The 72,089-nt window shown below is 38.3% G+C and overlaps 2 protein-coding genes and 1 long non-coding RNA gene across 6 annotated transcripts in view; 2 read left to right on the forward strand and 1 right to left on the reverse strand.

The window, feature by feature from the left end:
* Nucleotides 1–6,117, forward strand: part of MRPL30 (mitochondrial ribosomal protein L30) — a 9,290-nt gene extending 3,173 nt beyond the window's left edge. For 2 of the 3 annotated variants that reach the window (XM_008699772.2, XM_008699773.2), the window contains 5 exons: nt 1,378–1,455; nt 3,132–3,212; nt 5,368–5,514; nt 5,743–5,816; nt 5,895–6,117. In XM_008699772.2, the coding sequence (XP_008697994.1) occupies nt 1,405–1,455; nt 3,132–3,212; nt 5,368–5,514; nt 5,743–5,816; nt 5,895–6,027 (486 nt within the window). In that variant the 5' untranslated portion in view covers nt 1,378–1,404 and the 3' untranslated portion in view covers nt 6,028–6,117. The remainder of the gene's footprint in view (nt 1–1,377; nt 1,456–3,131; nt 3,213–5,367; nt 5,515–5,742; nt 5,817–5,894) is intronic. The other variant, XM_008699774.2, reaches the window with a different exon arrangement.
* A 30,397-nt stretch (nt 6,118–36,514) lies between these two features.
* Nucleotides 36,515–59,759, forward strand: LOC103671172. The gene is made up of 3 exons (XR_570754.2): nt 36,515–36,602; nt 46,524–46,671; nt 59,611–59,759. It is a non-coding gene; the product is annotated as an uncharacterized LOC103671172 (long non-coding RNA).
* LYG2 (lysozyme g2) lies at nt 36,591–47,151 on the reverse strand. 2 transcript variants are annotated; one of them, XM_008699770.1, is made up of 7 exons: nt 46,923–47,151; nt 46,696–46,790; nt 46,133–46,200; nt 40,514–40,654; nt 39,527–39,723; nt 38,600–38,738; nt 36,591–37,264 (listed from the first exon to the last, which is right to left on the reverse strand). In XM_008699770.1, the coding sequence occupies exons 3-7, from the start codon at nt 46,173–46,175 to the stop codon at nt 37,146–37,148; spliced, it is 639 nt and encodes a 212-aa protein (XP_008697992.1). In that variant the 5' UTR covers nt 46,176–46,200; nt 46,696–46,790; nt 46,923–47,151; the 3' UTR covers nt 36,591–37,145. The 2 variants fall into 2 exon arrangements, with proteins under 2 accessions (XP_008697992.1, XP_008697993.1); XM_008699771.1 differs by lacking the exons at nt 46,696–46,790; nt 46,923–47,151 and adding an exon at nt 46,846–46,862.
* Nucleotides 59,760–72,089: the final 12,330 nt, after the last annotated feature.

The following is a 72,089-nucleotide window of genomic DNA, read 5'->3' on the forward strand; positions in this document are numbered from 1 at the left end:
AATAAACATCTCTTCTAAGGAAATTAGGTGTTTCTTCTAAGGAAACCTTGATACAAAATATGTATCAAGCAGTGGTGGATGATTTGAACTAGACATTGTTATGCTGTGTGGTAATGTTTGAAGTGTGAAGTCTGAATGGGAGTTACGGTATTTTGATGTACTTCTGAATTCTGAGCTGAGCGGACCATAGATCTAACCCATTAATTGATTCAGACATTCAGAAATAAACACTGGGTGCCTACTGTTCATCAGATACTGTACTAGATGCTGAGAGTAGAAAATTAACAAGACAAAATTCTGGATTTCATGACACTAAGGATTTAGTAGTTAACTTTTCTAAAACTGATATATAATTAATTTTGAGAGACTGGTTCAGTTGCTGAAAATTTTTCTGCAGTCTGGCTCTTTTAATGGGACATCTTGCATTGATTCCCACAATTTCACATCATGGAAAAGACTTGCAGAACTTGAGTGAGCCAGAATCTGGTGATTCACTGAAATACACCATTGTATCTTGTTTTGGTGTGTTAGAGTGTTCTTATTACAGCTTTGTAATAATTTAATAATTTTATCAGTAAAAGCTACCATTTATTGAGGGCTTCCTATGTGCTAAATACTGTTTTAGGTGTTTTTAGAATAACTCATTTGCAAGATAGGTATTATATTCTTTCTTTTGGGAAAAATTGAAGCACACAAATTAAGTAACCGATCCAAAATATACATATATAATCTTTCTGTTTCCAGTATACATCAGTATAGTAGGTTGTAATAATTTGTGTCTAAATAAACATGACTTTTTTTACATCATAGAAGCAATGTATATTCGTTACTAGTTTAAAAATACAAATATGCAGAAAATAAAGTTATTATGGTGTTATGATTTAGTGAACATGCGCTGGACTAGGAACTAGAATTGGACTGGAACTAGTATACTCCTTGGATAGCTGGATGCCCTGGGGTAAATGATTGATTTTTCATTTTCCACATATATAAGATAAGGTTGTTAATTCTAGTTCTGCTAGTCAGGATTTCCTCAGTCCCTTCTAGTCCTTCCATTTGCTGTGATTCTATAACAAAACATTCTTAATAATAACCTCCTTTGCCCATCCTTGTTGAGTCAACCTAGGTTCTAACTCATTTGGCAAAAATGAGATGTGGTTAATGTATAAATACTACCTACGGTTTTGCTGAACTCCAAATAACACATTTATTATAACTTAATTCTTACCTTTATTGTATTAAAATAATAAGATTTCACTGTTAAACTTTAGTAGTTTATAATTAACTTGTTGTTTAGTTTTTTAATGTTACAAAAGTGGGCACCTATGCATTTCCGAGACACATTTGACCCATGGATGTATTTTCTGCTTGTCATAGCCTCGGAAGAGAACAGTCACCACAGTCATGGCAGGGATTTTGTGCTCAATAGTTCAGAGGCCCCCAGGAAGACTCCGTGTAAGTGTTTCTTTTCAAGCATTCTCTCTCTCTCTCTCTTTTTTATTCCTTAAGAACTGTTTCTTTCTCTTTTGTAAATAACAAAACAAACAGGCAGGTTAAACTGCACAAGTTCCTTTTCTTACATATTAAGTTCTTTTTAATGTTGAGGGTCAATTTTATTTATGATTTATCTGCTGTTTTATCACTAAAGATTTGAAATCACAAAAGATCTTTTCCTGGAGAACATGCTGGTAAATAATGGCCAGTGTTGATTTCCCCTTAATCTTTAAAGTTTAAGCCTTTATTCTCTTCAGTTATGAAGAGTATATTTTCAATCATAGAAAAATAGAAAACTATGGAAGAGCAGAAAGAAGAAAAGCACTCTCCCAGGAACATTCATGCTTGTATTTTCATGTATTTCCTCTCTAGTCTTTCTTATAAAAATTGCAGCAGTGCAGCCCAATCTATTCCTGAGGGCCAGAGTCTAGATACAGATGTGCTGCCGGCTATAGATAATGATGTTAGGTGCTTTACATACATCACCTTAACCTTAGATTAATCCTATGTGGTCAGTATTATTTCCTTTTAAAGTAGCTGAGGAAATGGACTCTCTGAGAGGACAAATGTCTCATTTCTCGCAGATGATAAGCACAGAACCAGGATTAGAAGTCCATATTTTCCCTTTCCCTCCCTCATTCGCTCCTGCTTACTCTCTAATTATGTGTGGATCTTTGCAGGACAGAGAGGGCATGAAGGGAATGAGTATTGCCCATTCAGAGAGGAGTTTCCAGATAGGAAGGATTGGCAGCGAATCCTTTCTCTTTAGCAGACTGAGAGCAACAGGACTGGAAGATTGCCAAAGGGGAACAAGAGATAGAAACTAGGAGTGATGGCGTTGTACGGACTAGAAAGAAAATCATAAACTCATTTATTTTTACAGTTTATTGTTGAAGGTTATTATTGCACATTGTGTAGAGCAGGGGTTGGGAAACTAGTCTGCAGGTCAGTTCATCCCCTACCTTAATCTTTTTCCGTAAACCAGGCTTTATTGGAATGTAGCCACGCCCACTTGTTTACATATTGTTCAGGGCTGCTTTTGCCCTAAGGTGGCATAGTTGAGACTTGGCAATGGAAACCATACAGCCCCAAAGCTGGAAATAACTTCCTGTTTGGTCCTTTACAGAAAAATATTGGCAACCCCTGGCCAAAAAGTCTCTATTCCACTCATATGTGGAATTTAAGAAACAAAACAGATGAACATAGTGGAAAAAAGAAAAAAGAGGGGCAAACCAGAAAACAGACTCTTAACCCTAGAGAACAAACTGAGGGTTGTCAGAAGGGAGGTGGGTGGGGGATGGGCTGAATGGGTGATGGGAATAAGGAGGCACTTGTAATGGGCACCAGCTATGTAAGTGAGGAATCACTAAATTTTACACCTGAAACTAATATTATACCATATGTTAACAAACTGGAATTTAAATAAAAATTTGGAAAAAACAAAAGTCTATATTTATGTGCTTTTTGCTTTCTAATGTTAGTGGTAAGATGAGATATATTCATTCAGCTAAGAGGCTGAAATAAATGTTTGGTAAGTATAGATTAGATATAAACAGACTTTTGTCACCTAAAAATTGGTGGTTATGGATTTCTGCACTAGACAGAGTTCTTAAAAAATGTTTTATATCATGTTTTAGACTGTGACAAAAGGTATGGAGTCTCTTATTTGCACGGATTGGATTCGTCACAAATTTACCAAGTCAAGAATTCCAGATAAAGTAAGAACAAGGATTTGGGTTTTTGGGGGTTTTTTTAGAGTTGTTATTTTCTTTAAGCATGTGATGTTTTAAAAGCTACCTACTTTTGTAATATTGAAAACTTTTATGTTAAATTATTTGTGGATGTTGGTGATAGGGCGAAGTTTAAATAAAGCATAGTAGAGTTTATCTAAATAATGATTCTTTTTAAAAAAAAAAAAAAAGTACCACTGGCCTTTGTAGTAGTAGGTTTTTATCATCTTAGAATCTTTTTATTCCTGCTTATGGTTTTTTGCCTTAGTATTTTGTGTTTTCATCTCACCATTGTCCTCAGAAAACAATGAGTCCTCTTCCTGCTCAGACACTGTCTACCTGGCTCTGTGTTCACTTTCTATATTGACTATTGCAACTTGGGATCTTTGAGTTTTCTCTGCTAAATTTATGTGTACATATCATTCTTTCGGAAAACAGTAGCTACAGTGCTTTTTGTGGTTTTTCCTATGTTAGTCACATATAACTAGTTGGTTTTCCCCAAATATTTCATGCTCTTTACACTGTTTCTTTATATCTTCTTTCCTTTTCTTTGGTGTGCCTGCCCCATCCTCTGCCTTCCACCATTCTTCTCACCTTACATCTCTTCAAAACCCCTAGAAAATACAAACAAGCAAAAACAACTGAAAAACACCCTTTATCCCACCTGCCTGGAGACAGCTGTCAACACCTTCCACATCCTTTTCTGTTGTATATTTTTAAAGATGTGAATCATCTCATGTATGAAGCTTCTCTAGTTGCCTTCTTCATTTAGCAGTATAATGGGAGCCTCTCAGTGGATAAGTTTCTGCAATATTATTTTCATGATTGAATGATACGCTTTTTGATTAAAGTGTCGTCTTTTGTGTGTGTGATTCCCCAGAGGTATGACTCTTGATCCAATGTTTTTGAAACCTTTATACATACATAAGTGTCTGTGTGTGTGTGTGTGTGTGTATAACATGATTTCTTAGAATCAATATTTATGTAAGGTATCCTATATACAAACCTGTGTATATTGGTACAGATGAAACAAGTACAAGATCTTACTACAGGGGCACCTGGGGGACTCAGTCAGTTAAGCATCTGCCTTCAGCTCAGGTCATGATCCCAGGGTCCTGAGATTGAGCCCTGGTCAGATAGAGAGTTTGCATCTCCCTCTCCCTCTGCCCCTTCCTCCTGCTCATGCTTTCTGTCTATTTCTCCTTTCTCTCTCAAATAAATAAATAAAATCTTGAAGAAAAAAAAAAGATCTTATTACACATGGTTGTGTGGTTTTGGGGATTTTTTTGTTTGTTTTTTTGTTTTTTTGCTCAAGAATGTATTGTGGCCATTCTTCAATGTTAGTAGCTGCAAAGGCAGTAAACTGTATTCGTTTTAATGGCAGCATTGTATCCCATGGGATACATAATTTATTTAGTTATATCATATTTTGTTTGATTTTGTTATTGTTAGTTTTATTTAGAACGTATGCGTTGTAATTCATTTAGTTATTCTATGAGGAGCATGGATGTGGCCTTTAAAATTTTCGGTATTACAAATAGTATTACCATGTACATCCTTATTCAGTACATTTTATGTACTTAGGGAAGTTTTTCGTGGGATAGCTTATTGGAACTTTTTGATTCATAGAGAATCAGTTCACACGGCAGCTCTCTGGAGCTGTTTCTAATCCTTCATAGGCAGTCATTTGTCTGTAGTCCTCTAGTACTTTGTTCATACTTTTTTATGATTCTCATGTGTTATTGTCCTTGGAAGCTTATCTTTGTTCCCCTGCCTGAATGGGGTGGAGGGATGCAGCTGTGCCCAGCTTCTATAGGGCAATACCGTCTCCTGACATTTGAATTCTTTAGTGTCCTCTGGTTGCTCCCGCTTCACCCTTAAAACAATCTTTGCCTGTGGGATACTTCTTTCAGAGTATGAAATTATTAGACTTTGTCTATCTAAGTAATCAGACGGGTATAAATGTTCAATTTGAGGATAGGATTACAGAAAGATTTGGGATGAGATCGTTACGTAGTCATTTGGTTTTTGTTTTTTTTTTTTAAGGAAAAAAGAAGATACATAGAAGCATAAATACATAGAAGTTGAAATACATACATACATAGAAGTTGAAAATTTACCATTTATAATTCTTCTTTCTTAGGTATTTCAGCCTTCACCTGCAGATCATGAAAAATATGGTGGGGATCCACAGCACCCTCATAAACTGCATATTGTTACCAGAATAAAAAGTATAAAAAGACGTCCATATTGGGAAAAAGATACAATAAAGATGCTTGGATTAGAAAAAGTACGCAATGATTTAAGTCATCTTATGTGATGTTTAAATTTGCTTTAAATTTTATAGTTTCTAAATTTGAGGTGTATTTTTACTATTTCTTTTGTTTAAATGTATTATTTAGTGTAATTTATTTGAAACTTTGGTTTAGACAGAATAAGCCTTCATTTTCACATTTTGCTGAAATATGGGACCATCTGCTCTGAAACTGATCCATTACATGGTTTCCTTTCTTTATAGGCACATACTCCTCAAGTTCACAAGAATATCCCTTCAGTGAATGCAAAACTGAAAGTGGTTAAACATTTGATAAGGTTTGTTGTTTGTTACTTCAGCGATTTTTAAAAATGTGTTACCTAATATAATTCTAAAAGCATTTTCTTATGTCACAGGATCAAGCCCCTGAAGTTGCCCCAAGGACTTCCATCAGAGGAGGACATGTCTAACACGTGTCTCAAGAGCACTGGGGAATTAGTGGTGCGGTGGCGTCTAAACCCCATAGATCAGGAAGCAGTTAAGTCCTAAGGCCAGAGCAGTTTCATATTAAAAAATGTAAATCGTTTTTATTTAAAGGTAGTGAGAAAGTATTCCCATTAAAATATATTTTAAATGCTAGTCCTTTTCACTGGCTGAACGTGGTGTGATTCTCCCTTATATAGGCATGGAGATTTCAGTGCTGTTATTTGGTTTAACTCTCTCTCTTTTCCTTCTGATAGTTTCATTTCAGAATGGGCAAGAATGGTGTTATTTGAACGTCTGAGTTCAGATGTCACCTTAGCAATCACCATTGACTTTTTAAAAATACTGTTTTCTCTTTTAATAGAATTCAACAAATTCTGTGAGTGTCCCTTTGAGTGAGCAGTGTGTTGTTATATGTGGAGAAAGGTACAGCTGACCAGAACATGGTCCCTGCCCATCAGGAGCTTAGTCTGTTTTGCTAGAGAACAGAGACTCAGCCACAGTCATTAAACATTAGGTGTAGCTCGATTGGCTGCTTTGTGCTTTAGTGTCTATAAATATTTTTGTAGACACGGCTGCATTTTATTCTTAAGCTTAATAACAAAAATAATATCTGTTTTCTAATTATAAATCTAATTTGGCCTAAATTTTATTGATGTTCTTTAAATTCCTCAGAAACTGCCAACAGTTGAGATTGCTATTTAAAAGACGAGAAAGAAGGGAGAAATCTTTTAGGGAAAAATTTTTTTTTCCTTTTTTTCTGTTTCAGATACCTGAAGGGATTGGGAGAAGTAAGAATTTTAGGAGAGATTCAGTACTGGGAAATTCTGTGGCAGCTAATTGAAGATGATGGTAAAGAATCTCTGGATTCTAATTACCTGTTATTTCCTTTGTCTCTTGTGAGATTTAGTTTGGGCGACAGTAACATTGGCATACTAATAATTTGTGGTCCCAGTATCCATCCTGTCGTAGGTCTTGATGTTTTGGGGCATCAAGCAGAAGTGCTACCTGATATGAAGCCAGATATCATTAATTATTTTTTTAAGATTTATTTATTTTAACCACGATGAGATACCACCTCACACCAGTCAGAATGGATAAAATTAACACAGGAAACAACAAATGTTAGTGAGGATGTGGAGAAAGGGGAACCCTCTTACACTGTTGGTGGGAATGCAAGCTGGTACAACCATTGTAGAAAACAGTATGGAGGTTCCTCAAGAAGTTAAAAATAGAGCTACCCTATGACCCAGCAATTGCACTACTAGGTATTTACCCCAAAGATAAAATGTAGTGATGTGAAGGGGCACTTGCACCCCAGTGTTTATAGCAGCAATGTCCATAATAGCCAAACTATGGAAAGAGCCCGGATGTCCATCAACAGATGAATGGATAAAGAACAAATGGTATATATGCACAATGGAATATTACTTCACCATCAAAAAGGATGAAATCTTAACATTTACATCAGTGTGGATGGAACTGAAGGGTATTATGCTGAGTGAAATAACTCAATCAGAGAAAGACAATTATCATATGATTTCACTCGTGGAATATGAGAATCAGTGTGGAGGATCTTAGAGGAAGCAAGGGAAAACTAAATGGGAAGAAATCGGGGGGGGGGGCCAAACCATGAGAGACTCTTAACTCTAGGAAACAAACAGGGTTGCTGGAGGGGAGGTGGGTGGGGGATGGGGTAACTAGGTGATGGGCATTAAGGAGGGCATGTGATGTGATGAGCACTGGGTGTTATATACAGCTGATGAATAACAACTCTACATCTGAAAGTAATGATGTACTATATGTTGGCTAATTGAATTTAAATTAAAAAAAAAAAAGATTTATTTATTAGAACAGGGAGGAAGGTCAGAAGGAGAAAGAGAATCTTAAGCAGATTCCCCACTAAGCGTGGAGCCCAACATGGGACTCAGTCCTATGACCCTGAGATCACAGCCTGAGCCAAAACCAAGAATCAGATGCTCAACCAACTGCACCACCCAGGTACCCCAGATGTTATTAATTATTAAGCTTAAACAGTTTTAATTCAACAATTACTGAATATCCAATATGTGTAAGTCCTGGAGGGTATGTTAAAGCCAAAGGACACTAACTTCAGAGAGCTCATTCTAATTGAAGAGACCTCTGTGCTACAACAAAATGTGTCCTTGCTGCAGGCAGGTTGAGGATAGCTGTGTAAATAAAAGCTGGTCACTGCTAATTTATTACCATCTCTTTCACTGTACTAATATTAATGATGTTTAAAATGGGGAAAAGGATATTAGTTAATTTTTACTCAAAGAATCTAATAAACTTTGGGTAAGTAATTTTAACCTTAACAGCCCATGACTAGAAAAAAGGACCTAAATGTTAAGTTGAATTTTTAGAAGTCAAATTATCTAGAAAAAGAAGTCTATAGGGAGAACGTGGGCGTAGGCTAATGCGTTAGGTTTTTTTTTTTTGCTGTGTAACAGATTACAACAAACTCAGTTGCTTAAAGTAACACACACTTATCTCACTGTTTCTGTGGCTCAGAAGTTTGGGCTTATATTTGCAGTGACATGGACAGAGCTAAAGTGTATTATGGTAAGTGAAAAAAGAAAGACAAATATTATATTTCATTCATATGTGGAATTTAAGAAAGAAAACAGGTGAACATATGGGAAGGAAGAAAAGGGAAAAAGGATAGAGGGAAATAAACCATAAGAGACTCTTAACGACAAAGAACAAAGGGTTGATGGAGGGAGGGAGGCAGGGGATGGGCTAGATGGGTGATGGTTATTAAAGAGGGCACGTGCGATGAGCACTGGGTGTGCTGTGTAAGGGATGAATCACTGAATTCTACTCCAGAAACTAATATTGCACTGTATGTTAACTAAAAACTAAATAAAATAAAATAAATTACAAAAAGAAGAAGAAGAAGGAGAAAAAGGAGAAAGAATAAGAAGGAGAAGAAGAAGTCGAAGTCATTTGGGCTTAGCAGGGCTTAGTCTGCCTAGGGTCTCACAAGGCTGACTTCTTGTCAGAGCATTGACTGGGAAAGGATCTGCTTCCAAGCTCTCAGATTGTTGGCAGAGTTCATTTCCTTGTAGTTGTAGGTTTCATGGCAAGTTGCTTCTTCAAACCCAGTATTGAAAGAAACTCGAGCAAGATGAGTGCTACACTCTTGGGTAATCATGCAAATGCAGTCATGTACATTCCATCACTTTTTTGCATTCCATTGGTTAGAAGCAAGTCATAAGTCTGGCCAGACTCAAGAAAGAGTGAGAGTTTTGCAAATGTATCTTGGGGCAGGAGGCAAGGATCTGGGGGCCTCCTTAAAGTTCACCTGCCAAGCATGATAATTCCATCCCCAAGCTGGACCCAGGTAATTCCCCATTTGGCCTTCCTTTGCCTCGTATCATTTCAAAACCTTTTAAGGACTTCTTGCTTACTCTTGTCTTTGGGTCTCTGGGAATTGCTCTTTAATTTCATCTGCTTTGTTTCAGATTTTGTCTGACCTCTCATTGGTGACCATTGGCATTTGGTCAAGCTCAGGAAGATGAAGTTACCCAAGCATTAGCACTACCTTCTTTTTTTTTAAGGTTTATTTTTATTTTTTTTTTGAGAGAACATGAGCCAGGAGAGAGCCAGAGGGGGAGAGAATATTTAAGCTAACTTCTTACTGAGCGCAGAACCCAATGTGGGGCTTGATCCCAAGACCCTGAGATCATGACCTAAGCTGAAACCAAGAGCCAGATGCTCAACCGACTGAGTCACCCAGGCACCCTTTGCAGTACCTTTAGGACCATACCAGTTCTCTCAAGGTCTTCTCAGTCTAAAATTGTGCCTCCTCCAGGTACGTCTTTTCTCCTTACAATACTAATACCATTCTAACTGGCACAGTTTCACCAGGAACAATTTGGAATTGCACTGCCCTTTGGGGAGCAGGGGGCTTTTGACATGAACAAGATTGTGTATTTGGGAGGTAACTTACAACAAGGAATGAAGAAATCCCATGAGGAGATTCTTTGTCTTGTTTTTCTAAAAAAGGGATATCTTGCTTAATATAGGTGGTATCCTGTCCTTCTTTCCCATACTAAATACTTCAACGAGTAACAAGTACTGGCTTTTTGATTACCCAGTTTGTTAAAATTTTTAAGGGTCCAAGTTATTGTCTAAACCATTTGTCCCTCTCTTTATATGTGGAGACATGTCAAAATTTGTTTCCTGTATCTAAACTTTTCTCTCTTAATTAACTTGAAGACCTTAAGTAAATTAAGTTAGTAAAGAATCTTTGGAAGTCTGGACAGTTTCTAAATAAGAAACAGATACAAAACGTTAGTCACTAAACAAAAATTTTACCTTTATTTCTTGGAATGTCAATCAAACAATGAACATACCTTTGGATAATATCTTTGTCTATTTTTGCCTCAAAATTACTGAAATGATATGAAGTAAGTGCTCATGGAGAAAAAAAATAGCTAAACAGTTCTTCATTTTCTGTTCTCTAAATTTTCTTTGTTGCATGGAGAAAAGATTTGTTGATCACTTAAGTTAAAGATAATAGAAACAGTGTTAACAACATTATATAATGAAGGAGCTAAGATGGCAGAGTAGTAGGAGGACCTTAGGCTTGCCTCATCCCTTGAACAAAGCTAGATAAATACCAAATCATTTTGAATACCCAAGAAATCAACCTGAGGACTGACAGAACAAACTGCACAACTAGAGGATGAGAGGAGGCCACATCATGGAAGGTAGGAGGTGCAGAGACATAGTTTGGGGGAGAAAAGGATTGCAAGGGCTGCAGAGGGATGGGAGCCCTGATCATGGAGAAAGGTGAGAGAGAGAGAGAACTTGTACAGGGGATCACATAAGGAAAACACTTCTCCAAAACCACTGACTGAGAAAACAAGACAGACAAGCAGCAGGACTCAAAAACTGGAATTTTAGAGGTCTGCAGCTTGGCAGCTGTGGAGATGGAGGGTGCTGCAGTGTTCCTGTGGTGGAAGGCAGAGGACTAGGGGCAGATGGCACAATCTGAGGATCCCCTGGGACACACTGGGAGAGATGGTTCTAAGACCAGTGGCATTGCCTCTCTGGGGACAAAGGAGCTGGTGGGTGTCATTATCCTCCCCCACCCCTCAGTATAGGCACAGAAACACCTGGTGAGGGCGGCTAACCTGGCCACTGGCTCTTTAGTGCATTTTGCTCCAATCCCATGCTTCTGTACTCTGGTGCAACTGCCCTTCAGGGTCAAACCTGCATCCGTCCCTAGTGCAGCAAGACCCTTCCCCAGAGGATCAGCGTAGGTCCCCACCATGCCAGGTCCCTGAAGTTCGGAATTTTAAAACTTAGCCTGGCTGGGAGAGAGCCCAAAGTGCACTATGCTGCTCTAGGCTGGCAAGCAGTGCTGACACAGCATGAAAACAGTGATCTGAAAAACACCTACAACACACTAGGATAAGTTATTTGCTTGGGGAGGGCTTCCTTGACAGCAGTGAGCACGAACTCCCCTCTCCAGGAACAAAGATTCTGGCTGGTGCCGTTTCCCTCTCCCACCCCAATCATAAACCATCTTCAGTAAACAGCACAACACCAGCACTGGCTGCTTAAATTGCTTACGCCAAAACCAGCTGCTCTGCACTTTGCTGATACTGCTTTTCTCAGGCAAGGGTGTCTGAGAACCAGCACATTGGTCCCTCCCCCTGAAGACCAGCACAAACCCCCACATACACCAAGTCTACTGACCATAGAGTGTTGCGAAGCTTCAGCTCTAGTGGAAATAGCTTCAGGTCTCATAACAAGCAGACCAGAGCACACCTAGTTAAAATTTGCCACACTCTGGCCAAAGTCCAAACACTCCCCACTGCAGACAAGGAGAAATCCTGCAGAGGACTGACCTGAGGGATAGAGGAGCCATAACATAGCAGCAGAGTGTACACAGCATACACCAGAGACATTTCCTGGAGCACCAGGTCCTGGGCATTATATAACCTCTTTGTAAAGCCATTACTCTCAGTAGCAGGAAACATAACAGGCTTCCTAACACACAGAAGAAGACAGAGACCTAGACAAAATGCCAAGATGGAGGAATTTATCCCAAAAGAAAGAACAAGAAAGGGTCACAGCCAGGGATCTAATGGGAAAAGATATAAATAATACACCTGATCTGGAATTTAAAAGAACAATCATATGGATACTAGTCGGACTTGAGAAAAGCATAGAAGACATGAGGGAGTCCCTTACCTCAGAGATAAAAGAGCTTAAAACCAATCGGGCCAAAATGAAAAATGCAGTAACTGAGATTCAAAACCGACTGGATGCAATGACCACAAGGATGGAAGAAGCAGAGGAACTAATAAGTGATACAGAAGATAGAATTATGGAAAATAATGAAGCTGATCAAAAGAGAAAAATCTTGGATCAGAAAGTAGAATTAGGGAACTCAGTGATTCCATGAAACAATAACATTCCTATTATAGGAGTCCCAGAAGAAGAAAATAGAGAAAAGGGGACAGAATGTTTATTGAGGAAATTATACCTGAAAACCTCCCCAATCTGGGGGAGAAAACAGACTTCCAAATCCAGGGAGCACAGAGAACTCCCATCAAAATCAACAAAAGTAGGCCAATGCCAAGACATATTAGAGTTAAATTTGCAAAATATAGAGATAAAAATTCTAAAAGCTGAAAGGCAAAAGAAGTCCCTAACTTACAAGGGAAGACAAATGAGGGTACAGCAGGTCTCTGCACCAGAAACTTGGCAGGGCAGAGAGTGGCATGATTTATTCAATGTGCTGAATGGGAAAAATCTACAGCCAAGAATACTGTATCCAGCAGAGCTATCATTCAGAACTGAGGGAGAGATCAAGAGTTTCCCAAGCTAGGGGTCCCTGGGTGGCTTAGTCAGTTAAGCATCTGCCTTCGGCTCAGGTCATGATCCCAGAGTCCTGGGATGGAGCCCCATGTCAGGCTCACTGCTCAGTAGGGAGTCTGCTTGTCCTTCTCCCTCTGCCCCTCCCCCCTGCTTCTCCTCTCTCTCTCTCTCTCTCTCAAATAAATAAAAATTTTTTTAAAAAATTTCCCAAACTAAAACTAAAGGAGTTTATGTCCACTAAACCAGCCCTGCAGGAAATATTAAAGGGGACTCTTTGAGTGGGAAAAACACTAGAAAGAAAAGAGAAAATCCACAGAAAAAAATGACAAAACAAGCAATAAAATGGCACTAAGTTCTATCTATCAATAATTACCCTGAATGTAAATGGACTAAATGCTCCAATCAAAAATCGAAGTGTCAGAATGGATTAAAAAACAAGAGCCATCTACACGCTGCCTATAAGAGACTCATTTTAGATCTAAAGGCACCTGCAGATTGAAAGTGGGGGGAGGGAAAAATATTTTTCACGGCAATAGATGTCAAAAGAAAGCCAGAGTAGCAATACTTATATCAGACAAACTAGATTCTAAACCAAAGACTAACAGGAGATGAAGAAGGACGCTATATCATAATAAAGGGGTCATGCCAACAAGATCTAAAAATTGTGAATATTTATGCCCCGAACTTGGGAGCACCCAAGTATATAAAATAATAATAAACATAAAGGAATTCATTGATAATAATACAATAATAGTAGGGGACTTTAACATCCCACTTACATCAACAAGGAAACAGTGGTTTTGAATGATACACAGGACCAGATGGACTTAACAGATTTATTCAGAACATTTCATCCTAAAGCAGCAGGATGCACATTCTTTTCTGCACATGTAGGATCTTCTCCAGAATAGATCACATATTAGGTCACAGATCAGGCCTCAACAAGTACAGAAGGATTAAGATCACACCACGCATATTTTCCAACCACAATGCTATGAAACTTGAAGTCAACCACAAGAAAAAATTTGGAAGACCACAAATATATGGAGGCTAAAGAACATCCTGCTAAAGAATGAATGATTCAACCAGGAAATTAAGAAATTTAAAAAAATACATGGAAACAAATGAAAACACAATAGTCCAAAACCTTTGGGATTCAGCAGAAGTGGTCATAAGAGAGAAGTGTATAGCAATACAGGCCTACCTCAAAAAGCAAGAAAAATCTCAAATACATAATCTAACCTTACACCTGGAAGAGCTGGAAAAAGAACAACAAATGAAACCTAAAGCCAGCAGAAGGGAAAAGCAGAGCTTTAGGCATCACAATTCCGGACTTCAAGTTATATTACAAAGCTATAGTTATAAAGACAGTATGATATTGGCGCAAAAACAGATACATAGGTCAATGGAACAGAATGGAAAACCCAGAAATGAACACAACTATATGGTCAACTACTCTTTGACAAACCAGGAAGGAATATCCAATGGCAAAAAGACTGTTTCTTCAACAAATGGTGTTGGGAAAACTGGGCAACAACATGCTGAAGAATGAAAGTGGACCATTTTTTTTACACCATCTACAAAAATAAATTCAAAATGGATGAAAGACCTCAATGTGAGATAGGAAACCATCAAAATCCTAGAGGAGAACACAGGCAGTAACCTCTTTGACATCAGCCATAGCAACTTCTTATTAGATAGATCACCAGAGGCAAGGGAAACAAAAGCAAAAATGAAGAGATTTTATCAAGATAAAAACTTCTGCACAGTGAAGGAAACAATCAACAAAACTAAAAGGTAACTCAGAATGTGAGAAGATATTTGCAAATGACATATCTGATAAAGGGTTAGTATCCAAAACATATAAAGAACTTCTAAACTCAACACCTGAAAAACAAATAATCCAGTTTAAAAATGAGCAGATGACATGAATAGACACTTTTGCAAAGAAAATATCCAGATGGCTAATAGACACATAAAGAGATGCTCAACATCACTCATCATCAGGGAAATACAAATCAAAACTACGATGAGATATCACCTCACACCGGTCAGAATGGGATAAAATTACCAACACAGGAGACAACAGATATTGGCAAAGATGCAGAGAAAGGGGAAACCTTGTGCACTGTTGGTGGGAATGCAAACTGGCGCAGCCACTCTGGAAAACAGTGTTAAGTTTCCTCAAAAAGTTAAAAATAGAACTACCCTACAACCCAGCAATTGCACTACTAGATATTTACCCAGAGGATACAAAAATACTGATTCAAAGAGGTACATGCACCCCAATGTTTATAGCAGCATTATCAACAAATAGCCAAAGTATGGGAAGAGCCCAAATGCCCATCCACTGATAAATGGAAAAGAAGAGGGGAGATATATATATAAAATGGAATATTACTCAGCCATAAAAAAATAATGAAATCGTCCCATTGATGTAATGATGTGGATGGAGCTAGAGAGTATTATCTAAGCAAAATAAGTCAATCAAGGAAAGACAAATACCACATATGATTTCACTCATATTTGGAATTTAAGAAACAAAACAGATGAACATAGGAGGGGGAAAAAGAGAGAGGCAAACCAGAAAACATTCTTAACTACAGAGAACTGTGGGTTGCCGGAGGAGAGGTGAGCAGGGGAACGTGTTAAATGGGTGATGGGTATTAAGGAGGGCACTTGTGATGAGCACTGGGTGTGGTGTGTAAGTGTAAATCACTAAATTCTACACCTGTAACTAATATTACACTGTATGTTAACTAGAATTAAATAAAAACTTGAAACTAAAACAAAAACCAAAAACCCCACAATGTTATGTAATGTTAATAGTAACTGTTAACACTGTTTTTATATTATAAACAATTTCAATCAGATATAATAATTACAGAGAAACACAAATATGTGTACAGCATAATGGATATGATTTTCTGCTTATTAAGATGGTAAATTTAGTACAATGTATACATTTTCTATTTAATATATGATAAATTCTATTTTAACTCTATAAATATAAGCTTTAAGCTTATTAAATATAGATGCCATGCCTAAATACATATAAAGGTATATTAATAAATTACTGCAATCTGTGCATGAATAATGTAAAATAAAGGTAAAAATAGAATTTGACTAGAATAACGTATTTTTGCCTAGACTCATTATTTCCTATTTTAGATACTTATCACATATCTTGTCCTCTCTAAAAGCTATTCTTGATTTTGCCTTTCTCAAAATCATACCCAAATTTGAAAGAGTAAAGTTATTAAGATGTATTTTATTCTTAAACTATCTATGGGTTTTCTAAAGTGACCATCAGATAACAAAGATTTGCTGTTCACCACATAAAAATAAAAGCAATAGGAATGATTGTCTAAAACTTCTCCAAACGTTAATTCAAAATAATTATGAGCATTTTTGTCTACCAAACTTACTTTTTTTTTTAAGTAGGAACCACACCCAGCGTGGAGCCCAATGCAGGATTTGAACTCATGACCCTGAGATCAAGACCTGAGCTGAGATCAAAAGTCAGATGCTTAACCGACTGAGCCACCCAGATGCCACCAAACTTAATATTAATAGAAACCTGACAAATTAAAAAGAGAGTTGATCTGCCTAGGTTAATTATATGTAAGTAAAGTCTATTAAATATCTTTTAATGAATGTACATTTTAAGTTAAAAGAAATATAGCTATGATTAGACAGAAAGACTATAGTTCATTTTAATTTATTTATAGAAATTCATATATATATCAATTATATATATATAAGATATTTATATATCTTCCAGAAGATTGTTTCCATTTATCTAGATTCACAAATCCTCCCCTCACTCCACCCCCTTTCTTTTTATTATAAATCTGAAAAGGCACTAGGGAACTGATTCAATTAAATGGAAACTATCAGAGGCCCATTGCTATATTTAATCTTAATTAGAGTCAGTAGCCAAAACATATATATCCACCTTGTTAAGAACTATAGCAGTAACAAAAATGCAAAAACTAGTTGATTTAGTTCTAGGGTCTCTACTAAACTTAATGGTTTCCCACACTGTGCTGTGTAGACTTTTCCATTGACAGCAAACTCTCAGCATTTTTTAGCAAGTCATCTAACATATGAAGTGTTGTTGCTGTTTCTTTATACATCATTGTTCAATATTACAACCCCCTAAACCCTATTACCTCTCTCCATGGGGCTGTGGTGTCATGCATCAATCTAAGAAATTCAGACAAAATGATCAATGATTTGCCAAGGACAATTCAACCCTTCTGACAGAATAGACCCTAAATACATTCGTGTTGGGATGTTAAATTAAGTATTTTTCATTGTCTTTATTAAATTCTCCTCGTTTAGTCTATTTATAGCCAGGCTCATTCCACTCATTTCCCTGGGGTTAAATAGATCCTGTGTTTGTCTCACTCATCTTTAGATCCTATGTTAATTACTTTTGATCAAACTTCTCCCCCATGACTCTGTCACTCAGACATGCATCTCATTTATTGCTTTCTTGTCCTCTGGATCAGAGAAACTGAGTTCTTAGAGAGGGTCTAGGCGCCACTGTCAGGGAGCAGTACTTTTATTAAGCCATTTTCTGTATTTGGTAATACTAATTTGGTAAAATCTGAGTGCAGGGCTTCAACTTAGTACAATTGCAAGAAAATGTCTTCTCAACCAGGGATGTACTGTATGGTGACTAACATAATAAAACTATATTATTATTAAAAAAAAAGAAAATGTCTTCTCATAGGATGGACTATGGAATAAAACTTGGAAAGACCCCTCAACCAAACACTCCCTCCAATCATTCTGTAGGGGGGTCTGACATTCTTCTATTAGAAATTCAGTCGTTTGAGGAAGAAGCAAAATTGTTTCAGATGGCATAATTTTATACATAGAAAATCCTGAAGACTCCACCAAAATACTGTTAGTTCTAATTAACAAATTTAGTAAAGTTACAGGACACAAAGTTAACATATAAAAAAGTCAGTAGCATTTCTATTAAGAAATTATCTGAAAAAGAAATGAAACAATCCCATTTAACATAGTGTCAAATGAATACGATAACCAAAGAGGTAAGAGAGCTCTACACTGAAAAACCACAAGATATTGATGAAAGAAGACACAAATGGAAAGATATTCCATGTTCATGGACTGGAAGAATTAATGTTAAAATGTCCATACAGGGGCACCTGGGTGGTTTAGTTGGTTAAGCATCTGCCTTCGGCTCAGGTCATAATTCCAGGGTCCTGGGATCAAGCTCTGTGTCAGGCTCCCTGCTCAGAGGGGAGTCTGCTTCTCCTTCCTCTGCCCCTACCCCCTGCTTGTGTTCTCTCTCTCTCTTTCAAATAAATAAAATCTTAAAAAAAACCAAAAACGAATATAATGAATATTATTCAGCCATAAAAAAGAAGGAAATCCTGCCATTTGCAACAATATGAATGGACCTTGACGGCATTATGCTAAGTGAAAGAAGTCAGAGAAAAACAAATATTGTATGATCTTATTTACATGTGGAATTGCTTCATCTTAAACAAACAAACAAACAAACAAACAAAAACAGAAGAACACATCAGATTTGTGGTTACCAAGGGTTAAGGGTAGGAAGGTGGGGAATTGGATGAAGGCTGCCCAGGTACAAACCTCCAGTTATAAGTACTAGGAATGTAATGGAATGTACAATATGATAGCTATAGGTAACACTACTGTAAGATATATTTGAAAGTCAGTAAGAAAGTAGATCCTAAGAGTTCTCATCAAAAATTTAAGAAAAAACTTTTCCCCCCTTTTTCTGTATCTATACGACATTTTGGATGTAAACTGAACTTACTGTGGTCATCACTTCACAGTATGTATAAGTTAAATTATCACAACTTGCACTTACATAGTGCTGTATATCAGTTATATCTCAATAAGACTGGGGGGAAAACAACTAAAATAAATTTACGGAAAAAAAAAAAGAAATGTAGTCATTTATTTTCCTTGAGTCTTCATGAATTCACTGAATACCAGTGAAGTGGCGACTATTCAGAAAAGTTACCTCTGGCTGCTATCTGATCTCCTCAAGTCATCGTTTCAGTCTGATGGGGGAAGGAAGTGGGAAAGTGGGATCCTCAGGGAGCAGCAGGCTAGATGGAGAACAGATGGAGGTGGTGCTCAAGGGAGAAAGCCAGAATTGGGTAGAATAGGCCCTGAAAGAGAGGGGACCCAGAAAAGCACATTTTGGTTACTTAAATCTCATAGCAAAGTTTGAGTTGGGATAATTTTCATGCTATAAAATAAAAACAGTCCCATAATCTCCTCTAATGTTTTACAACCAAAATCCCAACAGCCAGCTGAACCAGCCTTCACTGCTTTGCTGTCATACCTGCATCAGCCCAAATCTATTTCCCGTATCTCCCCAGCTATTCCTGAGAACTCTTCCAGCTTGACTCTCCGTGAAATGATGGTCGCAATGTGTGAAGGGTCCACGGAAAACCATTTCCCAGCCTCTTGGATGTTGGCTTTGTAGGCTAACATCCTTTGAAGATCCATTGCTGCAATCATGTTGGAGGCAATAACCCCTGAGGACGGGAGGAGAGGGTGCTGTCTCTAAAATGGAGCACACTTCCCAAGGGAGAGAGTATGGTCCACTGGCGTGAGGAAAGTAAGTACCGGAAATTCTATTTGTTTTTTCATCTCATCCTTCAAATTTATGTTTTTGTATGTATTTCATAATGTCATAGATAGAATAAAGTGCATGTGAAAAATGAGCAAATATATTGTGGTATCCTCTGAAAATTCTTCACTAATAGTGATGCACAATCAAGAAAGTGTTGATAGATGTCTTGATGTAAGCTGCTTTAAAGAGACCACCTTTCTTCAAAGGTGTTCTTCAAAGGCATCACCCTGGAAAGGGCTCCTCTTGGTCTGCCAGGTTGGAAACTCTTCCCTTGGGCCAGTCTTGTGTCCAAATGAGTTAAACCTGGCTCATTAAACCTCTACATTTGAATGAAAACAACTTTGACCAGGTTAATCACATGGTTCTTAGTTTGTGTGTTTGCTTTTTGCAACCCCTGACTCCAAACAACTTTTGGAGGTTTCCAAATATCACATCTACCTTCACAGGGGACCTGCCTTCATGGGTAATATTTAAAAGTTTCCTCCCAGACAATTCCAAAAGAAGAATGTTTTAAATTATGCTGAGAATTTCCAAGATAACAGAATGAAGTGGGGGGACAAGGTTTTTGGCTATCAAAAATATAAGTTATTTTTTTAAGTTTTAATTTTTATTCCAGTTAACATACAGTGTTATATTTGTTTCAGGTGTATCATATAGTGATTCAATTATTCCATACATCACTTGGTTAAGCTGTTGTATTTTACATTTCAAAATTAGCCACAACATTGTACATATGTGAAACTGAGTAGGGTGTTTGTTTGTTTGTTTGTTTGTTTTAACATACAAAGTATGGGAGGCATATGAGGGAGAGAAAGCTTCAGAGAAAGAAGTAATTTCCAATCAACATTTGATTGATACCTTGCCTTATTGCAGACATTTTAATCAACGATATACCTTATGAAGTCAACTGGAAATTTAGAGGGGGAAGTTAGAAAGTGGCAGATCCAAGAGCAGATAGAACATTACTACTGCACACATAGGGCATCATAGAGATTAAGGGCACATGCTCTAAACCCTAGCCCTGTTACTGGCTATCGGACCTTGGCAAGTAATTTAACCTCTCTGGGTTTCAGTTTTCTCATCCATACAATGAAGATGATAAGTAGCACCTTTATCATAGGAATTGAATGTAGAAATAAATATAAAGCAACTGCTCTAGTGCCTAGAACACAGTAGCTATCATTGCTTTTATTAGTAGTACAGTATGTTTCCTTCAGAAAAGAACATGGTCACTTATCCTTTTTATATCATTTCGCCTCTGCCCTCTAACATTCTAAGGCTTAGGCTATCAACGACACCAGCCTGCCAGAGAGAACTTTAGGCCCTTACTTTGGCCAAAGTTTTGAAAGAAGGAAGTGAATTTTAAGGTTCCTTGAAGTTCTAGCTTGGGAAGTAGGACTCTTCATTCTCCAGATAATTAGAACCTGCTAGCACTGCACTTGTCCCCAGAGTAGGGGTCACTTCCTAAGTGTTTATGCAGTTGAATTCTATCGATAACCCTGCTGTGTCCATGAGAATTTGAACTCATGGGACAGAATTGGTTTGAAATTTTTGAAAAGTGGACTCATATTTATATGCTGATTTGGGGTGTCCAGTGCCTAAAATGTTATGCTCCTGTTCAGACATGGTAGTTACTATGCTTACCTGAGATCATCAGTCCCTCTGGGAGGTTATCACTGAAGCTTAGTCTTTTTTTTTTTTTTTTAAGATTTTATTTATTTATTTGACAGAGATAGAGACAGCCAGCGAGAGAGGGAACACAAGCAGGGGGAGTGGGAGAGGAAGAAGCAGGCTCATAGCTGAAGAGCCTCGTGTGGGGCTCGATCCCATAACGCCGGGATCACGCCCTGAGCCGAAGGCAGGCGCTTAACCGCTGTGCCACCCAGGCGCCCCTGAAGCTTAGTCTTGAACTTAGGTAGATAAACAAAACACCCATGCAGTTTCTTCTTTCTCAAAACACCATCTGAAAATGAGGGTTGGATGAGGGCAGAGAAATGAGAATGTTGGCCAGGGGAGAGTTGCTATTCTCAAGGGCTGAACTTGCCTTTTGGAAATTCTGATGAACTGTTCATGTGGACAATTCTGTACCCAGCTTCTCGTCTCCACATTGCACCAGAAGGGAACAGGCTAAATCTGATGTTAAGGCCTAACCTGGAAAAGGGAAAAAGCAACATACAGAGCAAAGAGCTTCTAAGGAAAATGGTCTATATTATGCCTACAGTGACTATGGATCAGTTTTCCTCATTATCATGAGTTTTAATAATTGAATATTCTTTGATATTATGGAAATCTTCCATCATTCTCCCTTCAATAAACAGCTTTGTATACAAAAGGATCTTATTAACAAAGGTATTCGGACAGATCTACTCATTGAATATTGATCAATGTTGGCAAATTAATCTTATTCTCTAATTAGTGTACTCCATACTCTGATTTAATCCATGTCCTTCAGACCACCCTCCCCCTGATGCTGTGCCACCTCCCATAGAGAGCTCATTCTTAGGTATATCTTCATCTTTTTTGGTCTTCTTTGACCAGAAGGCTTCTCCCCTCTCAGACCCCATCCACCACACTCTGAAGATAATATCTGTGGCTCTCACAACCTCCCCCTCTGACTCCATTGTCACTGTGGGTATGGTACCTGGCCTTGGGGCCTTCCAGAGGGTTTCACTGGTAAGGACAATGAAGACCTCCTGAAATCTTCTCCACAACACGGACACCCTCCCCGAGACTCACCTGAGAAGCACCAAGGCCCAGAAACATCAGTAGAATCCGCAGCCTCAGGATGCTGAGAATATGAGACAAAATGAGAATAGAACCTCTTAGTATCACTCTATAAATATATATATAAATAAAAATATAGATAATATATATAAGTAAAAATATTTTTATATATTAAATATAAACATATACATTTATATATAAAAACACATATATGTTTTCTATATATATATATATATAAAACAACTCATGCACTGCAGATAGAGCAAATCTTTGCAAGCATGGTGTTGAATAGCTATGAGGAAAGCAGTGTTTCTTCACCTTATGAACACACAATACATTCGAAACTGTATTGAGTTTAAGTTGTGTTTTCCCTTAAGGTACTCTGACCCACATCTAGAATGCACGACAATCTCAAGTTCAGTTAATTATACTCTTACCAAAAAATCAAAGTAAAAATGTATGTACGTAAAATATAGCTTTAATTTTTATGTTTTTAGGACTTTTAATAAAGTATAAGGTCACATATTGGAACAAATTTCTTAACTGATTGTTTTAAGCATGGGCACAAAGCTCAAAGTACAGCTGAGCAGAGAACTCTTTTTCTTTAAAGAAAAGTCCAAAGAATCCTCAGAGATATAAGTGATATAGAATTAACTTGTTCCTTAATTCTAAAAATGCTAATCCAGAATCTCTGGCTCCAATTCCTTAAGTTTGAAATAATATGTAATAAAAATACCTCCACTGAGTTCACTTTGTAAAGCATCTTTTGTTTTAATTTTAGAATCCAGTGCAGGAAAGAGGCAAGAAGTAGTGACAGAAGAGCTGGGAAACAGAGGAAAGGGGATGCCAAACCCATGGCAGATCCTTAGGAAAGGGAGGAGGTGGTGCAGACCCAAGGATTCAGGAGGGCAGATGATCTGGGGAACAGGTGGAGGAGCATCGATCCTGGAGAGGCGAGGCCATATATGTGAGATATGGAGTGAAGGAAACGGTGGGAAAGAGAATTCTGCAGAAGAGGAGAGGATGTGTTTAGGAATGGAGCCATGTAGAGAAGTGGGGAAGCCAATCACACAGCTTTCCATGGCGTTGACTTGGGAAGATCAAACAGCTAAGATGTGATGCTCACAGTCATGACTCCTAGAACATTCCACACGTTTTTGCAAGTTTCAAATTACAGCAAACAGCCAACAGTGACTTAGTTCATTCTTTAAAAATTAGAAAAGCTATTTTAACATTCGGAGTGGATTTGGCAAAGCTAAGCCCTCCTTGGGGTGGTTATTCTTCACTGCTATTAAATTAGACTTTGTCAGTTAATGAGGAATTCACCCCCAGACAATGAACAAAGAAAGAAAAGCAAGTGAAACAGAAATGAGGAGTAAATGCATCCATCCCCAGATTTCAATCACTCTCTGTGTGTGCAGCTCTTCTCAGGATGCCGCAGCTTGCGGGTCCTTAATAAAGCCTTCAAGCTCCCCATCATCAAAGGCACAAGTAGTAACCATGTCCTCTCTCATCCCTTTCTGCATTTTGCATTTTCAAAGCTTCAGTCATGTTTTAGCCTTTTATCTTCTAAAAAGTAAACCACACAGCTTTTTGGAGGAACATATTAAATGAACCCAAACAGCATGGATGTTGGTGTGGCATGATAATTTATTTAAAACTTTAATCTGTTTTGTTCCCTCATTGGCCAGGACTTGATGTTCCTTTGATTGAGGTCAGCCTCTATTGCAGGCATCTGTTTTTGAAAGCATGAAGTTATACTAAAGGGAGGGGAGAGACGTAATTCGGATTGTTAAGAGAAATGAAGTTCTACATCAGACTTTTACAGAGAATCCTGTGTGCTATCTGGACCCTAAGGCAGCTGAGCTGTTTGTTCTAGAGAGGCCTTTTCTTTTTCTTTTCTTTTGGCTAAGACCACCAGTAATTACTGAATAGAAATGATAAGATCACATACCATTGGTGTATTTTTCTGAGAAACAATACATCAAGCTCAACACAGACTTGGGCTTGGGATAGGTAAGTAGGGAGCACCAGGAACATTGCACACAAACACCACTAAGCTGCCGTAACTTTCATTTATTGGTTCCTTCCATCAGACCAGACAGTACCTGCTAGCAGGTCAGGGGAATGGGACGGATGGCTGCTTGGTCCAAAGATGGGTCATTCTTCTGTCTGCCTCACCTGCTGCTCACTCCCAGCTGTTACATCTAGTGACCTTTACTTGTGGATGTCTTCACAAGAGATTGGGGCCATTTTATGGTGTGTGGCAGTTTATAGCCAACTCAGTGCATTTCAGAGTAAATGCTGGGGCGTCTGTTTTGTGAGCTGGGCTTATATGCAAACTGAAATGGTCCTGAGCCCTTTGAGTGCACCTTCCAGTGTATGGTCTGCAGCTGTATCATCCATATTCCAATTGGTTTCACCCCAGATTACCTAACTAATTTCATAACTGTTTGTGTATTTTGCTTACAAATTTTACAATTCCTTATCAGTATGTTTTAGAACATGGCTGTACTTTCTAAAACGTGTTCATTACAACTTATCTACAACTTTGACGTGAAACTTTATCTTCACTAGCAAGGGAGAATTCCAGGTGGGAAAGCCAATTTCAAACACAGCAAAGACTTTATAACCTACGTTAAAATATAAGATGAAATATATTTTACAAGTGCCAATTTACACAAAACACACTAGCCTTGTTTCTGGTTTTAGGGGAAAATGTTTAGTTTCACCATTAAGTATGATGTTAAGTGTAGATTTTTTTTTCGTTGATCTTCTTAGAGGAAGTACTTCTATTTCTGGATTGCTGAAAATTTTTATCATGGATGCATGTTGGATTCTGCCATCTACTTAAATTTATATATTTCTCTCATTCTGTTAATACAGTAGGTTACATAGATTATTTAAAAATTTTAAATCACCCATACAGTATTGGAATAAACTCCACTTAGTCATGATTAGTTAACTTTCTTATGTATTGCTAGTTTGGGTTTGCTAATATTTTGTTAAGGACTATGGTATTTAATTTTCTTTTCTTGCAATCTCTTTGTCAGATTTTAGTATTAGGGTTAATGTGTACTCTTAAAAGAAGTTGGAAAGTGTTCTTACTATTTTCTAAAAGCGTTTGTGTAAGATTGGTGTTAATTCTTTTGTAAGTGTTTGATAAAAAGTTCTCAGTCAAATAATTCATGCCTGAAATCTTGTATTGGGAGTTTAAGGTAGATAGATAGATACAGAGATACATAGATACAAATAGATATAATGATTGAGGGTTTTTTATTTCATTCCAATTTTTCAAGAACTTGTCTATTTCATCTGAGCTGATAAATATATTTGTCAAAAGTTGCTCATAATATTCTATTACCTTTTATTGTCTTTAGAAAATCTAGCAATAACCCTTCACTCCTTCATTCTAATATTGGCTATTTGTGTTTTCTTTCTTGATCAGCTTGCAATCAATTTAATCAATTTTATTAATATTTTGAAAGAACAAATTTTTTGGTTTGTTAATTTTTTCTATTTTTTTGCCTGCTCTATAATTTTCACTATAATCATCATTTCCTTTCTTCTGCTTAATTTTGGCTTAATTTGCTTATGTTGTTTCCAGTCTCTTAAGGCATAAATTTATATCATTGATTCTAAGCTTTTCTTTTTTTCCAACATAAGCATTAAAAACCATAAACTTCCCTTTAAGCACTGCTTTAGCTGCATACCACTAATTTGGATATGTTATGTTTTCATTATTACATAATTTGAAATATTTTCTACTTTGCTTTATGATTCTTTCTTTGACCATGGGTTGTTTAGAAGAGCATTGTTTAATTTCCAAATATTTGGGGATTTTCTAGATACTACTGTTTTTGTTTTTTAATTGAATTTCATTGTAGTTAGAGAACATCCTCTGTAAGATTTCAATCTTTAATATATATCAAGGTTTGCTTTATGGCCCAGAATTTGGCCTGTCTTGAGGAAATTTTCATGTGCACTTGCAAAGAATGTCTATTCTGTTGTTTGCTGGAGTATCTATGTCATTTAGGTCAAGGTGTTTGATAGTGTCCTATACAACTGCTAGATCAATACTGTCCAAAAAATAAATGTAATCTGAGGGGCACCTGGATGGCTCAGTCAGTTGTGTCTGCCTTCAGCTCAGGTCATGATCCCAGGGTCTCTGCTCAGCGGGGGGCCTGCTTCTCCCTCTCCCTGTGCCTGCCACTCTGCCTACTTGTGATCTCTCTCTCTCTGTGTCAAATAAATAAATAAAATATTTTTAAAAAAATGTAATCTGAGCCACATATGTAATTTTAAATTTTCTGCGGCCACATTAAATCAAGAAAAAAAAAACAGATGGAATTAATTTTTAAAATATATTTCATCTAATCCCAAATATCTAAATATCATTTTAGCTTGTTATCAGTATAAAATTATTAAAAAGATATTTTACACTCTTGTTTCATACTAAGTCTTTGTAATTCAGTGAGGATTTTACACCACCCAGTACATCTCAATTTAGACTAACCACATTTCAAGAATTCAATAGCTACATGTGAATAGCTGTTGTGTTAACAGCAGAGTTCTAGATTCTCACTGATTGTTTCTTCTAATTATTTTATCAATTGTTGAAAAAAGGATACTATGATTACAGATCTGTCTACTTCTCCCTTTAGTTTTGTCAGTTTTGCCCCACTTATTTTGAAGCTTTGTTATTAGGTACATCCACATTTACAATTTTTATATTTTCCTGATGATTGGCTCCCTTTTCACTATGAAATGTTACTTTTTATCTCTGATAAAGAGAGATGTCTTGATGTCTATTATGACTGATATAGATATAATCACTCCAGCTTCTTTATGATAGGACTATTTGCATAGTATATCTTTCCCCCCATTTGAGTTTCAACTTATATGCATTTTTCTTTTCTTTTCTTTTTTTTTTTAAGATTTTATCTACTTATTTGAAAGAGAGAGACTGAGTGAGAGAGAGAGAGAGAGAGAGAGAGCATGAGCAGGGGAAGAGGGAGAAGCAGACTCCCTTGTTGAGCAGGGAGCCTGACAGGGGGCTCCATCACAGGATCCTGGGATCATGACCTGAGCTGAAGGCAGACGCTTAACCAACTGACCCACCCAGGCACCCCTACATGTCTTTCTATTTCAAGTAAATATTTTGTAGATGGCATGTATTTGAGTCCTGCTTTTAAAAATCCAATCTAATAATTCTGTCTTCTAATTATAGTGTTTTGTCCAGTTACATTTAATGTAATTGCTAATGTGGTTGGATTTAGATCTGCCATTTTACATATTTGTTTTATTTGGGTTTTTGTTTGTATTTAATTTTTTTAAACTCTGGGTTTTTTTCTTTTTTTAGATTTTTTATTTATTTATTTGACAGAGATAGACAGCCAGTGAGACAGGGAACACAGCAAGGGGGATGGGAGAGGAAGAAGCAGGCTCCCAGCGGAGGAGCCCGATGTGGGACTCGATTCCAGAATGCCGGGATCATGCCCTGAGCCGAAGGCAGACGCCTAACGACTGCACTACACAGGCGCCCCATGGGTTTTTTTCTCTCCTTCTTTTTGGTTAATCTTTCTAGCATTTTTTAAATTTTCCTATTGATTTTATTTCTTACATTATTTTTAAATGGATTACAATGCACTTTAACTTATTCCACACTACTCAGAGTTAATACTTCATCATAATAAATATAGAAACATTGCAATAGTATAATTCCATTCACACCCGCATTCATACTGGTGTTATGCCATGTATAGTAACATACATGGTAAACTCTGCAATACAGTGTTGTAAATTTTGCTTTGACCATTCATATATCTTTCAAAGAACTAAAAGAAAAAAAATATTGCCTTATATATTCACCATTTCTGGCAATATTTTTATTCCTATAAATTTGAGTGTCATTTCCCTGGTGTCATTTCCCTTCAGCCTGAAGAAGTTCCTTTAGGATTTATTGAGTACAAGTCAATTTTCTCAGGTTTTGTTTATCTTAAAATGTTTTTTATTTAGTATTTTATCTTATTTTTTGGAAGTTAGTTTTCCTGCACATAGCATCTTGCACTGTTTTTTGTTTGTTTTTTTTTTTATACTTCAGCTCTTTAAAGGTGTCATTCAATTGTCTTCTGGCCTCCAGTGTTTCTGGTGTAAAGTCCACAACCTTTAAGTAGTTCTCCTGTATCTGATGTGTCATTTTTCTCTGGTTTCTTCAATATCTGCTTTATCTCTGGATTTCAGCAGATTATTTTATGCCTATTTTGGTTTTCTTTATATTTATGCTATTTGGGATACATTGACTTTCTACAGTCTGTAAGTCAATGTCTTTCACTAACTTTGCTGGGTATATTACATCCATCGTCTCATTGTGCTACTTATATAACATTCAAAATCTCACTTAATTCTCATGACATCAAATGTGATATAAACTATTTTCTCCATTTTTTTATAGAAGAGCAAACTGAGCTCAGAGTGGAGAAGAAACTTGCCCAAGACCAAAGATCTGTTAAGTGATGGAGTAAGATTTTAACCTATATCAGTCTGACTCCAAATTCAGAGGCATTGTTTGGTGCTAGTGAAGTCCAGCATTAAAAATGACTAATTTTGCTTGAGAGATCTGTGAAGGTTTTAAAGAGCTCTTAACCTGAGTATGAGTAAAGAGAGGGAAAAAAAGAGCATTTCTTCTACTTCATCCTCTGTTTCATCTTTCTTTTCTTCCTTTCCTTGTTTCTTTTCCTTCTGATCCACTCCCCCCAACTTAGGGTTGCTTGTTTAGCAAAATAATCTGCTAGAGCATTTCCTTTAGTCTTATTTTTTTTTCTTCCTCTACCTCTTCTTCCTTTAGTATTACCTCTTTTTGGATGGGTCTCAATCTTTATAATAGCCACCTCTCTAGGAGGTAGGAGTTCCTTGAAGTTCTATAACTTGTTGTCCATTTAGATGGGAATTCCAGCAGAAGTAAGAAACACCTTTATCTCCACAGCATTCCAAAACCATGTACTACTCTAAAAACGTCCTTGCTATCTGTATATATGTTTACTCTCTAGTCTTTGGATAGTTGATATGCTCTCATTGGTGCAATAAGTTTTGCTACCTAGGCTGGTTTTACCTGGTGGGTGATTATTTTCTGAAGGAGAGCTTACATTAGTTATAACATCTTGCTTAATAACTTCCAGTTTGGGTTGAGGTATGATAAATCAACAAATCATAATAGGTCAATGTTCTCGATGGGAGTGAGGTACAGAAAGTTTCCTAACTGGGGTAGAACTATCACATGATTCCTCTTTTTGTGATGGGGCAAAAGAGTGGCAGGATTCAGGGGGTTGCAATGGTAAATAGTAATGCAAGAGGGAGATTAACAGAATCTCAATAGAGATTGATCTGCTGGCTGGAATGTGTTGTGTTTTCTTAGCTAGATGTAATGTCTATATTGCAAACAGAGCCCTGAGCTTAAGCAAGAAGTTTAGAATTAGTTCAGCACGCATCACGTTTTTCAAAGACAGCTATTCCTCTCAGATAAAGAAAACAAGCCTTTGAAACTAAGGGTGAGGTGAGACTTTAGTAAGAGATGATTTGACAATTCCCATGAAATTGAGTTAAAACCTCACGGGCTGCGGTGCCTGGGTGGTGCAGTCGTTAAGCGTCTGCCTTCAGCTCAGGGCGTGATCCTGGCATTCTGGGATTGAGCCCCACATCAGGCTCCTCTGCTGGGAGCCTGCTTCTTCCTCTCCTACTCCCCCTGCTTGTGTTCCCTCTCTTGCTGGCTGTCTCTCTCTGTCAAATAAATAAATAAAATCTTTAAAAAAAAAAAAAACTCATGGGCTTGTTCAGATAACTCATACACATATAACTAAAAGAGCTTTTTGTAGTAGGGATAGTTAGGGAAGGAAGTTAGTGAAGAGTCCTCCTCAGATTGCAGAAGACTTGTTCATATTTAGGTTCATATTTGGGTGTCACAATATCAGAGAAATTTGGCATCCATGGTCTGCTATACCTAGTTAAAACTAGAAATCCTCTCAACTCTCATTTTGTGAGTGGTCTAGGTACATTTAGATAGTCTTTAGTGAGTCAGGAGAGAATGTTTTTATCCCCTGAATAGGCCATGCCCCACACATACTGTGGTTTCACAAAATTGTTAAGTTATTTTTTGAAAGTTTATGTCTCTTTCCTGTTAATTCTGAGAGGAAGTAAATGGAGTCTTTTTTGCAGTCTTCCTTGTTCTCTGAAAAAAATGAAGGAGGCTTCAGTGGACCCCTGGGACATGACTGTCCAGGTATATTGTTGATCTCTGCAGGTCAAGGGAAGAATGTATTGACTTTTCTGATCTAGAGGCACACTGAAAAAGGCAGAGCAAGATCCAATACAGTAAAGCAAGTGGCTTAAGGCAGAAGTGATGAAAGGATATTTGGATTAGGTAAAGTAAGGGATAAAATTTTTGTGGATTGTCTTGAGGTTTTTAAATGTTTTTTTAATTTTTAAATTGAAGTATAGTTGACATATAACATTGTGTAACTTTAAGGTGTACCATGTGTTGATTTGATGCATTTATATATTGTCATATGATTACCTGTTGTATATTGTCATATGATTACCTCTGTAGCATTAGCTAACACCTATGTCATGTCACATAAGTATCAGTGTGTGTGTGTGTGTGTGTGTGTGTGTGTGTGTGGTGGGAACAATAAAGATCTAAAACTCTAAGCAACTTTGAAGTTTATAATACAATATTGTTGATTCTAATCCTTATGCTGCACATTTGTTCTTCAGAATTTACTTTTCTACTGGTTCCTAGTTTGTACCTTTAAACAATGTATCATCAATTCCTCCACCCCTCAGTCTCTGGTAACCATCATGCTACACTCTGTTTTTATGAGTTTGTCTTTTTTAGATTTCACATATAAAAGATAGTATTTGTCTTTCTCTGGCTGGCTTATCTCACTTAGCATGACACCGTCAGGGTCCATCCTTATTGTTGCAAATGGCAGGATTTCCTTTTTTCCCCCTCATGGCTGAATAATATTCCATTATATATACACACCACAACTTCTTTATCTATTCATCTGTTGATAAATATTTAGGTTGTTTCTATATCTTGACTATTGTGACTAATGTTGCAGTGAACACAGGAGTGCATATGTCTTTGATATTCTGCTTTCAGTTCCTTTGGATATATACCCAGAAGTGGGATTTATGGTAGTTTTATTTTTAATTTTTTTTTCTCCTGAGCAGTAGGTCTCAATCATGGGCTTAAAATATTCAGTAAACTGTTTTGGAAACAGGTGCACTGTCAAGACAAGATTGCTACATACCTATTAGAATGGCTCAAATCCATCATAATGGCCAAAAATTGGGAGCCACCAAGACGTCTTCAGCAGGTGATTGAAAAATTGTGGTACATTTAGATAATGCAATATTAGTCACACTTATTCATCATACACACTGTATGATTCTAAGACATTCTGGAAAAGGCAGAACTATTGAGACAGTAAAATGATCAGTGGCTGGGGGAAGATAGGGGGAAGGATGAACAGGATTATTAGGGGCAGTGAAACTATTTTGTATGATACTTTTGTATGATACTCTTCATTTTGTTTGAAACTATTTTGTATGATACTCTAATGATGGACACATGTCCTTATACATTTGTCAAAACCCATAAAACGTATAACACCAAGAATGAACCCCAATATAAACTATGGACTTCGGATGATAATGATGTGTCAATGTAGGTTCATCGATTATAACAAATATACCACTGTGCTGTTGGATATCGATACTAAGGGAGGCTGTGCATGTGTGGGGACAGGGAGTATATGGAAACTCTGGTACTTTTTCTGCTCAGTTTTTTTGTGAATCTAAAACTTAAAAACTAAAATTTTTTAATTAAAAAAATCCTAACAGTTATTTTTGTGGAACTTGACAAGCTAATTGTAAAATTTATATAAAAATGCAAGGAGAAAAACAAGGTTGGAGGACTTGCTTTACCAGGAATCAAGACTCACAATAAAGCTATACTAAACTCAGGTAGTTTGTTCTTGGTAGAAATAAGTAAACAAGCAGAAGAGAGACATCAGAAATAGAGATGGTAGTGCAGGGCAGTGAGAGAAAGATGATCTTTTCAATAAGTGTTTTTGAGACAATTTTAGGTATCCACACAGAAAAACATTTAAGTTGGATCTCTAAATCACACCACGCCAAAAATCCAGTGCTTTATAAACCCACATGTGAAATACAAAATAGTAAGGTATTTAGAAGTAATGCAGGAGAATATCTTCATAATCTGATGATGGAAAATATTCCTTAAATGGAGCATGAGAAACATTAAGAATAAGGTAATATTTATATAAGGTACTTAAATAGTCAAAATCATGGAGACAGAAAGCAGAATGGTAATTGCAAATGGTAGGCAGGTCGGGGGGAGGAATGGGGTTATTGTTTAATGAGTATAGATTTTATAAAATAAAGTGAGTTACAGAAATGGGTGGTGGTAACAATTGCACAACATTATAAATGTATTTATACTGAACCACTTAAAAATGGTTACAATGGTAAATTTTGTGTTATGTATTTTACCAAAATTTAAGAATTGAAAAAATCAAAGAAAAAAATTAAGCAGCACAATAAATGCAAAATTTAACAATATGAATTGTAGGGTTTGAATATCCGGTGGGTTTTTTTTTTTTCTTCATGAAACTTGGAATAAAATATTAATGAAACTTCATTTAAAAAACTTTATAAAAGCCGGGGCGCCTGGGTGGCACAGCGGTTAAGCGTCTGCCTTCGGCTCAGGGCGTGGTCCCGGCGTTGTGGGATCGAGCCCCACATCAGGCTCCTCTGCTATGAGCCTGCTTCTTCCTCTCCCACTCCCCCTGCTTGTGTTCCCTCTCTCGCTGGCTGTCTCTATCTCTGTCAAATAAAATTAAAAAAAAAAAAAAACTTTATAAAAGCCAATTAAAATATCACTTCGGGTCCCCCCAAAAGAGAATAGATTGATGCATTAGACCACAATAAAATATTTACTTATTTGTTGAAATGTCTTCTCCTGTTCTGTGGCTAGTCTTTTTTGACACTGTTAATAGTTTATTTTGCTGAACAGTTTTGTCATTACACATACTCTTCTGTATGTGTATTATTTCACAATTTAAACAAGTTTTTTTAAAGAGGGGATTTTAGGAGCACCTGGGTGGTGCAATTGGTTAAGTGTCTCAGTTTTGGCTCAGGTTGGGCTTGAAATTTTCTCTCCCTCTCCCTCTGCCCCCTCCCACTTGTGTGTGTGCATGCTCTCTTGCGCACGCTCTCTCTCTCTCTAAAATAAATAAATCTTAAAGACTGGATTTTAAATTCAATACAAATAAACATCAAAATGGCAACTAAAAAGAAGTAACTGAGATGGGGCGCCTGTGTGAAGCATCTGCCTTCAGCTCAGGGCGTGATCCCAGCGTTCTGGGATCGAGCCCTGCATTGGGCTCCCTACTGCACTAGCAGCCTGCTTCTTCCTCTCCCACTCCCCCTGCTTGTGCTCCCTCTCTCGCTGGCTGTCTCTCTCTCTGTCAAATAAGTAAATAAAATCTTTTGAAGAAGAAGAAAGAAGAAGAAGAAGAAGAAGAAGGAGAAGGAGAAGGAGAAGGAGAAGGAGAAGGAGAAGGAGAAAGAAGAGGAGGAGGAGAAGGAGGAGGAGGAGGAAGGAAGGAACTGAGAGATAACTCCACTCCCTTTTGTACTCACCAGGGGGACAAACTAAGGGCTGCCTCACAGGCTACACCTAATGGGGCTGGCAAAGAAGAGGATTGCAGTCAGTCATTTACCTTTAGTCTTTTAACTTTCAGAGCTCCCTCTCTCCCAGGAATCCTGTGTCCTTGTGACCCCCCAGCTTGCAAAGCCTCTCATTCTGGGGATGCTGCCACCACAACACCACCAATGATTGCTTAATTATTTCTCAAATACGTTTTCCTTCAGTCTCCGTAATACCAGAGGTTGGTCTTATTAGGGCCATTAGTCATGTATGTTCCTTTAGCATAATGCAGAAGAAGTAAGGGAAGGAAGTGCTTCCATATCTGTGACCTCTAATAATGGTCTCAGAACTGATGCTTAAAGTCCTGTGACGTATTGATTGCCAAGAAAGGAAAGGATGAGAATTTTTTGGTGTTGTTGCTTTCAGAACTATTTATAAAACAATCTTTCTTCATTTTCCAAAGACAGCTTAGTTTTTGGACAATAAAAAGAAGTGACATTGTACACACTCAGATGTAAACAGAGCCATTCATTATCCCTGAAGAGGACACAGACAAAATATATCTATTATCTATCTATCTATCTATCTATCTATCTATCTATCTATCTATCTAAATATATATATAATTCTATATAATACATATTAATCTATATTATATATTTTTATTTTATATATATGTATATATATATATGAAGAAAGAAAGAAAATTGAGGATGACTGAAAGAATATTTCATGGAGCCACATTTGAGTTTAACATCTTTAATATTGTTCTCAGTATAAACTGGATAAGTAGACTGGGACAGTTCTATCATATCTAATTAGTAATTCTAATAGATTATGGGAAAGCTTGGCATGGAAGTCATGAGGCATAATGAGGCATGTATTTATTTCCATATTGTTCTTACTATGTTGTTGGGTCATGGAGGTAAGCAAGCAGTGTTGGGGGGTATCCCCAGCCTCCAGCTGTATCTAACCTTTGTGAAGCAGATGCTCTCAGTGCCCTTCCCATATCCCTAGACATTCCAGGATTCTCAGGTGATTTCCAACTGCCAGTATCTGCATCTCTGTGCCTACAATCTCTTTTCCTTGGAACTGCATTAAAGTGTGCTGCCTATTTGCTTGGTAGAGCAGAGAAGCACAGAAGTGACACACCCTCCCCCGGCCCCCAGCAGGAAGATCCCTCAATCAATGGCTCTTAAAAGTAGATGTATCAATACCCCACCCCTTATCTCCTGGGTAGAATAATTCTGAACTGTGTGTTTTGTGCCATTTCTTGATGTTTGCTTGGACGATTGAGCTCCAGTTCCCACCACAGTAGCTGGTTTGATAACACACATTTTACTGGCTTTCTTCCCTTGCCTGTATCCCCAAGCCACCTCATACCAGTGTTCCCTGCACCTCTCAAATAAGCTACCTGGACCTGACTCCTTGTCTCAGGGTCTGTTTCTGTGGGAACCAAACTAAGATACCTTAAATGTGGACTCTCCATTAGAACATCTCTTGGTATCCTAGTCATAAAGAGAATACTGGGGGAATCAATTCAGAGTCTAAGTCAGCATGCTATTTCTTGTTTTTCAAATTACTTGGAAATTATCTCACGTCAATGTACTTTATTGCTTTAGTAGTGACATTGAAGGGGCTGGCCATTAGGTGGAGTGCATGCTTGTGGGGGAAAGCCTAGAAGAAATCATTCTTAAGTAAAGTGAACATCTAAAGAACATTCTGGATTGCACGCAGGGATGATAATCAAAATATTTAACAACTGGTACAGTACGGTCCTCAACCAATTATAAGTGATGCTGGACTGTATTCTGCAGGGCTGCCATACTAGCTGACCATTGACTCAGCCCAGTAAAACGCAGGGTCCCTATTCTGCCTGGGTCAAATCTTAAGGCTAGGTTAAGAGGTTGTTGGGCAGAGAAGGTTTACCCGGCTTTCTCCGGGGGCACTCAGAGGTAGGTGGGTTTAATTTTGATTCCTTCTCAGAAAGAAAATTAATGGATAGAAACTTTTATCAAATATTCCCCCCAAAAGCTATAGGCCAACCAGGAGCCATGTCAGCAGGGACTCTAAGGGTTTTATACTCCAACATTATTAATTGTCCTCTTCTGAGCATGGTAGTAAAGCCACAAACTGCACCAGGTTTTTTATTCTGGGGAACGGTCTCTTTTCCATTGTGGTGGTCTGGGCAAGACCAAAAAGCAGAGTATCCAGGGCGTAGGTTTGTATGTGACCAAGATAAGCCCATCAGAGTCCCTCTCCTGGAATTATAAAAGTGAGGCAGAATGATGAAAGGATGGAAGAAAAAGTCTCTGGAGTAACATTTATGCAAAGAGAGAGCTAATTCATTCATGCAGTGGGGATGCTATCAAGCATGGTCCACTGGTTCCTGCTGCACAGAGTTGCCTGGTTTCTCTTCATGTCCTTGATGTTGTTGTTTCTATGAGTCTTTTGATAGCCTTCTCATAATTGCCTTTTATTCCTTAAATTTTCCAGAATTGGTTACTTTTGCTTGCAACTAAAGAACCATAACTCATTCAGGTTCTATATGCTTATCTTCAGCCATGTTTTGTGGGGAGTGGACTCCTTGAACAAGTGTGTGGCAGAAATTACTGAAAATAGAAGAGGCCAGTCCCTGGATCTCCAGCAAACAAGAGGAAGAAGACACAGAAGGTTGGTGTGACCCAGGGACATGGCATATATCACTTTCAGAAGACCAGCTTCACCACAGTCAGCTCTCACTTACTTGTGAAGCTAGAATTCCATCCCTAGTTTCTCCATTATCCCACAGGTTGACTGACTCATGAATTAAGCGTATCTCAGAATCTAAGCCCTAGTGGCTTGGACAAATACTTGGAAAAGGACAAAGGCTCAGGTCAGGCTCTCTTGTTAACAATTCTGGTAAAACAGGGTCAGCAGGCATTGAAATCATGGAATAAAATAGGGCCTTACTGAAATATGTAGATGTCACTTACCATGATATTCACATTTACTACAAAATAATTATGCATATATGTCTGTGAACATTTTATGGGAATCATATTATGAACTGGGTGGGTTTCCTTTTCTTTTTCTTTTTTTGAAAGAAAACTGAGAAATGAGTTTTCTGTCATAATTGCAACCATTTCTTTGTGTTGGGTAAAACACATCCATATCAAACTCTCAAAGAAGGGCCATCTGAACACCTGCCAATCTGGCCCACCCATAGAGCTTTGCCTAGAAGCCATGTCTTTTATAGAATTTAGCTCGGGCAAGAAGATCATTGACCATGTCATTGTCTATGTCCATTGGGGTGACAATGGCATCGGTTCCTGACTTAAATGCCGAGAGACCACCTGAAATGAAACAGAGGTTCAGATTAAAATATTAATTTCAGCAGAAATAAGATATGAGCATTCCCAGGATGTAAGCCCCCTAGGCAAATTTTCCAAGGCAGACAGTCCCAGGTTCTCCTTCCCCCTTCCTCCCCTCCTGAAAGGGTCAACTACCCCAAGAATCTCTGGGAAAATTCCAGATTGTTTTCCCTCTCTCTCCTTTTAAGAGACTTTTGTTTTTCTTGCTGCAAAAGCCATATTTGCTTCTTATGTAGTCCAGGCCTGGCAAAACTTGGTCCCCAGCAAATCTTCAGTGTGAGAATGTTTATAGCATTCTCCCAGTCATTAAAAACTTACACATTAAAAAAAAAATTACTCATTTATTCACTCCCTCATTCAGTCATTCAATAAATGTTTTTATGTACCTACTATGTGCCAGGATGGGTGCCACACAGAGTGCAGAGTGCACAATGGTATCCAAGACATAATTTCTTTTAGGGATATGTGTGGGTATGCGTGTGTGTATGTGTATTTTACCCAAAAACGTTAATCTCCAATAGTTATTTATGTGTTTAACGTAACTGTGCAGACCCCTGGTCCTGATCCCTGACTTCAAGGACCTTGAAATAGAACATAGAAATTGTTTATTCTAAATTAAGGACATTAAAGTGTGGGAGGAGAAAGGTATATGCACACCATGGGTCTATAAGAAGTAGCCTTAATGGGACTTGATGCGATTGAATGTGAAAACAGAAGGAACCAGAGAACCTGAGAACACAATCTGGTTTTCTAGCTGGAATGACTTGATATATTATGCCTTTCACGGAGACAGAAAAACAGAAGAAAGAGCAAGTTTATGGTGGGAGGCTAGTAACTTAATTCAATCTGGATAACGCTGAGTTTGAGGAGGTCTGTGATCAGCCAAGCAGAGATCTCCACTTAGATATGGTACCTAAGCCCTGATGTCACTGAGAATGCTCAGAGTAAACATTTGTTCAAACAAAGAAAGTGGTTAAGTTTGTTGCATCAGGAAAAAAAATCTATCAGAGGAAGGCAAACATTCTTTTTTTGCAGTAGTTTTTGCATTAACTCTCAAGGCATCACTCAGTGGCTCAGTAACTGATGAGAGATGCAGTAGAAACACCAACATCTGGCAGAAAGGGAAATGGAAGCTGGGAAGGAAGACCACTCAAAGTAACTCAGTGGTTCGGAGAGCACTAGTGCAGCCTTTTGGCAGCTCCTCCCAGGCCCACTGCTGACCCCATGGGAACACTCCCAGGGAGGCCCAGGGCACATCTGGCCTGCAGGGGTCTCGCTCACTGCTGTTTTCAACAAAGCACCACAAACATGGCCTACCTTTGAGGTGTTGAGCCACACTCCACGTGGGGAATTTTTTCTGGATTGCCTTAATTTTGTCTGCTAGAATCCCAACAGCCTGCAAAAGGTGTTCTTTGCTGTCCCACGTACCAATAGGGTGATGAATTTTTTTATCCAGCTAGGAAAAATCAGATAATAATGTCAGCATCTGGATAAAGCAACACATTTTTCTACTATTCCCAATTTCTCTTCCTTGTGTTCAAGTGCACAGCCACTGGCTTCGGCCCCCTTCATTTATCTCCATAGAATCAATTCTACCTTCTCTCACAGAAAAGAGAGTCAGAGAAACAAAGTATGGTTTGGGAGATGTGGATGTGGCATAGTTTTTGTTAAACTCTCAAATATAAATAAATATGTGAAAAAGTTGTTTCAAAACAAATAATTAGCACTCAATGACTAGACATTTGCAGTCAAAAATAAAAATGTGTTTCTAATTGGGACAGTTTGAAGCTTGGGTCTCTACAGACAGTTTAAAATGAAGACTGGTTGCAAATATCCAGATAATTTGGATCCCCTTCCTCCAATTTGCCTAAAGAACCATTTGATTCAAGGAGAGTCTAATTATAGTGTTTGATCTCCATGGATAAAATTCACTACTTTATGAAGCCCAAATGGACACCTCTAATAGTGCCCTTTATAAAATTTTCTCAATTTAAGTGCATTGCATATTATTAATTGCAAATTGTAGTTACAAAACTCATAAAATGTTTTTTCCAAAGATACCCAAAAACTGATAAATCTGGAATGAAATACCAAAGACGTGTTATAGAAATACAGAAGTACAAATTATGCTGAAATACCAGGGTTTCTTGAAGCCTGGAAGTACTACAAATGGACATCCAGTTTGGGTTGAGCTTCCATAAGGAAGGGCAAAGTGGGGCCGACTGAAAGTTTCCTGCCAACTACCTGCATCAAGCCAAATTTAAGTCCCCTGTGGTCCCAGCCATCTTGCAGGACAGTTCCACCGTGGCTTTCTCTGGAGATGATGGCTGCGATGAGAGCAGGGTCCACACAATATCTCAGCCCAACTTCTTTGATCAGAATCTGGTAAGTTTTTAAGGCCCTCAAATCCATCTCAGCAAACATTTCAGAACCACGGATCCCTAAGTCAATAGAAAATAAACTGTTTACTCCAGAAGAGAACCCTTTTTCAAAGTTTAATAACTCAGTCACAGCCCCCAACCAGAGCCCACAGCTTGGGACAACTATTCTAGGACATCTTTTTTTTTTTTTTATCTCTAATTGCATAAACCCAGAAAGGTCCACAACCCCAGGCAGTACCACTTCTGCTCTCTTTCTTGTTCTTCTTTTACCTGCCACATTGGTGCCTTGGGAAGACTCTTGGACTAGAAGTCAGCCAACCTAAATTTGAGGCTTGTTCTGCTACTACCTAGCTCCAGGCCCATGAGAAGTCTCTTCTTGCTGAGCCTCAGTTTTCAGATCTATAAATTGGGGAGGTAGGATTAGATTGACCTTGTAGTTGTTTCCAGCGCTGACCTTCTAATATTGGGATAACATGAAGAAGACTTGGGAACAGGATTACAAAAGAGAGGATGTACAAAGAGCAAGAGGCTTGCTTAAAATGCTCATGCTGTAACATGAAGTAAACACAACAACAAACAAGAAAACAAAGGCAGAATTTAATATTTTATGTAAGCAATCATTTAATTATGTAGAAATAAACACATTTGGATAAGGTTTGGAAAGAATAGGGGGAAAATGAAAAGAAGAAATTTGTTAGGTTGGTCAGGATTCTGTTTTCTTCTAATTTTTAACTTTGATCTTATTGCTATAACAGCATTTATACCTTTTCAAAATTAAGCTACTTCCTAAAAAAGAATATGAAAATGATGAAAGGGGGAAAGCCAAATGTTCGCTTTGCTTTTCACTTACCACAGTTCATCAACCTGGTTATATCACAGGCGGCACCAGAGGTCTCCATGGTCATGATGTCACCATAGCAGCCATGGTACAGGCGGGGATGCAGGTGAGGGTTCATTGAGTGAGTGAAAGGGTACGAGCCCCTAGAAGTGCCTGGGGGAGAGAATGGTAATTCTCATGAAACCTGTGAGAAATATTGCTCGAGTTGCTATAATGAGCATTACTAAACCAAGGTGAATGCTCACAAGATGAAGCCATAGACTTACTGTTTTCCAATTCCCTCCCCAAGCCCCCTATGATAGCTCATCAGACAAAATAGAACAGAAGATTCTCCCGTCCCACTTTACTCCAACCTTAAAAAAAAATTTTTTTTAAGTAGTCTCCACACCCAACGTGGGGCTTAAACTCATGACCTGGAGATCAAGAGTAACATGCTCTACTGGCTGAGCCAGCCAGGTGCCCCCCAAAAATTTTCAATGAAGTACTTAATTCTAAACATTGTACAAAGTATTATGAAAATCAATTTTTATAGGTCTCAAAAACATTTGCTGCAATCTCTTTTTTTTAATTTTATTTATTTATTTGAGAGAGAGACAGCCAGCGAGAGAGAGAACACAGGCAGAGGGAGTGGGAGAGGGAGAAGCAGGCTCCCAGTGAAGGAGCCTGATGTGGGGCTCGATCCCAGAACACCGGGATCACACCCTGAGCCGAAGGCAGATGCTTAACAACTGAGCCACCCAGGCGCCCCCATTTGCTGCAATCTTGATCAAAATTAAAATTGACTCTAGATTTTTAAGCAGGAACTTTGAGAGAAATTTTGATACTTCTTACACAAATACTTCTGGGGATGTAAACATCTGGATTAACAATTGCCTTCATTTAAGAAAATAAGAAAGAACAGTACCAATACTACTTAAGATAAAAAAAGAAGGGTACCATTAACTTAAAATATCCATTTTATATCATGTTTCTGTGAAGTTAGTTTCTATCTAAGTATAATTAGTAAAATTGGAAATAAGATTCAATTACCATAAAAACTTAAGTTAAATCCTGTTCTTGTTTTTTTTTATTTTGTCATTATTGTCATTATGAAATGACTTACTGTCCAAGTCTATTAACTAAAGGAGATAAAGAACTTTTCTGTAAGTTGAAAAGTTCATTCTCATAGTTCCTAGGACTGTTGACTTATATCTTAAGACTACAAATACTTGTTATAAGAAATTATATTTGTTAAAACATTTGATATAAAAAACTATGTTGTTTCACTTAATGTTGTAAATGGTGTTTTGCAATAAAGAGATGGATTTTACCCATTCACTATAGGTCTAGTTCTGATTAACTTGACAGTATAAAGAGACTCTCTTAGAATTAGGCACACAACCAGTGGAACTATTCCTTATAAATATATATTTTAAAAGGAAAATAAAGCAACTCTAAAGAGTAACTTCTTTAAAAAGCAAAACTCATCAAAACAAATAAAAATACAGGCACAATCTACTCCCAACTACGAACAAGAAAAAAAAAAAGATATTGTAAATGCATCAGAAAGTCAGACAGTGAAACTATCAAGTAAACTCAGAATTCTTAGAAAGCCTATTTAGATGATAAAACCAATAGAAACCAGCAAAACCATTAAGCTTCTCTAAGCAGCGTGGACTTCCATGTGATGCAAAGAGCATGGCATTGGCAGTCTCCATGGCCCTCAATAGAACCTTGTGCCTACAATATGTGTAGGAAATATACACGAGTAAATGAATGGATGGATTTCCATGACACAGATCATATGTAAGATAGAGGTGTAGAAGCTGTGAGTGAGGATGCAGACTGACAACATATACCCAGAATCTGACCACTTTTCAGCAACTATCAGGGTCCAAACTACCACCATTGCTCATCTGATTATTGTAACACCCTCCTCCCTTGCAATCTATTCCCCAGAAGCTAGACTGGTTCGTGGAAACATGCATGGGATCATATCAGTCTTCTCTCTTAACCTTCCAGCGGCTTTCCAATCATTCATTTGTGGCCTTCAAGCCCTACCTGATCTGGCCTCGGCTCACTTTCTGACTTCTCCCTTGCCTCACTCTTCTCTAGTCACATTCTTCTCCTTGCTTATCCTTCAACATCAAGGGCAGGTTCCTGCCTCAGGCCTTTATATTTACAGATCCTTTGGCATAGAATGCTATTTCTCCAGGTAGCTACATGATTTGCTGCCTCACTGCCTTCAGGACTCTGTTCAAATACCACGCTATCATCAAAAGATATGAATAAACAGTTCATAAACAAAAAAAGGAAAGAATCCTTTAATGTATAAAAAGGTCCTCAACCACACTCAAAAAAGAATGCCATATTAAAACATCACTGAAACACTATTTTTTACCTATTTAATTGGCAAGAAACCAGAAGTTTGACAATGTATTCTGACAAGAAGGCTGGGGGGGAATAGGCAGCCTTACACATTCCTGTGGAAGGAGATTTTGCAATAGGTCATTGTTTCAGCACTGTTTATAACAGCAAAGGTCTTGGAACAATGCAAGTGTCATTCATATAGGGACTGAGTAAGCTAAGCCACTTCCACACAACAGATTACTATGCAGCTGTAAAAAGGAAAGAGGAAGAACTCTATATGATTCTATAACATTATCTCCAGGTATAGATTAATATTTATAGAATTGTATTCTTTGGGGCACCTGGGTGACTCAGTCATTAAGCATCTGCCTTCGGCTCAGGGTGTGCTCCCAGAGTCCTGGGATGGAGCCCCGCATCGGGCTCCTCTGCTGGGAGCCTGCTTCTTCCTCTCCCACTCCCCCTGCCTGTGTTCCCTCTCTCACTGGCTGTCTCTCTCCATCTCTCCATTTTAAATAAATAAAATCTTAAAAAAAAAAAAGAATTGTATTCTTTGTTTGAAAAAGGGAGAAAATATGAGTGTGAGTGTGTGTGTGTGTGTGTGTGTGTGTGTGTGTGTGATTTCCTTATATATTCAAAAGAGACAATGCAAGGATGAACCAAAAACTAATAAAAATTGCTAGTTATGGGGCAAAGTAAGAAGAAATAAAAGAGACAGGAATAGAGGCTAGACTTCTCTAAATGTACCTTTTTATAGTTTTTATTTTCAAGCCATGTAAATGTTTCTATAATTTAAAAAAATTAAATCAAATAGAAAAAAATTCCTAAAAAGTGAAAGACAAATCTAAATTCACATCAAATTGAAAATTTAATTAACACATAGAGGAGGATTATTTCTAGTTCCTTAAAAACAAGTCAATGTAAGTATATACCACTAATGAAATACACCCTGTGAATGTAAAGAATCATAAGAAAATCTTAAACTATATGCACAGGATCATTGTTGGTTGGTAATACTGCCATAGTTATTTTGAAACTATTATATATAAATAAGTAATCATGTTAATGTTATTAGGAGCCAGGATTTTTAGTAAATCCTTCATATTCATAAATATTAATATGAAATATCAGTATGAATGCATAATTATTTTTCTTTAAAATATATATATATACTTTCTAAGTTCTTTCCACTGAAAAGACCGGGAAGGAATAACACCTCCTAGCAATGGAGCACCCCTGGTACTCATATTGTGGTCTCTAAATATTATTTCCCACTCGGAGGAACCAGTGCTCCTCAGAAAAAAGTCTCATTCCTGGTCTGGGGTGGGAAATGTTTAAGGTGAGCCAGGAACATCTTCTTGTGCCAGAGCTGGTCCTTATATATTTTAGACACATACTAAAACATTTACAGGTAAAATGTTTTGATGTTTTGGGTTGCTTTACAATATTCTAACCTCCCCCCCCCTCCCAAAAAATGCAGAGTTGAGGGATAGATAAAATAAGAATAGCAAAGCGTTGAAAACCATAGATGCTTGATGATGGTACATGGGAGTTAATTATACTATTCCCACCCCCATTTTATGTGTTTGAAACATTCTACAACAAATTTTTTAAATTACCTTATTAAAGAGCCTTTTTTTCTACTTTTATTAAAAAGGCAACACACTCATGCCTCATTTCTTATCATTCATTACCTTACATTATTTTATTTAAATCACCTAGTACCACCTGACATGTCTTCCTTCCTTCCTTCTTTTATTTCTTCCTCTCTTTTTTTTCTGTCTATTCCTCTCACTAGAACATTTTTTCCCTTTGCTGTTTCCTCCTCAGCACCTAGAACAGTGCCTGGCACAAAGTGGACATTAGATAAATATTTGTGAATGGATAATGAATGGATGGATGGATGGATGGATGGATGAGAAGTAAAGAAATTATCTAGATTATCTGGATCAAGTGTCCATATGTCAAAAGTTTCAATTTGGGACACCTGGGTGGCTCAGTCAGTTAAGCATCTGCCTTTGGCTCAGGTCATAATCCCAGGGTCCTGGGATTGAGTCCCGAATTAGGTTTCTTGCTTGGCAAGGAACCTCCTTCTTCTGTTGCCTGCTCCCCCTCCTTGTGCTCTCTCTCACACACAAATAAATCAACAAAATCTTTAAAAAAGAAAGTTTCAAGTTCTTTCTACTGGAGAGCTGGCCTTTGCTATGCTCAATGTGTGGCCCACAGACCACAGGTGTCAAAGTGATCTGGATGCCTATTAAAAATGCGTATTCTGAGCTCTTCATACTAGGTCTATTGAACCAGAGTCTTTAGATATAAGGTATAAGTTAACCAGGATTCCCAGCAGACTCATGCATACCTAAGTTTGATTTAAGGGGGTTAGAATATGACCATGGACTTTACACTACTTGTGTTGACATCATAAACATCAGGCCCTTCTTAATTATAGTCACCTTTCAGTTAAACATAGCTAGTAGAGTAGCTCATAATTAGTCTACTGGCTATATAACGCTGCTCCCACCTGGAAATTAAAGAAGGAATAAAAATTTAAACTATGTTCCCCTGTTTTGACCAAATAAATAATTGGAAATTATTACTTTTCTGTAGCCTCACTTTTTCAAATTTAGAATTAAACATTTTAGAAACACTTTCTTCTCAATCTTCACTCTATTCATAAAGACAGCTTGAACATTGTTTACAATGGCTTTTTATTTTTCCTAAGCCAAATTTTCCATCCTTTCTTATTCAAAGTCCCTCACCACCTCACCAGCCTACCTTTCTAGCCTTCCCCCCAGAAATCCTCACTTCTGGTCTCTTTACGGTACTCCCAATACTTTTCGTGCATTTCTGCCTCCCTATATTAAAGGCATTCTTCCCGTTCAACACCAGACATTCTTCAAGTATCACATCCTCCAAGAAAGCCTTTCTGGTCTCAACATCCTGACTAGATATGAAATCTTTATCCTAAACTCCTCCCAGACTAGTGTCTTTTTCTGTCTATATTCATTTAATTCTTATTTGCTGCCTGGTATTAATAATTTTATCTTCATATGTCTTGCCTCCCAAGGCACTGTTCCATAAATCCCACTGACAGTGCCTTTACCTGCTTGGCAAGCAGAATACACTGTTAATTATAGATGTAAGGAGTTGCTTAATGGCCAGGCTGATTAGAAGGAGAGCCCACCCCTCCATTACATGTAATCATTGCTTTTTCTGATTCATTACTATGCTACATGTTTTTGTGGACACCCTGCAAAAGACAGTAAATGTCAATCAATGACTTACCAATGAGGGCAATAAGTCCCCAAAACAGGATAGAGGATTGCATGGTTGTGAACCTTATCCTACAGCACCTAGTATGAGTTGAAAGAAATACTGGTTAATTTTAAAACTTGAAAGTTTCCTGAAGGAAATTTGTTTTAATTAAAAGAAAATTTAGAATCATTTCCAGTGTAATACCTTTTTGCCAGTTCCAAGATATTATTCTCATAGGCTCAGTATGATGGTTCATTGGATCACTCTTTTTCCTAAGTATAATCTCCCAACTCATTTTAATCCAATTTCATATTGACATGAGCCTACAAATAATCTGAAATATGTTAGGCCCACACACACACTCCCATCCTGTCTCCAGGCTTGCTCGCATCATAATTTTGTTCCCATTCTTCTACTATAGTGTCCTTGGAAAACCAAATGAAGCCACTGAGAGGAACATCAGAGCTCATGACTCAGAAGAGGTTTGCTGTGCTCCCTACCTTCCTCCATCAACTCTGTTTCTGGTTTCATTCAAAGGACAGCTTTAGTGTTCTACAAGATACAAGAAGGTGAGCAATAACCTGGTTTCTGACCTTGCAGAGAAAGTCTCTCCTCTCGGTTTAGGAAAGTCCCCCGTCTTCAGCACTACCCTGCACGCCAGGCTTTAAACAAAGCAGTGGCCTTTGTCCTAAAAGACAAGTTAAACAATTTGAGAACCCATTAGTTGGTAGATCTAGGATTACCTGGCTTCAATCCAAGCAAACTTCAGTGTGGCTCTGCCAATGTGGAGGTGGTTCTAAACGCCAGCATGTAGACTCACCTGCCTCTTCGTACCTTCATCCTGTGCCACTGATTGTTGGAGGAGCTTTATATATGGTTTAAAACCCTCTCTTTAAATCACTGACCTCATTAGACCTGATTATAATAACACTTTGTACTTAGGTGGCCCTTTTAATAAAGAGATATCAAAGCATTTATTAACCACTATTAATTAATTGATCTAATGAACCCCCAAGTTATATTGGAGGCATATATTTGGTGGATAGTTTCTGGGTATCTAAAATTGAGCTAGGTCAACAGCTTCTAAATTTGAGAACAAGAAACAGATAATTAGCATTAAAAAAGATAAATAAACAGGAAATACTAGCAGCTCTCATTCCTGGATTGGTTGTTTGCCTGAAGGCCGAGCCTCCTGCTCTTTGTTCCTCATTCCATTGTCACATGGTCCACATACCAATATGTCACATGGCTCCTTGCTCCAATTCTACTCTGACAAACAGAGCCAAGAGTGGCTGCCTGCTCTGGGAGATCAGTACAAAGCCAGAGAGTAGCAACATGAGTGCTAGTTTCCCAAAATATCTGAGGAAATGGGGAAAAAAAGACTTGGCCAGGGATGAAAATTTTTTCAAGGATGTAGTATCTTTCTTCACACTTATGTCCAAAGGAAGAGATAAAGCACATTGTGCAGCCCTGGGAATAGGAAATGGAAGGGACGTTCTTGAAACAGGCAAAGCACATTTTCCAAAGGGGAGGAAGTCTGACACAGGTCCTTCCACAAGTATGAGAAGTGTCTAAGACTGTACACAATCCTTCCATAAATCCACCAGGTGAACACAGGTGTGAGAGAGACTGAGCAAGAGATAGTGAAGACGAAGGCCCTGAGTCAAATAACTTGCCAGGCTCCCTGGCAATGAATAAACCACAACTTCTAGGAGATCATGCCCTCACGAAGCTGATCTCTGCACCACCTCATTGCATTCACTTCCCTGCCTGACTTCCTGTTTGTAGAATAGACTTCCCTTTAAGTGGCCTCCAGCCTTCCATTCCAGGGAAGAAGGGCAGGGATATTCTGAACCAATGATGATTCCTGCCTTGACTATCATGAAAATGATTCATGGCAGGGGCCGGCTCTACCACCACCATCAATGCTTCCAGTCAAGGCCACTCTGTAATAAGGGGTTTTGCATGGGTCCAGCTCCTCCAACATGGCCCTTAGGAACAGATGGGTCATCCCCAGTGACAATGGCAACATTGCACTGACGTGCTCATGACACACCCCCTCCCAGTGCAGGACAAGGTGGGAGAAAGAGGAAAGGAAGAAGGAATAGAGGAAGAATGAAAAGTTATGTAAAAGATTCTAGATAGGGGGCGCCTGGGTGGCACAGCGGTTAAGCGTCTGTCTTCAGCTCAGGGCGTGATCCCCGCATTATGGGATCGAGCCCCACATCAGGCTCTTCCCCTATGAGCCTGCTTCTTCCTCTCCCACTCCCCCTGCTTGTGTTCCCTCTCTTGCTGGCTGTCTCTGTCTCTGTCAAATAAATAAATAAAATCTTTAAAAAAAAAAAAAGATTCTAGATAGAAGCTGAAGCTGTCTCTAGGTGCTCCTAGAGAACAAAAGTAAAAACAAAACATTGAAAGTACTGTTAAACGTGAAGCCTATTTTATTCCTCTCCCTGTTCCCATATAGTGGGGCTACAAGCCTTTCTAGGTATGAAGCTCTTAATGTCCAGGCCCTCTGCAATTTAAGTAAATGCTTTCAAACTGATGTGGATTATTACGCTTTGTCCAAATTGTGGGAATACAAATAAACATTTATTTGACACCCATCATACATCAGGTTCCTGTGTACATTGTATCATCCACTCCTCCAACAGCTCTGTAAGGTAGCTATTATCCCCATTTTAGAAATGAGGAAACTGAAACTCAGAGAAGTTAAGCAATTTGTCGAAGATGGCACTGTCAGGACATGGCAAAGCTGGGATTTGAGCCAGGTCTATAAGATTCCAAAATCCATGCTCTTCCACTATGTCCAAGGTGGTAGTGCTATGGACCAATGACCCTGCAGAGTAATTCTTACAACAGGTTCAAATCAATCAATTTGCACACAAAGCGTTGTCTGTGGTCTGAATAAATCATTCCAGTTGCTGATAGTTAGCAGTCATTGGTTTGTAGATGCTGTTGTGATTTTTTTTTTTTTTGAGAGAGAGAGAGAGAGAGGGAGAGAGAGAAGAGAGAACACTGAGGAAGGCAGAGGGAGAGAGAGGGAGAGAATCTTTTTTTTTTCATAGTAATATTTTTATTATATTATGTTATTCACCATACAGTACATCCCTGGTTTTAATGTAAAGTTCGATGATTCATTAGTTGCATATAACATCCAGTGCACCATGCAATACATGCCCTCCTTACTACCCATCATAACCCCATCCATTCCCCACCCCTCCTCTGAAGCCCTTGTAGTTTGTTTTCGGAGTCCATAGTCTCTATGCTTGTGCTTCATTCCCCTTTCCTGATTACCCCCCTTTGCTATCCCTTTCTTCTCCTACACGATCTTCCTAGTTCTACCTGTTCACAGATGAGGAAATCATATTGATAATTGTCTTTCTCTGCTGACTTATTTCACTTAGCATTATCTCCTCCAGTACCATCATGTTGCAGCAAATATTGAGAAATCGTTCTTTTGATAGCTGAGTAATATTCCATTGTATATATGGATCACAACTTCCTAATCCAGTCATCTGTTGAAGGGCATCTCAGCTCCTTCCACAATTTAGCTATTGTGGACAATGCTGCTATGAACATTGGGGTGCATATGGCCCTTCTCTTCACTACGTCTGTATCTGTGGGGTAAATACCCAGTAGTGCAATGGCTGGATCATAGGGTAGCTCAATTTCTAACTTTTTAAGGGACCTCCACACTGCTTTCCAGAGAGAGAGAGAATCTTAAGTAGGTTCCATGCTCAGCACAGAGTCCTGACGAGGAGCTCGATCTCACAACCCCGAGATTATGACCTGAGCTGAAATCAAGAGTCGGATGCTTCACCAGCTGAGCCACACGGGCGCTCCAATGCTGTTGTAAATTTTAAATACAGATAAGAGTCAATTCCTCAGTTGCTTTTTGTCACTTTATATCTTCACCAGTGACGTGCATTGAGTTTCTATAGTAGGCCTGGCAGAACAGCAGTAAGGGGCATGGCCTAGGTCTGCTCCCAGGTTTGTTGCACTCTAAAGCCTACCTTTTAATTAGTAGTCCAAAACCCAATGGATGGTTAAGTGTGGATGCTCTCATATAAGGTCTGAGAAAATTTTTGACTGAAAAGTAATTTACTGAATGAATGATTCCCCATCTCTTTCCAAGGGTGCTAACAGTGACTATGCATGTGAGTTGTACTGATGGCGCCAGGAGGAGCTTGAAGGGACCAGTCATCTGCTATCATCTCCATCAGCCCCCCTGTTTCCCAAAGTAACAATATGATCTATATGCAAAAAACATCCTTTCTCAGGGCACCTGGGTGGCTCCGTCTGCTGAGGTTCTGATTGCTGTTGCTCATAGTTTGGGGCTAGGTGGGGATCACATTCTGGGGAACCATCCCTCCTGTCACAATGCCTATCACTGTGATGTTGAAGCCCAAGACAAAACTCGAATCCTCTGGCAATTCCACAGAATTTTTAACTTTCCTTTCTGCTGCCTCTCTATTTCCTAACCCAATGTCCTGCTCCCCCTGAGCTTAATCTGATAACAGAGTTTTATTAATTAATGACAGAAACTTAAAGTAATATCATTTTCAGGTACAATTTAATTTTAAATTTTAACCAGGGTTTTTAATACCTGAAGTCTTGTTTTTTCAAAGTGAGAAATGAGTCAGTCTACCAAGGGGATGCAGAAACCAGAGAACAACCATCACACACACACACACACACACACACACACACACACACACACCTCTTTGCAAAAGGATCATTATTTTTACAATAAAATACAAGAGTTCCATTTGCCTCATATTTCCACCAATATTTGATATAACCACTATTTGATGTTAGCCTTTTAAAAGAGTGTGAAATGTTATTTCATTGTGGTTTTTAATTTGTATTTTCCTGATGCCTAATGATGTTGAGCACTTTTTCATGAGCTTTTTGACCACTTGCTTATCTTCTTTTCTGAACTCTTGGTCAAATATTTGACACTGGAAGATCTTGTACCTTCAGCAGGGTATGGTATTTTATTTACCATAGAGTAGATTAAACTCAAGACAAGAAAAGAAAAGCATTCAGCAGCTCAAGCCAGGCATTGAAATATCTTGAGGTTAAATTGAGCTTTTTAGTGAAATTTTGTAAAGGGCTCCCTCCCCTTCTGCCTTCCCACCAGCCATTGTTTCCAAAGTACCTTTGCCATGTATTCTTGGGCAGCCCCTTCATTCTGCAGTTTCTAAGCTGTGCAGTGGGGGTTTAGGCTATGTGTGACTGTTTCTGAGATTGTCCTTCCTCCGGTCCCACCAGGCAGGCTGCAGAATCCCAGCGATAGCCTTTGCTTGTCTTGCCATATGTCCTTCCTGGCTGAAGTGAAGCTTCACTTGTTACTTCCTGTCCTATGTTTCCTGGTGTCCTGTGGACAAATAAACAAACAAATGAATAAATCAACAAGAAGCTAAACCATCAGGATTTGTGTGCAACACCATCATAGTAATAGCTGGCATGTGTATGAAGCATGCAGTTTATAACATGTTTTCACACATATAATTTATTTTTATCTTCAGAACAGTCATGGGGCATCATTATCATCTCCATTTTACAGATGAGGCAAACTAAGGCTCAGAGAGGTTAAATGAGTTGCCCATGGTAATCATCCTTGGTTGTTCTTGAGAAAGGAGAGCGGCGACTGGGATTCCCAAATGACAACATGGTGGAGGCAACCCAGTCTCTAAAACCACAGACCAGTGCTGGGAGAGGGGTAGATGGGGATGAGGAAGGAAAGAGGACCAAGCAAGCTTGAGATACTGGGCTCTTTTAACTCCCAAGGGTGCTGACCTAGGCTAGCTAAGGGCGCAAGTGCGGCTCTCTCTGTGATGTGTCCTGAGGAGTCCTTCAAGGAACTCCCACCAAAATACTTCCTTGGGCATGCACAGTGCCTTAGATTCCATCATCATTCCTCTCCTTCTATTAATTGGGACAGTACTTCTTAAACTTTTCCACCGAAGCTCTCTCAATGGCATAGGCATATAAAGGCAGTTTTGCATAAAGTTAAACATATGTTGGGGAGGAAAATTTTTTTCCCATCCTTCAGAGTTCTAGCTAGTCTAAGAATTAAATTGACAGGAGACAGATTAACAGAAGAAAAAAATAAAGTTTAATTATGTGCACAAGAAGGCTCAATGATGAAATTGAGACCTAAAGAATGACCAAAGCAGACAGTTTTTATATTTTTTAGACAAAGAGACAATAACTCTGTGAGGAATTGACAGGACAAAGATAATTTATGTTTGGGAGCTTCAGTTAGTAAGGAATTCTGAACAGAATTTGGGCTGGAGTAGTAAATTACTAAAAAGTACAAGGGTTTGTAGATACAGCCGTCTTGGCCCAAATTCCCTATCTCTGTTGATAAGGCTGTCTCTTTACCTCTTGGTACAGGGAAGGTACCTTTCACATGGGAGATTTCTCTCCTGCTTTTTGGAGACAAAAGAGGGGCTAGAATGTTCTTCTTGCACCGGCTCCTTTTAACTAACTTTAATTTTAAATAATTAATACGCCAAAGTGGCACATTTTGGGGTGGTCTGCTCTAGGCTCCTACACACACATCTAACATATTACCCAGCAATTCCATTCCTGGGTATTTATCTAAGAGAAATAGAAACAAATGCCTCCCAAAAGACTTGCACAAGAATGTTCACAGTAAATTTATTTACAGTAGCCCAAATACTGGAAACATTCCAAAAATTCACCAACAGGGAAATGGATTAACAATCATGGTATAGCCATAGAATAGAATAATATCCAGATTAATAAACAAACAAATTTGGGGAGAACTCCAAATAACCTGGATTGGGTCAAGTGCCCACCTCTGGACTATTCAACTGTGTCTAGGAATAGATTTGTTTGAAACGGAGAAAGGAGAAGTCTGATTTTTTTTTTTAATGTGCCAGAGTTGTTCACTATACCTGTGTCAGAGAGAAGAGCTAGGGCAGTATCTGGAGGAAGGCTTGGATCAAGGCCACTTTGTTATAGTTTATCCTGGGAATGACTTGAAATATTTAAGAGCTGTAGAAGATACTGAGGATATGGAAATGGAAGCATTATGTGATCCAGTAAGGTTAAAGGCATGAGTTCAAAAGCCTAGGAATAGAGATTGGCCTGAGGCATGACTTCTTCCACTGTAACAGAAAGAAAAGAGGACAAAATCAGATGGTAATGCAGTTCAATTTATAGAATCGATTGGAGAAAACAGAGAGTAACCTAATGATTCCTAATTCCCCTGTGAAATAGAAGGTCAGATCATGTGCTGAGAGTAAAAATTATGTAGAATTAGAGGCTTGAGGAAATGGAGAAAATGTGGAAAAGCTGCAGTGGAGAATTAAAAGACCTGACAATAGAGCCCAAAAGATTAGTAGGGTCCAGCTATGGACTGGTTGAGGTCAGAGTCCATAAATGTTTTAGAAGCACCAAAATGCTAGGCCCCCCAAAGCGCAGAGGAAGGAGGCATGGGTTAGGAGCCTCTGCTGGAGGCTTTTTAATAATAAGTTTTCTTGTTTAACAACAGAAAAATGTTCGTGATATATCTTTAAGCTCTTTACTTACGCAGGTTATTAAATAGTATTAATGAATGGTTCCAATTTTATTTTAAGTGTATGCATATGCAGTCATGGAAAATAAGCTGAATTGCATCTTTGCCTGTACCAGATGTTATAAAATTTTCTTCAAAGAGGCTGCTCCACACTTACCCTGTAAAGTAGGGTATGAATGTTCCCAATCCCCCACATCTCCACCAAACTTTATTATCATCAGACTTTTAAACTGGGTGGGGAAAGTCTCATTTCCCTGATTGAGGGTGGGTGTCTTTTCCGCTATGCATATTCACCATTCCACTTACAGCTTCTCTAAACTACCTGCTTGTATCTTTTGATAACCTTTTACTGGATCATTTGCTTTTTTCTCATTTTTAAAAGTAGGAATCCTTAGTACATGGTAGTCTGGGTCCTAGCCTTTTGTTTTTGTTTTGGGGTAGAGTTTTTTTGCCTTTTATTAGTTATATGAAATATTTTTAAAAAAGGAATTACAGAACATAAAACAAAATAATGAATAATTTATGTGGGTGTAATCACAGTACCTTTCAGTAACTTTCAAGTATTCTACAAAGAATATGTATTAATTTAGTTATCAGAAAGAAGCACTATTTTAAAATTCTTTAGAATTTCAAAGAACGCTATGTGTTCTCTAGAGTGTAGCTAAGTCTGATCCCACAGGTGAATACTGTGTAGGGATTTCCTTTAGATGGCCCTGGGCCCCTGGAGTTTTGTGAAAACTGCAAGGGCACCTTCCCGAGTCCCAGCCCCTGGAGCCTTGCCACAGAAGGTGACTGGGAAGGTGGGATCTTCAGAGATCATTTACATTTGTCCACCCTTCTTTGTGTCAAATCGAGGGCTGAGGGAATGGAGTCTGAGTCTTAGTTCCAGATGTGTACAGCAACAGAGAGGCCCAGGAGGACATTGGCCTCCCTGAGGGTCCAGTCCAGCAACAAGTAATGGAGAGATGTCTGAGGAGTTATGGCTGTTAGCAATCACCCTTCAGGTTGGCCCAACCTCAGCCAGTATTCCTGAGGCTGGCACAGGGATGAGAATGCCTTGGGCACCCCTGGCTTCTCCTGGCTCCTTTGTAGGAACTTCTCACCAGCCTGGGGCTGGGGAACTGACTGTTTAAGAAAAATGGGGAAATGGCCCTGGCTGGTCATGCCACACTGTTAACAACAGAGAGCAGCATTGTGCTGCCTTTGCCTCTAAAAAGAGCCAACTCAGGAAGGTGCCAGCTTGGGCAGAATGAATAGCTCAGCCCAAAACATCATCCTACAGCAACTTTTGTTCTCTTTATTACCTCAGCCTGATTTATTTGATTTTGCCAGGTTCCAGAATTTTCATCCAAAGTTCCTTAGGGAGTTGTAACTACGATAGAAAAAAGAAGAAAAAGGGAGCTACTGGTTTTTTCATCTTTGCTTCCTTTTGCTCCCCTGCATAGACATAAGCATGAACACGCCAATATGTTCAATGCCAAATTGTCTTTAAAGTAATTATCCACTTTGAAATTTATCAACAATTCTCTGTACAGCCAGACTGAGCCAGGATTATAACATAGGCAATGTCTTTTTAATATCTTATATTTGCACAGTGCTTCAGAAATTTAAATGGGCTTTTGAATAAGTTAAAATACCTGAAATAACCCTCTGAGAAAGGTCAAGATTTATCTCCTTCATTATATATACAAGAAAAGAGATTAAATTATTTTCCCAAGATCTCCCAGCTAATAAAAGGTGAAGCTGAGACTAGAACCCAAATATTCAGACACTGAATCCAAGGCATTTCCTTCCCATCGCTTACTGAACATTTATTATTAAAGGCATTTATTTCTTAAATCATGAAATTCTAAGATTCAGTGATTTGTTTTGTCATTTCCAAAAACCAGGCATTAATGGCCTCAATTACCACCTGGCCATACAAAGACCTCTCTTCAGAGCCTCCTAGGTCCACTTTAATTTCAACACTGATTGAACCTTCTCTGATTCACTCCCATTGGAAAATATGCCTTTTGGAGTTCTGTGTTCAGAGATTTTCCAGACCAGCACTGTCCAACAGGAATGTAATGTGAGCCATGAATTTGATTTTAAATTTTCTATTAGCCACATTGAAAAGAGAAGAAAAAAAAATGATAAGATTAATTTTAGTAGTATATTTTATTTAACCCAATACATCTAAAATATGATTTCATTTTAAAGATTGAGATATTTTACAATCTTCTTTTTCATACTAAGTCTGTGTATTTTATTTTATTTATTTATTTTTTTTTTAAGATTTTATTTATTTATTTGACAGAGATAGAGACAGCCAGCGAGAGAGGGAACACAAGCAGGGGGAGTGGGAGAGGAAGAAGCAGACTCATAGCGGAGGAGCCTGATGTGGGACTCGATCCCGGAACGCCGGGATCACGCCCTGAGCCGAAGGCAGGCGCTTAACCGCTGTGCCACCCAGGCGCCCCCAAGTCTGTGTATTTTAGAATCACAGCACAGCTCTGTTCAACTTGACCGCATTTCAAGTACTCAGTAGTCACATATGGCTAATGGCTACCATATTGGATGATACAGTTCTAAATGATGACTGTTTACATGAACTTTTGATGCCCTAAGACAAATGAGTCACCTAACACCAAATTTTTTATATCTATAAAGGAGATATTTTTAAGTATTTCAAGTTGCACTATACCAGGTCATGTCAGCCCCAGACTCCCTTGAAGTATTTGTAGTGCTAAAGTCTTACACCTTAGATCAAACCCTGATCTGCCCTTAATTGGCCATTTGACTTTGAGAAACTAACTTAACCTCCCTGATTAACTAACTTAACCAGAATACTAGTATTTATTTATGGTGTTGTGAGAATTACATTTAATTCTATATAAAGCACCTATTATGATGCCCGTCATACATAGCAATCATTCAACAAATGGTAACTCTTTACCAGTAGTATGATTATTGCTTTTCCTGTGCTGCTCAGTTGTGCTGGACGTTCTATGACTAGATCAGGCCAGTAGGCAGCCATTATTCAGGGAGGAAGGGAGAAAATGTCCTCCGTAGAGCACCCTGTATTCCCCCCACCAGTATATGCTTTACCACCCATCCTGGATTAAATAGGGATCTTTACACAGCACCTGCGTGGCTCAGTCAGTTAAGCACCTGCCTTCAGCTCAAGTCATGAATCTGGAGTCCCAGGATTGAGCCCCACATCAGGCTCCCTGTTTAGCAGGGAGTCTGCTTCTCCCTCTGACCCTGCCCGCTCTCTTGTGCACTCTCTCTCACTCACTGACTATAAATAAATACTTAAAAAAAGAAATAGGATCCACTATGTGGATTAGGGTGGGTCCTAAATCCAGTGATTGGTGTCCCTAAAGAAGGCCATGTGAAGGCACAGGGAGTGCACCAGGTGAAATCTGAGGCAGAGATTGGAGTGATGTGTCTACAAGCCACAGAATGCCAAGGATTGCAGGCAACCACCAAAAGCTAGAGGGAGGATGGCCCTGCTGACACCTTGATTTTAGGCGTTAGCCTCCAGAACTGTGAGATATTAACTTCTGCTGTTTTAAGCCACCCGTTTTGTGGCAATTTGTCATAGCAATCCTAGAAAACAAATACATCACTGAATTTCAATTGTCTCTTTTCTGGGTTGTCTCTCTCATAGTCTGTTGATTCATGTTCTGTCAATCTTGCTATCCCCAGTACTTGGCATAGTATTTGGCATATCACAGGCACTCTATATGTGTTTGTGGACTAGGAGTGAAGCAAGAAAGCACATGGGGAAACCAAGTCTGATAAACAGGTAACGCTGTCATCCTACAACTGATAAATCTGTAAGAACTATTAACATGAGCCATGAGAAAAGGGAAGTTTGGAATAATTTATGGGTAATTGTACTGGAGAGCAATCAGTGAAGCTCTGACTGGAGAGGTTTGTGGTTTTGGTTTTGGTTTTCCTGATTGGAGAGTTTGGTTGTAAGGTGCAGAGAGTAGAGTAGCAAGAAGCAGAAAAATCCACAGAAAGAAGGCAGGAAGCAGAAGCCATGAGATAGGAGAAGCCTCGAGTGAGCAGACAGGAGACCAGAGATTAGTCAGAAAAATCATTTGGCTTTCAGAAATAGTAGCTGTTGATACAGAGACGGAGCGTTCCTGAATCCCAAGAACAGACCACCAAGAGCTGCTATTGGGCCACTAGGGGTCTGTTCTGGAGAACATTCTAGTTCCCCATGCCATCTACTCATTTTCTGCTGAACCAGCTTCCTCTGCTTTCTCACTTACTTCCCTATGAATCTCTACAATAGAGCACCATCATCTGAAGTAAACTGAGCACTTTCCTCAACTGCAGACATATATATATATATTTGAGAGAGAAACTGAGAGCATGAGCACGGGAAGGAGTAGAGGGAGAGGGAGAGAATCTCCAGCAGACTCCGTGCTGAGCACAGAGCCCAACACAGGGCTCAATCCCATGACCCTGACATCATCACCTGAGCCAAAATTAAGGGTCAGATGCTTAACCGACTGAGCCACCCAGGTGCCTCTGGCCTAAATATATTTTAATTCACTTTGACTGTTTCTGGTGTTATTTTTACTTTATAGATGAGAAAATTGCAACTTACATTAGCACGTCGGTGAGTTTAAATCTTCCTCTTTCTCTCTCTCCGCTTCTCTCCCTCTCTCTTGCTATCTTTCCTACTCTCTTTAAGTTAGTTAGAAAGCAGAGAGCAAGATATAGAGAAGATAAGCAATAGGAGAGGTACATTTTGATGGAACAAGGTAGGTGTTCCTGTGAGAAATCATTGGGGGCTAATTGGTCCTTGGGTGGAGGCAGCAGGGCAGCAGGTCACCCACAGGGAAGACATGCTTGAGGATAACTTTCCAGATTTGCTTAGGAATAAGCAATTTAAAACTCACAGACTGTAAACTATTTCCCACAGAAATCAAGGAGAACATCAGAGTAACAAAAGCCTTTTAAAAAATAATTTAATTAATTAAATTATTATATTTTATTTATTATTAATAAATAATTTAATAGTTTTAATTTATTATTATGTGTTAATTATAATATATAAATATATAAATTATTAATATATTATTAATAGTTATTAATAATAAATACTTTAATAATTTTAGATATTAATAATAAATAATAAAATTTAATGATTTAATAAATAAATAATTCAATAAAAGTATTATTTATTATATATGATAAATTAATTATTAAATTAATAATTTAATAAAATTATTAAAATTTTTAATTTTTTAAAAGTATTTAAAAATAGTTTTAATTTAAATTTTTAAATGTTTCATCATTGTATTTTCACCCCGCTGAGCTTTGAAGGTCATGTTATAGAAGCGACTCTGCGCAGAGTCCTGTTTACCCTCCATGCTGTAATCAGTGTTGCTACCTTAACCTGAAGGAGAGTTATAACCAGTTTTCTCTCCCGGGATGTTTCAAATAAGATGTCCCAGTGCAGCTTCATCAAATAAGGCAGCAGCAGACTCTGAGACCATATAAACACTGTTTTTTGGAAGATTAGATTGCATAACTCCAGAGTCCTGGACATCTGTGGCCTCAGGCAGATGAAAGAACAAGAGATGAAGTCATACAGGGGATGGTAGAGGCAATCTTTCATCTGAGGAGCAAAGAAAGGGCTTCCCTTCAGGACTGACACATTACGCACCCTGTTCCCCAGGAAATTGAAGCCACAGCTGCAGCTCTGAGCTCTGATGTTGGACTGGGAGCTGAGAAATCTCCCTGAAAAACAGGCTTCCCAAGGGCAGGGCAGGCATTGTGCTCTTTCTATATACAACTTTAGGGTTTTTATCTTCTCTCAGAACACGGAAATGAAATCATACCAATGCTAGAAGAACAATTGTCTTTATTTTTCTAAATTGATTTCCCCTCCCTAAACTCCTACTCAATAAACAATGCCATCCCAAGCCCCTCTTCCATTTTCTTCCAGGTACTGATGTTTGGGTGACAGCGTTCAACCCAAGGAGAGAGCCTGTCTGGGGTCCCAGTGTCACAGTTGATCAGTGCAGCCTTTGGCATTCATGAAAATTTCATTAAAATGGAGCCTAAGAATATCCTGTTTCTCCCAAGAACCCTGCTCTGGCCTCCTTAGACAGCCTTTTCTGTGAGTACATGTGACTCCATCTTGTAACTCTTGTTACAAGGAGGTTAATGGATTGCACGTCTATCTTGTATAAGAATAGTTATTTTTGTCATTGATTGAATCCCTACCTGTGTCAGGGGCTGTAATCAACATTTTACACACATTATTTCCTTTCATTCTCATTCCACAGATGGGGAAATTCAAGCAGAGACATGGAGTGACTTCCAAAATGTCTTAGGTGAAGCCACATCTCTCTCTCTTTTTTAAAGATGTACTTATTTATTTTAAAAAGACAGAGAAAGTTGGGAGGGGAAGGGCACAGGGAGAGAGAGAACCTCAAGTAGACTCCTCACTGCGCACAGAGCCCAACACGGGGCTCAATCTCACGACCCTGAGATCATGACCTGAGCTGAAATCAAGAGTCAGACGCTTAACTGACTGAGCCACCTAGGCACCCTATGTCTCTGTTACTGCTTAAGGGCAGCTGCCTTTGTTAAACTGGCATCCAAAAGAATTTCCCAATATATTTCAAGTTTAGCTGAGATGGTTATGCCATCTGAGCAAATATTTAGCACAACAGGTCTTTGAAACAATTACCTGGAAGCAGTATAATTATATTAAAGGAAATTTACACCTGGTAGTAAATTCAGAGCATCAACCTGTCCAACTCTTTAATTTATAAATAAGGAACTGAGGCTCAGAAAGTTTAAGTTACTATAAAAGTGTACACAATAAATAGAAGCAGAGCCTAGAATTCTGACCAAAGGTGTATTGTGATTATCCACCTTCTTCCCCTAAGACAGAATATAACTCCCTCTTCTCCCCAGCTAGGAGATAAGGGCTCGTAGGAGGTGGGGAGGCTTGGTGCTAAGAATTCGTTGCCACTTTGCACCCACAAGCTGTGTGACACCATGTCAGTCACTGAGCTTTCTGAGTCTCAGGTTTCTCTTTTGTGAGATGGGAATAACATGGTGCTACTTACCTCACAGAGCGTCTATGGAAACATAGTCCAGTAATGGATATGAAGGCATTTGAAAAGGGAAAATGTGCTATTGGATGTATGACACAATTATTATCAGTGATTCGACAAAGCAGAAGTTTATTTCTCTCTCATGAATCGGATCCTTCTTCTGTGTTACTGCTCCACCATCCCTAAGCGTTTTCCTTTTCCTCATGGTCCAAGCTGGGTCATCTCCATTATATCAAAAAAATGAAAAGACAACTGACAGAATGGGAGGACATACTTACAAATCATAAACCTGATCAGGGGCTTATATCTAGAATATATAAAGAATACGTACAGCCCAAAAATGAGACAAGAAACTCAATTAAAAATAAGCAAGGTATTTGAACAGACATTTCATATCCAAAGAGGATATGCAAAAGGCCAATAAAAGGATGCTCAACAATATTAGTCATCAGGAAAGGCAAATCAAAACCACAATGAGCTCCCGCTTCACCCTCATTAGATGGCTAAAAACCACAAGACGGACAATCATGACTGACAGGGATGTGGAGATAAGAACCCTCATTCATTGCTGATAGGAATGTAAAATGGTGCAGCCCTTTTAGAAAACAGTTTGGCATCGCCTCCAAAAGTTATCCATAAAGTAGCCACATGTCCCAGAACCTCCACTCCTGAGCATATATCCAGGAGAACGGAAAACATGTATGTCCACACAGAAAGCCTGTACACAAATTTTCATAACACTATTATTCACAGTAGCCAAAAGTAGGGAACAATCAAAATGTCCATCAACCGATGAATAGATAAAATGCATATATCCATACAATGGACTATTATCCATCTATAACAAGAAATTAAGTGCTGACACATGCTACANNNNAATGTACCTGAAAACATGATGCAGAGTGAAAAAACCTAGACACAAAAAAACCACATATTACTTTTTAAGCTTTTATTTTTATTTTTATTCATTTATTTTAGAAAGAGACAGAGAGAGAGAATATATGCACAAGCCAAGGAAGGGGGGAATGCAGAGCAGGGGGAGGGAGAGAGAATCTTCAGCAGACTCCAGGCTGAGCAGGGAGCCCAACGCAGGGCTCAATCCCATGACCCTGAGACAATGACCCAAGCCAAAATCCAAGAGTCAGACAGCCAACCAACTGAACCACCAGTCACCCCACAAAAAACACATATTATTTAATTTCATTTATGTGAAATGTCCATTAGAGAAATCCATAGGAAAAGAGTAGATTATGGTGATGGTCACACAACAGCATGAATGTGTAAAAATCACTAATTCTATACTTTAAAAGAGTAAATTGTATGATATGTGAATTGTATCTCAGTACAGTTGCTATTAAGGTAAGACTGAGCAATACACGTATTACACATGTTCTGTGTAAGACTAAGCATATACACTATATTAATAAGAAAGGAAAGATAAATCTAAAATACAGGAAAATGGTCGCGGGAAAATCCGAGGATAGAATAGGAGAAGAACACATATGTTGCTGTCAATTATTGGATCTACTCAAGTTTTTGGGTTGATGTGGGTTCACAAGTCTTCATTATATTTTTTAAATAAACAAATAAAAGAAGGTTGTGAAAGGACTAACAATAATGTGTCAGAGACCAAGAATTATAATTCATCTGATTTTTATGTATCTGATGTCAATGGGAAAAATATATATTAATTACATTTACAAACTGCAGCAACAACAAAATGTAATTTTAAAATGCTATTTGGGCTTTGCTCCTTACTCAGATGACATGAACCCACTACAGCCTATCCCATCCCCAGGTTACAATGAAAAACTGAACAAAATGCTGCCAGATAGCATTTCCCTAATAACCATCTTGTTGTACTGTAGTGATGTAGGAGAATGTCCCTGTTCATAAAAACCATACACTAAAGTATTCATAGATAATGGGACATCATATTGACAACTTACTCTCAAATGGTTTGGGAAAACTTTATTTGTATTATACAAGTAAGTTATTTGTAGTACTCTTGTAACTTTTCTGTAACTTTGAGTTTGCTTCAAAGCCAAAGGTTTTCATCAAAAAGAGTGAAAAAGTAAGTTTTAAGCCAAACAAACATATTTGCATGACACAGAAATAATAGAGGGTTAGTACTCAGAATAGATAAATAATTCCTATCAATCAATAAAAAAGAGATACACTGAAATAGAAAATGAAAGAGCCATAAAGAAAAAACAGAAGAAAAAATATAAATGAACATAAGACAAAATGCTCACCATTCTTAGAATGGATAAAGATGTGGTACACACACACACACACACACACACACACACACACTCAGGAATATTACACAGCAATAAAAAAGGATGAGATCTTGCCATTTGCAACAACATGGATGGACCTAGAGGGTTTTATGCTAAGCAAAATAAGTCAGACCAAGAAAGACAAATACCATATGATTTCACCCATCTGTGGAATCTAAAACAAAAACAAATGCATAGACAACAAAAAGCAGAATCAGACCTATAAATACAGAGAACAAACTGGTGGTGGCCAGAAGGAAGGTGGGTAGGCGGATGGGAAAAATGGGTGAGGGGGAGTGGGAGATACAGGCTTCCAGTTATGGAATGAGTAAGTCACAGGGATGAAAAGCACAGCATAGGGAATACAGTCAGTGATATTGTAATAGTGATGTATGGTAACAGATGGGAGCTACATTTGTAGTAAGCATAGCATCACATATAGAGATGTTGAATCACTATGTTGTACACCTGAAACTAACATAACATTGTGTGTCAACTATACTCAAAAAAAGCAGTTTTTTGAAGATTTTACTTATTTATTTGAGAGAGAGAACAGAGCAAGAGAGAGAGCACCCAAGCAGGGTGGGGAGGGACAGAGAGAGAGGGAGAAGCAGACTCCCCACTGAGCCAGGAGCCAGACACAGGGCTGGATCCCAGGACTCTGGGATCATGACCTGAGCTGAAGGCAGATGCTTAACCGACTGAACCACCCAGGCACCCCAAAAATACTTTTTAAAGTGCATGTATAGAACTTAGCCTAGTGCCTGAAAAAAAAGAATTCTCAACATCTTTAGTAATCAGGGAAATGCACATTTAAACTACAATGCAATAACATTTCATATCCACCAGATTGGCAAAAATTTAAAACCTGGACAATGCTGGGGGAGGTGGCAAGAGGAGCATTCATGCATTGCTGGTAAAAGTGTAAATGTTATAACCATTTTGCAAAGCACTTGGGTATCACCAAATATTAGACCAAGTAGTTCCACAATAAGATAGATACCTTATTGAACAGCATGTCCTATGGAAATAGAATGCAAGCCATATATGTAATTTTAAGTTTCCTAATAGCTCATTTAAAAAAGTAAGAATTACTTGAAATTAATTTTAATATTTTAACTTAAGCCAATGTGTCTAAAATTTTATTGTTTCAGTATTTAATAAATATAAAAACATTGACAATGACATATTTTAGGTTTCTTTTTCATACTAAGTCTTCAAAATTCAGTCAATATTCTAGACTTGCTGCATTTGGATTGGCCATATCTTAGGCTCTCGATAGCCACATAGGGCTAATGGCTACCGTACTGGATAGCATAGTTCCAGAAACTTGACATGTGCAACAGGAGGCTTGCACAACCAACTCTATAACAGCATTGTTCAATGTAGCAAAATCTGTGACAACCCAAATGTCCATCAATAGTGGAACTGATAAATAAATGTTTATGTGTCACATAAATACAAAATGGAATATCAGACACCAGTGAAAATAAATACATGACAGCTTAGGCATCAACCTGTTTGTTCCTCAAAAACAATATTGAGGGGTGCCTGGGTGGCTCAGTCGGTTGAGCATCTGCCTTCAGCTCAGGTCATGATCTTGGGTTCCTGGGATCAAACCCCGCATTGGGATCCCTGCTCAGTGGGGAGCCTGCTTCTCCCTCTCCCTCTGCTGCTCCCTGTGCTTGTGCTCTCTCCCTCTCTCGATCTTAATGAAATGAATCTAAATGAAATCTTAAAAAAAAAAAAACCTTGAGTAAAAGGAACAATTTACTAATTAACATATACAAAACGACTTCATTGACATAAAGTTCATAAGCAGGCTCAACTAAATGCAATATCATCTAAGAATACATGCATAGCTGGTAAATGTGAAAAGTTAAGCAAAATTGTGGTTAAGATGAAAATTCAGCCAGGTTCCCCCTGGTGGTGATGGAGGAAAAGCACCTTGGGGATATCTCAGGGTAGCAGTGACGTTCTAGTTCTTAATCTGAGAGATGGACATATGGGTGTTCGTGGTAGTGTTCTTTAAACTGTACATAAACATTTTATATATAAGTTATATTTAAATATGAACAATGGGCATAAAAGTATATATAGTAAGCCTCTGATTGTGGGGGAAGTAGTGAAGCACAAGAATATTACATGCATATTTATTCATTTGTAGAACATATCTCTGAAAAAATTCAAAAGATTGGTGAAATTAGTTGCCCCTAGAGAGAGGAGCTGACTGGATAGAGGACAGAAATGGGAAGGAAAATTTCATGGCATACCCTTTTGTATCTTTCGAATTGTGAACCTCATGAATATATTACCTAATCAATTAATCAGTCTCTGTAATTCAATCACTTGGACCCCATCTCTGGAAATTCTGATTTAATAGGTCAGGGTTGAAGGCCTAGGAACTGCAGGAGTCAGACATTGTGATACTGTAGGTCAAAGGACTACACTTTATGAACAACCACTGTAGGCTTATTTATTCACAAATTCTCATGTTTATTATATGTTGGTCATTGTTCACCCACCATAAAAGGTAAAATTAACATGGGCACAGTAGCCGATAAGAACTTTTGGAAATTCTCTTCTGATTGCTTCTATTTTCTCACAGAAATGAGAAGGAGTCATCAACTCAGACTGTTTTGAGGACTGAGAAATAACATATAACATGGATGAACCCTGAAAACACTATTGCTAAGTGAAAGAAGACAGTCACAAAAGACCACATAGCGTACCATCCCATTTATATGGAATGTTTAGAATAAGCATATAGAGATAGAAAGTAGATCAATGGTTGCCAGGGGCTGAGAGTAGTGAGGTAATGGGGAGTCACTGCCAATGTTTACTGAGTTTCTTTTGGGTAGTTGGAAACATTCTGGAATTAGGTGGTAGTGGTTACACAACTCTGTTGTGTATATTAGAAAACCCCTAAATTGTACACTTTAACTGGATGATTTTTATGGTATTGGAAATATATCTCAATAAAGCTGTTTTGAAAGAAAGAACATAAAATTCCCAGTACAAGTTGGAACCTAATACCCACTGTTATTATTTTTGTCAGTAGCAGCTGTGGGATCTCTAAGATATCAATATTATCATGTTGTGTAGTAATTATTTTTCACGTTCACCCCCTGTAACAGCCTGTTTTCCAAAGACGGACATACGATTGTATATCCCATCTCAAGGGCTTTTCTTATTTTGTGACATTGACACTCCTGCACTGAGAGGTCAGGTCTATGCTTTCTCCCTTCAAAGGTGAATGGAAAACCTGTAACTTTCTCAACCAATAGAATGTAGCAGAAGGGATGCCATGTGGCTTCCAAGGCTAGTGCATGAATGGCAATATAGCTTCCTCTCAGCTCATCTCTTGGCTTGACCTTGGAACCCAGCCACCATGTTGTGAGGAAGTTCAGGCCACACAGAGAGACTACATGTGGCTATTTCAGTGGCAGCCCCAGCTAGACCCTCAGCCTAGAGCCAACAGCCAGCATCAACTACCAGACTTTCAAATGGACAAGACTTCAAATGTCTCCGCTGTTTTCAGGGAGAATGGAGATTAAAGGAAGGGCAAGCGTGTTTTTTCACAGTGCCCACATGATGGGCTGGTTCATTGGTGCCCAGGGTGTTCAGACCAGGACTCGTTCTCCTCCACACGACTTGAAGACGTGGTGATACTTGAAGTTTTGCTTGTTTACAATCTCACACACTGGAGCAAAATATTTATAGGGCCTGGTTCTTACTGCCTTCCCAAAGAGCTTTTACTTGATCTTAAGAATTCTCCTTTTTAATTCCCCACGAGAAATATATTACTGGAAGTATAAAATGTCTATTATACCTGTTCTAGAAAAATAGATTCAGGTCACATAGGGAAGTTGAACATAAGAGAAATTGAGTCGTCTTGATCTGGCGTTACCTCCATATCTATTTGATAAAGAAACCCATGAGTCCATGTTACCAGAAGACCAACAGTACAAGAGCACGTGGCTCCAGGGGTCCCAAACAGACTAGGTTTGGCCACTCACCACTGACAAAGTCCAAAGGCAGAGAGACTTGTGGTGGTAAAACAAGAGTGGAATTTATTCCAGTGAGGCCTATACTGGGAACACAGCAGACTAGTGTCCCGAAGCCTGTCTCCAAAGTACTGAAAATACTTCCAGGTTTATATATGGAAAAATGTGGGACAAAGGTCAGTGGGTATGTTCAGGTAGGCAATAAAGGCCAGGTCCATCATTCTCTTGCAGTCAGTCACTCAGGGTCTTGCTGACATTAGCACAGTCGTAATTGCTTGAGGGGGTAATTTTGGTTCCAATCACAGGATGCTTTGCCCACCGGGTCTTTTGCCTGAGTTAAGAGAGAAGCTGGAAAGAAAAACTTAATCAGAAAGTGCAGACTGTGGTCAAATGGAGGCAATTAAGGCAACAACTGGGTCCTGTTTCAGCTGAGACAGCATGGGAAAGAGATTGGAGAAGGTTGCAGGAGACACTGACAGAACAGGAGGTGGGGTGGACTGGCAACGGCTGGATAGGCTGACTCAGCAAGTCAAAAAGTGCCTTGGCCCCATCTGCCAGCTAAGCCAGAAGCGTTGCACACGTCACTGAGGAATCTGGATTTTGAATAGTCCTGAAAAACAAGAAAAGGCTTTAGGGTGCTCCAGATAGCCATACAAAACTGCTCATCAACATTCTGTTTATTCCAGGTGATCTGTAGAATTTGAAAGGCAGTAATTCTCAATTTTGGCTGCACATCAGAATCACCTGGAAGTGGGACCTGGGATTTTAAAAACACCCATACTCAGGGCACTCCGCAAACCAATTACATCAGAATCTCAGGGTGGGATGCCAGCAGTTTGAAATCTGTCTAGGTGGTCCATTGCACAACCAGAGTGGAGAACTCTGGTGTAAGGGGAGACAATCTTAATGTGAAGAAGGAACAATGATGGTTGGAGTCTCAAGGGCTCCTTCAGCCCAGTCCCCTTCTGCTTCTTCCTCTGCTCCTCCCCCCTCCTTGTGCTCTCTCTCTCTGACAAATAAATAAATAAAATCTTAAAAAAAAAAAAAGACTCAATAGTTAAAATAAGTTAGTACAGCCCTATGTGTAGATAGACAACTAATGGGAAATGATAGTCCAAAAACAGACCAAAAATATGGGAATTTGGATTGTGATAATGTGAAATTTCAAATGAATGGAAAAACTACAGACTATTTTATAAGTGGTGTTGGGACAACCAGGTAGCAATCTAAGAAAAATTAAGTTAGATGAATATTTTACACTGTAACTGGGATAAACTCTAAGTAAATCAAAATTTTAAATATAAGAAATGAACCAAAAAAATAATTTTCTACACAGTGAAAAAAATTTTTTTAACATAAGAGACAAATAAAAATCAAGATAAAATAGTCAAATTTCGTATTACGGAGGGCTAACCTACAGAATGTATAAAAAGCTTCTACAAATTACATAGATAAGAAAAATGGACAAAAAGTATAAACAGTTTCCAGAAAATAAATGGAAATGGATTTTAGATATGAAAAGATGTTCAGCCTCATTTACAATAAAAAAATTAAAAGTAAATTGGAATACTACTTTCCACTAATATCGAATTGGTGGAAAAAATTAGAAAATTGTCTGTGGGAAAATAAATATTCTCATATATTGCTGGTAAGAATGAAATTAGTACAATCATTATAGAGAAAATGTATTAATATTTTTCAAAATTATAAAATCATGAGCTGTACAATGAAGAGTATCCAGCAATAAAAGGTAATGAAGTACTGATGCATGCTATAATATGGATGAAACTTGAAGACATTATGCTAAATGAAATTATGCTAAGTCTTAAAGACCACATTGTATGATTCCAATTATGTGAAACGTTCACAACAGGCAAACCTGTAGAGACAGAAGGTAGATTACTGGTTGGCTATGGTTGGGGGATAGGAAGAAAATGAGGCACTGCTAATAGGTACAGGGTTTCTTTTGGGGTGATGTAAATGGATTTAAACAATGGTGATGGTTGCACAACTTTGGGAACATAGTGAGAGAATGAATGTAAAAATGGACAATGGCCTGACTGTATATAAAAATAGAATTCTGACCTGCCATTTGCAGCAATCAGCCCAGGAAACCAACCCATTATCTGTAATAACCAACCCAGAAAGCCAGCCTGCTATCTCTAAGTCAGTCTTGCAAGAAGTCAGACCATTATATCTCTCTAACAACTGGTTCAGTAAGCCAGGAAAGAATACCTGTAACAACTGGCCCCAAGGAGCCAGGATTTGATTAATAACTGTCACCTTCTCTAATTTTTGTCCCTGTTTCCAGCTGAGGACCAACAAGAAAAGGCAAATGTGTATTCCTAACCAATCACATTGGATGCCTCACTTCTACTTAGCCTGCCTCCAGATCCCCCATACCAACAGCCTCCAATCAGGACACATTTGGAGCCTTCCCTTTTTTACACAATAAATCTTTCCCACTCCTCTGCCTGCCTTTGAGTCTGCCAAAATGCAAATGATGGTGGCTGATTCCTTTGCTATAGAAAGTTCTGAATAAGCCTTTGCTTATTCTCATTTGGTTGGTCTTTCCACACTAAAAATGATTGGGTTATACACTATAAATGGATGAATTCCATAGTATTTGAGTTCTATCCCCATAAAGCTGTTAAAAAATAAGCTTTTTGATTGAAAAATTCCATTCTGAAAATGTATCCTATTTGCACACATGCAAAATGACATGTAGTGGTTATTCATGGAAGCATCATTTGCAATAGCAGAAGAGGACAAACAATGACAATCTTATATAATATACAGTGAGGGGTGAGTGTGTGTGTGTATGTGTGTGTGAGTGTAAAATGAAGTACGGAGAAGACTTTCCATATGTTTTTAACTTCTTATTTCTGTTTTGATCTATGTGACTATGTATGCTAACCTTAAAAATAAAATAGCCAATATTCAAAACAATATGGTATTGGCACAAAAATAAATACATAGATCAATAGAACAGAATAGAGAGCCCAGAAATAAACCCACACAGATACAGTCAATTAATCTACAACAAAGGAGGTAAGAATATACTATGAGGAAAAGAGACTCTCTTCAACAAATGGTGTTGGGAAAACTGGACAGCTACATGCAAAAGAATGAAACTGGACCATTTTCTTACAGTATACACAAAAATAAACTCAAAATGGATTAAAGACCTAAATCTGAGAGGTAAAACCATAAAACTCCTAGAAGAAAATATGGGCAGGAATTCCTTTGACTCAGCTACAGGAACATTTTTTTCTAGCTATGTCGCCTCAGGCAGGGGAAACAAAAGAAAAATTAAACTATTGGGACTACACCAAAATAAAAAGTTTTTGCACAATGAAGGAGATCACCCGCAAAATGACAAGGCAACCTACTGAATGAAAGAAAATATTTGCAAATGATATAACCAATAAGGCGTTAATATCCAAAATATATAAAGAACTTCTACAACTCAACACCAAAAAAAAAAAAAAATCCAATTAAAAAATATGCAGTTACCTGAATAGACATTTTTTCTAAAGATATGCAAAGGGCCACTGGACACAAGAAAAGATGCCCAGCATCACTCATCATCAGGGAAATATAAATCAAAACCACAACGAGATATCACCTCACACCTGTCAGAATGGCTACAATCAAAAACACAAGAAATAACAAGTGTTGGCAGGGATGTAGAGAAAGAAAAAAAAAAAACCTTCCTGCACTGCCGGTGGGAATGCAAACTGATACTATCACTGTGAAAAACAGCATGGAGTTCCCTCAAAAAATTAAAAATAGAAATACCATATGATCCAGTAATTCCACTTCGAGGTATTTACCCAAAGAAAACAAAAACATGAATTAAAAAAGATACATGCATCCCTGTGTTTATTGCAGCATTATTTACAATACGCAAGATATAGAAGCAATCCAAGTGCCCATCCACAGATGAATGGATAAAGATGTGGTATATATACACCATGGAATACTACCCAGCCAGAAAAAAGAATGGGATCTTGCCATCTACAACACGGATGGACCTAGAGAGTATTATGCTAAGTGAAACAAGTCAGACAGAGACAGACAAATACCATACAATTTCACTCATGGAATTTAAGAAACAAACAAAGGGGAGGAGAGAGAAACAAGCAAACATCTTAAATACAGAAAACAAACTGGTGGTTGACAGAGGAGAGATGGGAGAGGGGATGGGTGAAAGAGATAAAAGTGATTAAGAGTACACTTATCTTGGGGTGCCTGGGTAGCACAGCGGTTAAGCGTCTGCCTTCGGCTCAGGGCGTGATCCCGGCGTTATGGGATCGAGCCCCACATCAGGCTCCTCTGCTATGAGCCTGCTTCTTCCTCTCCCACTCCCCCTGCTTGTGTTCCCTCTCTCGCTGGCTGTCTCTATCTCTGTCAAATAAATAAATAAATAAATAAATCTTTAAAAAAAAAAAAAAGAGTACACTTATCTTGATGAGCACCGAGTAATGTATAGAATTGTTGAATCATTACAGTATGCACCTGAAACTAATCTAGCATGGTATATTAAACAATAATAAATAATTTTTAAAATGAAAGTGACTTTTGTAAAGAAGAATTTCCAGGGAGTTCTTTGTCCATAACAATAATGTTTAGATTACACTTGCTTTATTAAAGAGGGTGATTTTTGTTAGCCAAACTCAAAATACTTAGAACATCATATGATGATTTTTGAAAGGAAGTTGTTTCTTTGGATATTAGAGAGCTCTAATGCACACATAATTTTAGAGATTGTGGTATTCACTAATCCAAAAACAGGTCTTTTATGTGTAAGTAGAAATTTCTGACCCTAAAGATGTTTTTCCTTTTGTTCACAAAAAAATTCTAACCTAATATCGTTTAAAAATATATTTAAATATATAAGGAAAAACCCTTTAAAATCTAGCTGCCAAATGTCTTTTACCTAAAAGAGTAGTGCGAGGGGGGGAAAAGTGAAAGCTAGCAAAATGACAACACTGTCCTCAATTACACATTAAAAAAACCCAAAAAACAAAAAATTCAGTTCCAATGCCTGATTGCAGCTGTGAT

The sequence above is a fragment of the Ursus maritimus genome, unplaced genomic scaffold (genome assembly GCF_017311325.1).
Source record: "Ursus maritimus isolate PB19 unplaced genomic scaffold, ASM1731132v1 scaffold_6, whole genome shotgun sequence".
Lineage (NCBI taxonomy): Eukaryota > Metazoa > Chordata > Mammalia > Carnivora > Ursidae > Ursus > Ursus maritimus.

What these genes read in the sequence shown, in the direction of transcription:
- LYG2 (XM_008699770.1), bottom strand. Translation starts at nt 46,175, where the DNA reads ATGCAATCCTCTATCCTGTTTTGGGGACTTATTGCCCTCATTG. An exon ending in GGGACTTATTGCCCTCATTG is followed by an intron (nt 40,655 to 46,132) that starts GTAAGTCATTGA and finishes TCTCTCCCCCAG; the next exon opens with GCACTTCTAGGGGCTCGTAC. An exon ending in AACCAGGTTGATGAACTGTG is followed by an intron (nt 39,724 to 40,513) that starts GTAAGTGAAAAG and finishes CTATTGACTTAG; the next exon opens with GGATCCGTGGTTCTGAAATG.